Source organism: Coregonus lavaretus, assembly GCF_964263955.1.
Source record: "Coregonus lavaretus genome assembly, chromosome: 1".
Taxonomy (NCBI): domain Eukaryota; kingdom Metazoa; phylum Chordata; class Actinopteri; order Salmoniformes; family Salmonidae; genus Coregonus; species Coregonus lavaretus.
In genome coordinates, this window is record NC_139988.1 from 74,238,220 (window position 1) to 74,310,308 (window position 72,089).

General features: G+C 45.3%; 1 protein-coding gene across 1 annotated transcript; it reads left to right on the forward strand.

The window, feature by feature from the left end:
• Nucleotides 1-18,914: 18,914 nt before the first annotated feature.
• On the forward strand, nucleotides 18,915-41,510 carry LOC311149392 (matrix metalloproteinase-25-like). Its single transcript, XM_084186570.1, has 11 exons — nucleotides 18,915-18,990; nucleotides 19,132-19,261; nucleotides 22,091-22,223; nucleotides 22,336-22,480; nucleotides 22,776-23,086; nucleotides 23,230-23,409; nucleotides 24,667-24,766; nucleotides 27,473-27,555; nucleotides 37,567-37,719; nucleotides 37,996-38,283; nucleotides 40,471-41,510. The coding sequence occupies exons 2-11, from the start codon at nucleotides 19,151-19,153 to the stop codon at nucleotides 40,734-40,736; spliced, it is 1,770 nt and encodes a 589-aa protein (XP_084042696.1). The 5' UTR covers nucleotides 18,915-18,990; nucleotides 19,132-19,150; the 3' UTR covers nucleotides 40,737-41,510.
• The last annotated feature ends 30,579 nt before the right edge of the window (nucleotides 41,511-72,089 follow it).

The window sequence follows — 72,089 nt, forward strand, 5'->3', positions numbered from 1 at the left end:
TCACTCAATAATTATTTTCCTTTGGACTTATTATTAGGTGCGACTTTTTAGCAAATGTTATGATCAGCTTTTATAATTAACCATTTAAATTATTCAACCCGTAACCCAGAGTGTTTTATGACCCCGGTTTCATGAAACGGATGGGACAACCATTCTTTCTCACGCAACCTATTTTAGTCCCTTCCTTGAAACAATTAATTATCGCGACTTTCGATGGATCATTAGATCTCACACGTATACAACCTTATATGATTATTAGTTAACACTATCGGTAACCCGGAGATTGTAAGGCTCAATTTTCATGAAACGGATAGAGTTACAGCAAATCTCCAGTTGTTTATGACTCTTGACTTGTTTAATGTATCTATCTCACACGATGATAATTATCTCCCTTCCTGGTTATATTGTAAAGACTGTATCTTGTACAATCTCAATATTAACTAGTTTATATTGGTATTGGCCTATTACCTTAAGTCAATTGCGGACCCACTTCCTTCCTCTCTTTTTATAAACGTCTAAAAACGGGCTACCGGGATGTCGATCTTTTTGGATTATCGACGGATTACTACCCTCACTACAGCAGATTTAAATTATACATTTTTTCCTACTGCAGTGTCAAGATATAAATTCCCCCCAAAATCCATGAATAAAAATTACTGACCTTATTCTTGCAGCTGGGATATACATTTTGGTTAGATCTCGTCAACGTTTCTGTCATTTAATCAGTTTACCACCGGCCTGTAAAGAACCCCCCTGTCTCAGAGGCCAGGACTTAGTCTATTTACGGATATATTATCCACCCATGCACGGTTTTCGGTGTCCCCCAGAACGACAAAAACGTATATTTGAGTTCCGGCACGAAGGACCAATTGTCACGAGAATTATTTCTCTAATACTCAAGGGTGTAAGACTCTAGTTAATAATGAATTAAACAAATTGTCCAGTCTGCAAGGGATCAGCCATCTTTATTCAATGAGAGCGCTCTCCCGCTAAAAACATACATAGCCTTTTTATATGCCTTCACACAAAGGAACTTTGCTCCGCCCACCTTTAGGCGGCATGTACATTTCCACAGTATAGAATGTTTAAATAAGACAGTTTCTAAGTCTCCTTTCTCCTGGAATGTCTGTCTCAGCAGTTTCTATCCCCCTTCTCTGTTAGCGGGTTTATTGTCTTATAACTCTAACACAGTTCACACAGTCATACAGTATTGGGGTGGAAATCTTTTAGTCATTAATCTACACATACAAATTCCTCTATCACTATCACAGTGCCATCCGTTTTGTTACCAAAGCCCCATATACTACCCACCACTGTGACCTGTACGCTCTTGTTGGCTGGTCCTCACTACATATTCGTCGCCAAACCCACTGGCTCCAGGCCATCTATAAATCACTGCTAGGCAAATCCCCGCCTTATCTTAGCTCATTGGTCACCATAGCAACACCCACCCGTAGTATGCGCTCCAGCAGGTATAGCTCACTGGTCATCCCCAAAGCCAACACCTCCTTTGGCCACCATTCCTTCCAGTTCTCTGCTGCCAATGACTGGAAAGAACTGCAAAAACCTCTGAAGCTGGAGACACTTATCTCCCTCACTAACTTTAAGCATCAGTTGTCAGAGCACCTTACCGATCACTGCACCTGTACACAGCCCATCTGAAATTAGCCCACCCAACTACCTCATCCCCATATTGTTATTTATTTTGCTCATTTGCACCCCAGTATCTCTATTTGTACATCATCTCTTGCACATCTATCATTCCAGTGTTAATACTAATTGTAATTATTTTGGCCTATTTATTTATTGCCTTACCTCCATAACTTGGCCTATTTATTGCCTTACATCCATAACTTGCTACATGTGCACACACTGTATATATATTTTCTGTTGTATTTTTGACTTTATGTTTTGTTTTACCCCATATGTAACTCTGTGTTGTTGGTTTTATCGCACTGCTTTGCTTTATCTTGGCCAGGTCGCAGTTGTAAATGAGAACTTGTTCTCAACTGGCTTACCTGGTTAAATAAAGGTGAAATAAAATAAAACTAAAAAACTAAATCTTGTAATAAATAATGTGGAAATTGAGCAAGTTGAGGTGACTAAACTGCTTGGAGTAACACTGGATTGGATCTGAACAGGGCAGCATGGCTGGCACTTGGATGTACACAGAGAACTAATATTAATAACATAATAATAATATGCCATTTAGCAGACGCTTTTATCCAAAGCGACTTACAGTCATGCGTGCATACATTTTTGTGTATGGGTGGTCCCGGGGATCGAACCCACTACCCTGGCGTTACAAGCGCCGTGCTCTACCAGCTGAGCTACAGAGGACCACAACATGCATGGCAATCTCTCCGGCTCAAAGTGGAGGAGAGATTGACTTCATCACTACTTGTATTTATTAGAGGTATTGACATGTTTAATGCAATGAGGTGTCTTTTTGAACTACTGGCGAACAGCTCGGACACCCATGCATACCCCAAAAGACATGCCACAAGAGGTCTCTTCACAGTCCCCAAATCCAGAACAGACTATGGGAGGCGCACAGTACTACAGAGAGCCATGACTGCATGGAACTCTACTCCACATCAAGTAACTGATGCAAGCAGTAAAATGTGATTTAAAAAACAGATACAAATACACCTTATGGAACAGCGGGGACTGTGAAGCAACACAAACATAGGCACAGACACATACATACACACACACGCTAACATATGCGCTATACACACACGTACACATTAATTTTGTACTGTAGATATGTGGTAGTGGTGGAGTAGGAGCCTGGGGGCACACAGTGTGATGTGAAATCTGTGAATGTATTGTAATGTTTTTACAATTGTATAAACTGCCTACATTTTTGCTGGACCTCTTGGCTGCAGCTAATGGGGATCCATAATAAATACAAATAAAAATACAACTTGATTGGAGTCCACCTGTGGTAAATTCAATTGATTGGACATGATTTGGAAAGGTACACACCTGTCTATATAAGGTCCCACAGTTGACAGTGCATGTCAGAGCAAAAACTAAGCCATGAGGTTAAAAGGAATTGTCCGTAGAGCTCCGAGACAGGATTCTGTCAAGTCACAGATCTGGGGAAGGGTACCAAAACCAAACAAATTCTGCAGCATTGAAGGTCCCCAAGAACACAGTGGCCTCCATCATTCCTAAATGGAAGAAGTTTGGAACCACCAAGACTCTTCTTAGAGCTGGCCGCCTGGCCAAACTGAGCAATCGGGGGAGAAGGGCCTTGGTCAGGGAGGTGACCAAGAACCTGATGGACACTCTGACAGAGCTCTAGAGTTCCTCTGTGGAGATGGGAGAACCTTCCAGAAGGACAACCATCTCTGCAGCACTCCACCAATAAGGTGTTTATGGTAGAGTGGCCAGACGGAAGCCACTCCTCAGTAAAAGGCACATGACAGCCCTCTTGGAGTTTGCCAAAAGGCACCTATGTGGTAACCAAGATTGAACTCTTTGGCCTAAATGCCAAGAGTCACGTCAGGAGGAAACCTGGCACCATCCCTACGGTGAAGCATGGTTGTGGCAGCATCATGCTGTGGGGATGTTTTTCAGCGGCAGGGCCTGGGAGACTAGTCAGGATCGGGGCAAAGATGAACGGAGTAAAGTACAGAGAGATCCTTGATGAAAACCTACTCCAGAGCGCTCAACACCTCAGACTAGGGCGAAGGATCACCTTTCAACAGGACAATGACCATAAGCACACAGTCAAGACAATGAAGGAGTGACAAGTCTCTGAATGTCCTTGAGTGGCACAGCCAGAGCCTGGATTTGAACCCGATTGAACATCTCTGGAGAGACCTGAAAATAGCTGTGCAGCAACACTCTCCATCTAACCTGACAGAGCTTGAGAGGATAAGCAGAGAAGAATGGGAGAAACTCACCAAAAACAGGTGTGCCAAGCTTGTAGCGTCATGTTTTTTTGCTTTGTCATTATGGGGTATTGTGTGTAGATTGATGAGGGAAAAAAACAATTTAATCAATTTTAGAATAAGGCTGTAACGTGACAAAATGTGGAAAAAGTCAAGGGGTCTGAATACTTTCCGAAAGCACTGTATATATACAGTATATATAGTCCACTGTAGCTCAGTTGGAGGAGCATGGCACTTGCAACGCCAGGGTTGTGGGTTCGTTTCCCACGGGGGGCCAGTATGAAAATGAAAATGTATGCACTCACTTACTGTAAGTCGCTCTGGATAAGAGTGTCTGCTAAATGACTAAAATGTTAAATGTATATATATATATATATATATATATATATATATATATATATATATATATATATATATATATACACACACACACACACACACAAATATATATATATATATATATATATATATATATATATATATATATATATATATATATATATATACACACACATATACAGTTGAAGTCGGAAGTTTACATACACCTTAGCCAAAATACATTTAAACTCAATATTTCACAATTCCTGACATTTAATCCTAGTATAAATTCCCTGTCATAGGTCAGTTACGATCACCACTTTATTTTAAGAATGTGAAATGTCTGAATAACAGCAGAGAGAATGATTTATTTCAGCTTTTATTCCCTCGGCCACGGCCAGGAGGACGCGGGCAGGGCTAGCCGGATCGCAACGGTGGAAATCCCGCAACAGGGAGGGATCGAGGACAGCCCTCATCTCAGACTCCTGGAGCGGACCAGCCACCACCGGCCTGAGGAGAGACACGTGAAACGAGGGGTTAATACGGTAATCAGGACAGAGTAGTAACCTATACGTAACCTTGTTTACTCTCCTGAGGACTTTGAACGGCCCCACAAACCGTGGGTTCAGCTTCCGGCAGGGCAGGTAGAGGGGCAGGTTCCGGGTCGAAAGCCAGACCCGATCACCCGGTACAAAGACTGGGGACTCACCGCGGTGATGGTCAGCGTTGGCCTTCTGGCGACGCACGGTGCGCTGGAGGTGGACGTGGGCAGCGTTCCACATCTCCTCCGCACGCCGAAACCAGTCGTCCACCGCAGGAGCTTCGGTCTGGCTCTGATGCCACGGTGCCAGGACTGTCTGATACCCTAAAAGACATTGAAATGGAGATAGTTAGTGGAGGAGTGGCGGAGAGAGTTCTGGGCATATTCGGCCCATGGCAAGAACACCGACCACGTGGGGAGACCGGGCAGAGGAAGGAGGCGGCAGGCTTTAGAAAAGCGGTCCACAACGACCAGGATGGTGGTGTTACCCTGAGAGAGGGGAAGATCAGTTAAGAAGTCAATTGATAAGTGGGACCATGGCTGTTGTGGAACTGGTAAGGGATGTAGCTTACACGCTGGAAGGTGCCTAGGTTCCTTACTCTGGGCGCACACCGAGCAGGAGGAGACATACACCCTCACGTCCTTAGCCAAGGTAGGCCACCAGTACTTCCCAGTCAGACAGCGCACTGTACTGCCGATGCCTGGGTGACAGAGGAGGGGGGCGTGTGTGCCCAATAGATAAGACGATCGCAAACAATAGACGGCACGTACCGCAGCCCAGCTAGGCACTGAGGTGGAGATGGATCTGTGGGTAACGCCCGCTCTATGTCCGCGTCCACACTACCGGAGCCACAATGCAGGAGGCCGGGGGTATGGGGGTGTTATCTATGGGCCTCTCCTCTGTGTCGTACAGCCGTGACAGTGCGTCTGCTTTCACGTTCTTTGTGCCTGGTATGTAGGACAGCATGAAATCAAACCGGGTGAAGAACAATGCACACCTGGCCTGGCGAGGGTTCAGCCTCCTCGCTGCCCGGATGTACTCCAGGTTACGGTGGTCAGTCCAGACGAGGAAAGGGTGTTTCGCCCCCTCGAGCCAGTGCCTCCACGCGGTCAGGGCTCTGACAACAGCCAACAGCTCCCGATCACCAACATCATAGTTCTGCTCCGCCGGGCTGAGCTTCTTCGAGAAGAAGGCACAGGGGCAGAGCTTGGGTGGCGTGCCCGAGCGTTGGGATAGGACAGCGCCTACCCCTACCTCAGACGCTTCCACCTTCACTATGAACAGCAATGATGGATCGGGATGGGCCAGTACCGTGGCTGAGATGAACAGAGCCCTCAGGTTACTGAAAGCCCTGTCAGCCTCAGCAGACCAGCGGAGCCGGGACGGCCCACCCTTCAACAGAGAGGTGATGGGAGCTGCGACCTTGTCAAATGTCACGCCCTGACTTATGGAACTCTTGTATGTTGAGTCAGGGTGTGGAGATCTATGTTATTATTTCAATGTTTACATTCTAGGTATTGTGTTTCTATGTTTGGCCGGGTGTGATTCCCAATCAGAGGCAGCTGTCGCTTGTTGTCTCTGATTGGGGATCATACTTAAGTAGCCTGTTTGCAATCATTAGTTGTGGGTTCCGTGTATAGGCTTGTATTGTGTTTAGCCTGAGGACTTCACGTTACGTTGTTTTGTTGTTTTTGGTCGTGTGTTTTTAAGTTGATAAATAAACATGTATGCATTTCACGCTGCGCCTTGGTCTGACCCGTCCTTCAACGACCGTGACAGAAGATCCCATCAAACACGGACCAAGCAGCATGCCCAAGAGCAAACACCCTGGACACAGGTGGGGAAGATGTGGTCTTGGGAGGAGATATTTTCGGGGAAAGGACCCTGGGCGAAGGAGGAAGCCCAGGCAGGAGAGGAGCCACGGCAACACAGAAGGCGCCGGCCGAGGAGGAAGCCCGAGATGCAGCCCCAATAAAAAAATTTGGGGGGGCTAAAGGGGTGGTCGGGCAGCGAGAGAGAAGAGCCCCGACCACTGCACCCGTGGGTTTCCAGGTTGAGTCCCTACGACCATGGGAACAAGAGTGGGAACAGTTTTATACCGAGGAGTCGGAGGATGACGACGACGATGAGTTTCTGTTCCCTAACTCGTGGGGGCTCCCGGAGGAGTCCTCACTGGAGGAGGCTTGGGCGCGGAGAGTAAAGGACTGGTATAGTCGTAGACCTCCAGCGCCGGTTCCCAGTCCGGTAAGATCCGTGCCTGCTCCCCGCACCAGACCAGTGGTGCATGTCGCCAGCCCGGTACGCCCCGTACCTGCTCCCCGCACCAAGCCAGTGGTGCGTGTCCCTAGTCTGGCCCGGCCTGTTCCTGCTTCTCGCACCAAGCTAGTGGTGCGTGTGCCCAGTCCAGTATGGCCCGTCCCTGCTCCTCGCACCAAACCAGTGGTGTGTGTCCCCAGTCCGGCCCGTGTCTGCGCTCGCACCAGACCAGTGGTGCGTGTTCCCAGTCCGGCCCGGCCCGTTCCTGTTCCTCGCACCAAGCCAGTGGCCCCGTACCTGCTCCCCGCACCAAGCCAGTGGTGTGTGTCCCCAGTCCGGCCCGGCCTGTTCCTGTTCCTCGCACCAAGCCAGTGGTGCGTGTCGCCAGTCCGGCCCGGCCTGTTCCTGCTCCTCGCACCAAGCCAGTGGTGCGTGTTCCTAGTCCGGTCCGGCCCGAACCTAATCCTCGCACCAGACCAGTGGTGCATGTGTCCAGTCCGTCACGGCCCGTGCCCGTTCCACCGGTGCCTAATCCAGCTCCGGTCGGTTGCTCCACTCCGGAGCCAGAGCAGTCCGCTCCACCGGTGCCCAGTCCAGCTCCGGTCAGCAGTTCCACTCCGGAGCCAGAGCAGTCCACTCCACCGGTGCACAGTCCAGCTCCGGTCAGCAACTCCACTCCGGAGCCAGAGCAGTCCGCTCCACCGGTGCCCAGTCCAGCTCCGGTCAGCGGCTCCAGTCCAGACCCAGACGTCAGCCCCTCTCCAGGTTCGGGGTCTCCCACACCAGGGCCCAGACAGGGCTTGGTGCATCGCGGGAGGATTGCCGATCCAGGCCCAGACGTCAGCCCCTCTCCAGGTTCGGGGTCTCCCACACCAGTGTCCAGACAGGGCATGGTGCATCGTGGGAGGAAGGAGAGGGGAAGCAGTGCGCAGAGGTCCAGACCAGACCAGGGGCGCAACGAGGAGGCTGAGAGAATGAGCTCATCACGCCCGGAGCCGGATCCGCCTCCGAGGCGGAATGCCCACCCGGACCCTGCCCTGTTATGTCAGGTTTGTGCGGTCGGAGTCCGCACCTTTGGGGGGGGGGTACTGTCACGCCCTGACTTATGGAACTCTTGTATGTTGAGTCAGGGTGTGGAGATCTTGTTAGGCCTACTGCTGCTAGGTAGCTCTCTCTCTGCTCTCCCCCTCCCCTCTGTCTGTCCTTGATTGCAGGAGTGAAGTCTGGTGTGCGGGAGTCAGGGTTCCAGCTGCAGCTCATTCACCATAATCACCTCAGCCTTTAAGACCCGGTCAAACTTTCCACTCATCGTCAGATCATAGTCAAGACGACCATATTATGGGAACCTGACTTCTGCCTCCGCTTCACTCCTGCCACCACCATCCTGCTCCCCACTACCGGACCTCCCTTTTGGACTCACCACGGACACTAGGACATTACGGTACCACACCTGCCCTGACCTGGATCTGTTACCCTCCCTGTAACCTGGACTTGCTCTTCCCCTATTATTGGAAACCTGGACTTTTTGAACATTGTAAATAAACCTGTTAAACCTTCTCTGGCTTGGTGTACTTGTCTGCATTTGGGTTCTAATCCAGTTAAATCATGACAGATCTATGTTATTATTTCTATGTTACCATTCTAGGTATTGTGTTTCTATGTTTGGCCGGGTGTGATTCCCAATCAGAGGCAGCTGTCGCTCGTTGTCTCTGATTGGGGATCATACTTAAGTAGCCTGTTTGCAATCATTAGTTGTGGGATCTTGTTCCGTGTATAGGCTTGTATTGTGTTTAGCCTGAGGACTTCACGTTACGTTGTTTTGTTGTTTTGTTTGTGTATTTATGTTGATAAATAAACATGTATGCATTTCACGCTGTGCCTTGGTCTGACCCGTCCTTCAACGTCCATGACACCAAAGCCCTGGATAAACCTCCAATAGTAATTGGCAAAGCCAATGAAACGCTGCACCTCCTTTACCGTGGCTGGAGTCAGCCAATTACGCACGGCTGAAATGCGGTCTCCCTCCATCTCCACACCTGAGGTGGTGATGTGGTATCCGAGGAAGGAGACGGACTGTTGGAAGAACAGACACTTTTCTGCCTTGGCATATAGGTCATATAGGTCATATAGCTCCAACAGTCGGCCCAGCACTCTGCGAATCAGGGACACGTAATCGGCGTGAATAGCGGAATACACCAGAATGTCATCGATGTGGACCACCACACCGCGACCAAGCATGTCCTGAAACACCTCGTTCACAAAGGACTGGAAGACTAATGGAGCATTCATCAACCCGTACATTATCACCAGGTATTCATAATTCCCTGTGGTTGTGCTAAATGCTGTCTTCCACTCATCCCCTTCCCGGACACGCACCAAGTTGTAAGCACTTCTGAGATCTAATTTTGTGAAGAAGCGCGCCCCATGCATTGATTCGTTTTGGAAAATGCGTGCGCCAAGTTGTGGTATTCGGGGGGAATGCGAACAGTGGACGTAGTGTCTGGACTTTCCACCGTGGTTGCACCAACGGAAACAGCTAGACACCAACCCTGACACTCTCGCGACCACCCCGCGAGAACACTCTGCGGCCATGAAAAGGTGGGGTCGTGTAGTGCTAGCCAGGGAAGACCCAACACAACAGGGAAATCAGGGGACTCAGTAATAAAAAAGGTGATTTACTCCCTGTGGGTCTCCTGTGTAATCATTGTGACTGGTGCTGTAACCTCCCTAACAAAACCTCACCCTAATGGTTCGACTGTCAAGTGCTTTGATGGGCAATGGAATGGATAGGGGAACCAATGTAGTACATAGACTATTAGCTAAAGACCTGTCCATAAAGTTCCCAGCTGCGCCTGAATCGACCAGCGCCTTACACTGGGGAACTATCGTGTAATCAGGGAAGTGGACGTGGATGGTGAAGTGCGCAGCGGAGGGCTCTGAACGAGTGTGGGTTTGCGCTACCTGGGGTGATGTGAGAGGCCCTGCCGGCTGCCTCCAAACCCAGAAGAACGCTGACGACAGTGTGCAGCAGAATGTCCTCTCTTGCCACAAGAGTGACACTGGATATGTCGTCTTCCATTCTCCCGGATCGCTGCACCACCCAGCTCCATCGGCACGTGATCCGGGTTGAAGGTGGGTGAAACAGGCAGGCCCCTTCCAGGACGTCCTCTCGAAGCCAGCAGGTTGTCCAACCAGATGGCCATGTCCACCAGTTGGTGGAAGGTCAACGTGGTATCCCGGCAGGCTTGCTCCCTTCGGACATCCTCTCGCAGGCTGCACCGGAAGTGATCGATGAGGGCCCGCTTGTTCCACCCGGACCCAGCCGTTAGAGTTCTAAACTCCAGGGCAAAGTCCTGCGTGGTCCTCATCCCCTGCCTCAGATGGACCAGCCGCTCACCCGCCTCTCTCCCTTCGGGGGGGGGGGGGGATCGAAGACTGCCCGGAAGAGGTGAGCGAACTCCCCGTAGTTGTCCAACACGTCTCCTCTTTCACTCCAGACCGCGTTGGCCCACTCCAGGGCATTCACCGAGAGGCAGGAGACGACAGCGGACACCTTCTCCCGCTCCGATGGAGCCGGGCTGATGGTGGAAAAATAGAGGTCCATCTGCAGGAGTAAACCCTGGCAGCGGGCCGCTGTCCCGTCGTATTCCCTCGGTCGAGATAGGTGAATACCTCTGGGTGCTGGGGTGTGGGTGGCAGGATCCAGTCGCTCAGCTGGTTCCGAAGGGTCAGTTCCTCTCATCTCCAGGCACTGGACGACCTGGAGAACCCAATCCATTGCTTCGCCCAAGTTGGCTAACATGTTGGAATGCTCCCGGACCCGCTCAACGACCCCAGGCATATTCTCCGCTCCTGCTGACTCCATGCTGTTGGGTGTGTGATTCTGCAGCGGTTGATTTGGACGGAGTCAGGCTCAGGAGGGTAAATCACAGAATAAATGGTTTATCCGGCAAACACAGCGGAACGCAGCAATGCGTAAAACACTGCAGTGCGGTATAACGGCGCACTGGAGAAAACAAAGGACACGGGTGAATATCCCGGCGATACAAATATATAAACCTCCACGAGCTATCGTCACCTCAACAATAAACAATCACACACAAAGACATGAGGGGCAGAGGGAATACTTATAAAGGTACTGATGAGGGGATATGAACCAGGTGTGTGTAAAAACAAGACAAAACAAATGGAATGATGAGATGAGGAGCGGCAGTGGCTATAAGGCCGGTGAAGACGAACGCCAAAGCCTGCCTAAACAAGGAGAGGAGGCAGCTTCCGAGGAAGTCGTGACAGGTATCTACATGATAGAAAATAGTAAAAAATACTTCTGACTGGTACTGTATATATATTCATCTTTTTACTTTCTTTGCTTTCAGGCCCACAGGGAAGGGGTGGTATGGGGAGGGTTTTCTCTGGTCGGCGGGAGCGGGGGCGGGAGGATCTATGTACATTTGGAATATTATTGCCTGTCTGTGATCTGAACCCCTCACAAAAAAATTAAATAAATAATAATAATAATAATAAAAAACGGGTCAAATATGTTGAAAGTATGTTCGTTTATTGATATCAATGTTTATTTGAGTTTACAAATATTCAAGATGATAATTATTATCACAGGGTATATAAAGTTATGCCATTGCAATGTTTGGAGGGGCTTTACTGGCTTTGAGGTCCAAGCGGTTTATTGAACGTCACGCCCTTAAGGTGATTTTTAAAAATATTGTGCATTTATATTTCAATTAATATGTACTGTTTATTTGTAATGCCGTGACAAACTGCCTTTCTATTCTTTCTGCAGTGACGTTTTTTGTAAATGTTTTTGATTGGTTTTGTGAACTCGGTCAGTTGTCTCTGTGAAAGCACTGGGTAGGCCTACTACAGGGAGCGATAGAGCTGTCAAGGTAGATGTAGGTGGGTGTGGTGGTGGAATCAGGCGCAGGACGCAGAACGTTAGTCCAACAGACTTTAGTAGATGCACACAAAAACAATCACGAATAAATGCCCTGAGGCGAAAACTCTGCACGTAGGCGAAAATAACGGGCGCACTAACAGGTGCGACAAAACACTCCAAACAATATGGAGGGTGAAATGGACGGACCCCCCTCGGGACGTCCGCAGGTAGCTAGCAGGGTATCCAGCCTGATGGACATGTCGACCAACTGGTCGAACGAGAGGCTGGTGTCCCTACAGGCCAGCTCCCTACGGACGTCCTCACGTAGACTACATCGGTAGTGATCGATGAGGGCCCGCTCATTCCACCCTGCATCCGCCGCTAGAGTACGGAATTCTAAGGCGAACTCCTGGGCACTCCTCTTCCCCTGCCGGAGGCAGAACAGACGCTCCCCCGCCGCTTTCCCCTCCGGGGGATGGTCAAACACCGCCCTGAAGCGGCGGGAGAACACGTCGTAGGTGATGGTGGTAGCGTCGATTCTCCTCCACTCTGCGTTGGCCCATTCCAACGCCTTACCGGAAAGGCAGGAGATCAGGGCGGACACGCTCTCGTGTCCCGAGGGCGCCGGGTGCACGGTGGCCAGGTAAAGCTCCACCTGGAGAAGGAATCCCTGACACCCGGCAGCGGTCCCATCGTAGGCCCTCGGGAGCGAGAGTCGAACTCCTCTGGGTTCCGGAGCGGGAATGGGCTGACTTGCCGATGGTGCGGGCAGGGAGGATGGTGGTGGAGGTGTCCCTCGGGTCTCCCAGCCTCGGATGGTGGTGATCACCTCCTGCAGTGCGGACCCCATCCGCAGGATCTGGTCATTCTGCTCGCGGACCCGGTCCTCCAGCGTCGCCTGTGCTGCTGCGGCTCCTGCTGATTCCATTCTTGTGGTGTGTTATTCTGTCAAGGTAGATGTAGGTGGGTGTGGTGGTGGAATCAGGCGCAGGACGCAGAACGTTAGTCCAACAGACTTTAGTAGATGCACACAAAAACAATCACGAATAAATGCCCTGAGGCGAAAACTCCGCACGTAGGCAAAAATAACGGGCGCACTAACAGGTGCGACAAAACACTCCAAACAATATGGAGAAATAGCTCAACCGAGCAAACAGTAGAATAACAGCCTACCGGCACGACAGTCAAACAATAACACACAACACTAGACAAACACAATGAGAACTTATAGGACACTAATTACACTAAACGATAACAGGTGTAACAACAATCAGACAAAAGCAAACGAACATAGAAACATGCAACGGTGGCAGCTAGTATTCCGGAGACGACGAACGCCGAAGCCTGCCCGAGCAAGGAAGAGAGGCAGCCTCGGCCGAAACCGTGACAGTACCCCGCCCTTGACGCGCGGCTCCAGACGTGCGCCGACTCCGGCCTCGGGGACGACCAGGAGGACGCGGAGCAGGGTTCGTCGGGTGCCCACGATGGAATTCCGTCAGGAGAGACGGGTCCAAAATGTCTCTCCTCGGCACCCAGCACCGTTCCTCCGGGCCGTACCCCTCCCACTCCAGACGCAGACAACTGACGCAGACAACTGATAACCCAAAAAGGAGACCGACTCCTGGAAGAACATACACTTCTCTGCCTTGACATACAGGTCGTGCTCCAACAGCCTCCGCAACACTCGGCGCACCAGGGCCACATGCTCGACTCGGGTAGGCGAGTACACGAGAATGACATATATGTACACGACCACCCCCTGCCCCTGCATGTCCCTGAAGATCTCATCCACGAATGATTGGAAAACTGAAGGAGTGTTCATCAACCCGTATGGCATGACAAGATACTCGTAATGGCCCGAGGTGGTACTAAAGGCTGTCTTCCATTCATCGCCCCCCCTAATGCGCACCAAGTTGTACGCGCTCCTGAGATCTAATTTAGTGAAGAAACGCGCCCCGTGCAATGACTCCGTCATGGTCGCAATCAGCGGGAGTTGATAACTGTACTTCACCGTGATCTGATTGAGACCACGGTAGTCATTGCACGGGCGTAACCCCCCATCCTTTTTCTTCACAAAAAAGAAACTCGAGGACGCAGGGGAAGTGGAGGGCCGTATGTATCCTTGTCTCAGAGATTCGTCTATGTAAGTCTCCATAGCTCTCTTCTCCTCCTGAGACAGAGGATACACATGGCTCCGTGGGAGCGCAACTCCTGCCTGGAGGTCTATCGCACAATCTCCCTGCCTATGGGGAGGCAACTGCGTCGCCCTCGACTTACTGAACACAATAGCCAAATCCCCATACTCAGGGGGAACGTGCAATGCGGGCACCTGGTTTGGACTCTCCACCGAGGTAGCCCCTACGGAAACGCCTAAACATCGACCCACACACTGGGCAGACCACTCCATCAGAGCCCTCTCCTGCCACGAAATAGATGGGTTATGGGTACTCAACCAGGGCATGCCCAGCACCACCGGATACGCAGGCGAGTCGATCAGAAATAGCTGGATCATCTCCTGATGACCCCCCTGCGTACACATCCTAAGTGGCGTCGTGACCTCCCTGATCAAGCCCGCACCCAACGGACGGCTATCTAGGGCATGAACAGGGAAGGGAACGTCAACAGGGAGAAGGGGAATCCCTAAGGCTAAACAAAATTTCTTATCAACAAAATTCCCAGCCGCGCCTGAATCTACCAGCGCTTTATGCTGGGAATGAGGTGCTACCTGTGGAAAACGCACAGGCATACAGAAGTGTGCAACAGAGAGCTCTGGGTGAGTGGGGCGCCTACTCACCTGGAAGGACTCCCCAGTGCGGGACCTGTCGTCTTCTCCCCTAGGAGGCCATCCCCAGCACCTAGCCGCGGTGTGTCCTCCCCGACCACAGTTGGTGCAGGAGATGGACCCCCTCGTCATCCGACCCCTCCTCTCTCTAGCGCCAGCGCCCCCGAGCTCCATGGGGCACGGCTCGGAGGCGCTGGAGGGTGAAATGGACGGACACCCCTCGGGACGTCCGCGGGTAGCTAGCAGGGTATCCAGCCTGATGGACATGTCGACCAACTGGTCGAACGAGAGGCTGGTGTCCCTACAGGCCAGCTCCCTACGGACGTCCTCACGTAGACTACATCGGTAGTGATCGATGAGGGCCCGCTCATTCCACCCTGCATCCGCCGCTAGAGTACGGAATTCTAAGGCGAACTCCTGGGCACTCCTCTTCCCCTGCCGGAGGCAGAACAGACGCTCCCCCGCCGCTTTCCCCTCCGGGGGATGGTCAAACACCGCCCTGAAGCGGCGGGAGAACACGTCGTAGGTGATGGTGGTAGCGTCGATTCTCCTCCACTCTGCGTTGGCCCATTCCAACGCCTTACCGGAAAGGCAGGAGATCAGGGCGGACACGCTCTCGTGTCCCGAGGGCGCCGGGTGCACGGTGGCCAGGTAAAGCTCCACCTGGAGAAGGAATCCCTGACACCCGGCAGCGGTCCCATCGTAGGCCCTCGGGAGCGAGAGTCGAACTCCTCTGGGTTCCGGAGCGGGAATGGGCTGACTTGCCGATGGTGCGGGCAGGGAGGATGGTGGTGGAGGTGTCCCTCGGGTCTCCCAGCCTCGGATGGTGGTGATCACCTCCTGCAGTGCGGACCCCATCCGCAGGATCTGGTCATTCTGCTCGCGGACCCGGTCCTCCAGCGTCGCCTGTGCTGCTGCGGCTCCTGCTGATTCCATTATTGTGGTGTGTTATTCTGTCAAGGTAGATGTAGGTGGGTGTGGTGGTGGAATCAGGCGCAGGACGCAGAACGTTAGTCCAACAGACTTTAGTAGATGCACACAAAAACAATCACGAATAAATGCCCTGAGGCGAAAACTCCGCACGTAGGCGAAAATAACGGGCACACTAACAGGTGCGACAAAACACTCCAAATAATATGGAGAAATAGCTCAACCGAGCAAACAGTAGAATAACAGCCTACCGGCACGACAGTCAAACAATAACACACAACACTAGACAAACACAACGAGAACTTATAGGACACTAATTACACTAAACGATAACAGGTGTAACAACAATCAGACAAAAGCAAACGAACATAGAAACATGCAACGGTGGCAGCTAGTATTCCGGAGACGACGAACGCCGAAGCCTGCCCGAGCAAGGAAGAGAGGCAGCCTCGGCCGAAACCGTGACAAGAGCCATACAGAAAGTAACTAAGATCTGAAAAGCCATTTGTGTAATCGTATCTATGTGTTTCATTGTAAATCCATTTTATACACAAGGAAACCTACACCTGAATTATTTAATCAACTTTGCTTGATTGTTACAGTGCCTTGCAAAAGTATTCATCCCCCTTGGTGTTTTTCCAATTTTTTTGTATTACAACCTGTAATTTAAATTAATTTTTTTTGGAATTTCATGTAATGGACATACACAAAATAGTCAAAATTGGTGAAATGAAATGAAAAAAATAACTTGTTTCAAAAAATTCTAAAAAATAAATAACGGAAAAGTGGTATATGCATATGTATTCACCCACTTTGCTATGAAGCCCCTAAATAAGATCTGGTGCAACCAAATACCTTCAGAAGTCACAAAATTAGTTAAATAAAGTCCACCTGTGTGCAATCTAAGTGTCACATGATCTCAGTATATATACACCTGTTCTGAAAGGCCCCAGAGTCTGCAACACCACTAAGCAAGGGGCACCACCAAGCAAGCCACACCATGAAGACCAAGGAGCTCTCCAAACAGGTCAGGGACAAAGTTGTGGAGAAATACAGATCAGGGTTGGGTTATAAAAAAAGATCAGAAACTTTGAACATCCCATGGAGCACCATTAAAATCCATTATTAAAACATGGAAAGAATATGGCACCACAACAAACCTGCCAAAAGAGGGCCGCCCACCAAAACTCACGGACCAGGCAAGGAGGGCATTAATCAGAGAGGCAACAAAGAGACCAAAGATAACCCTAAAGGAGCTGCAAAGCTCCACAGCAGAGATTGGAGTATCTGTCCATAGGACCACTTTAAGCCGTACACTCCACAGAGCTGGGCTTTACGGAAGAGTGTGCCAGAAAACAGCCATTGCTTGAAGAAAAAAAGAAGCAAACACGTTTGGTGCTCGCCAAAAGGCATGTGGGAGGCTCCCCAAACATATGGAAGAAGGTACTCTGGTCAGACGAGACAAAAATTTAGCTTTTTGGCCATCAAGGAAAACGCTATGTCTGGCGCAAACCCAACATCTCTCATCACCCCGAGAACACCATCCCCACAGTGAAGTATGGTGGTGGCAGCATCATGCTGTGGGGATGTTTTTCATTGGCAGGGACTGGGAAACTGGTCAGAATTGAAGGAATGATGGATGGTGCTAAACACAGGGAAATCCTTAAGGGAAACCTGTTTCAGTCTTCCAGAGATTTGAGACTGGGACAGAGGTTCACCTTACAGCAGGACAATGACCCTAAGCATACTGCTAAAGCAACACTCAAGTGGTTTAAGGGGAAACATTTAAATGTCTTGGAATGACCTAGTCAAAGCCCAGACCTCAATCCAATCGAGAATCTGTGGTATGACTTAAAGATTGCTGTACACCAGCAGAACCCATCAAACTTGAAGGAGCTGGAGCAGTTTTGCCTTGAAGAATGGGCAAAAATCCCAGTGGCTAGATGTGCCAAGCTTATAGAGACATACCCCAAGAGACTTGCAGCTGTAATTAAAGGTGGCTCTACAAAGTATTGACTTTGGGGGGGTGAATAGTTATGCACGCTCAAGTTTTCTGTTTTTTTGTCTTATTTCTTGTTTGTTTCACAAAAAAATTTATTTTGCATCTTCAAAGTGGTAGGCATGTTGTGTAAATCAAATGATACAACCCCCCAAAAAATCTATTTTAATTCCAGGTTGTAAGGCAACAAAATAGGAAAAATGCCAAGGGGGGTGAAGCCACTGTATATCTGTCTCAGACTGTTTCCCTAAATGGGCCTAGAGAACCTGTGACTTTGATTAGATAGATGTTATAATATGTAATATAATAATAATATAATATGCCATTTAGCAGACGCTTTTATCCAAAGCGACTTACAGTCATGTGTGCATACATTTTTACGTATGGGTGGTCCCGGGGATTGAACCCACTACCCAGGCGTTACAAGTGCCATGTTCTACCAATTGAGCTACAGAGGACCCTAATACAGTGTATTTTCCTTACGGTGAATATCTTCTCTGGTTGAACTGGAGTTAGCTAATTGCTGATTTCTAGCCATTATCATCCATGCAGCATTATTTATGTGATACAATATTCTCCCATTGCACAGTTGACAAAATCACAATGGTGTAAGTGGCAAAGTTTCAAAATGATTTGTCATCACAAAATGCGGAAAAGGCTAATGTGATTTATTGCTTCTTTTTCTTCTGATGCAATCTCCTCTCACCCCCCAAACCCTGTTGCGGGGGGTATATGGCCAATATACCACGGCTAAGGGCTGTTCTTAGGCACGACGCAAAGCGGAGTAATAAGGCACCTCGGGGATTTGTGGCCATATACCACAAATCCCCGAGGTGCCTTATTGCTATTATAAACTGTTTACCAACATAATTAGAGCAGTAAAAATAAATGTTTTGTCATACCCGTGGTATACAGTCTGATATACCACGGCTTTCAGCCAATCAACATTCAGGGCTCAAACCACCCAGTTTATAATTCAAAACAATGGACAAAGGCACGCTTGTTGCCAGATTGTGATGATACAGATACAAGATCTTGAAAACATCCTAAAACATTGGCATTTCTGTCAGAAGTACAGATACACACAGTATCAAGTTCTTATTGATGATGACTCCAAAACAAAGATTACTGATCATATTGTAACTTTATCTCATGCAACTACTTTTTTAAGCATGTTTAACTGACGTTCTACAGGATGTGGTATAAAATACTCTGAACAAACGTAGATGTTTTTCGCAGTTTTTTTTATGTGTGTGCGCAATGATAAAGAGGAAGTGAGGGTAGAAAACCATTTACCACATCGATCAATTTCTTTTTGCCCTGCCTAGTTCTTCGAGGAAACTAACACAGCAGGAGATAAAGAAACGGTATAGTACAACGATTCACAAAATATCACTTCATAATAGTGAAGTGAAAAGGCATGGTTGTTTTAAGTTTCTGTAGGATGACAGCCTGTGCTGAGTTTGGAAATGTTTGGGCAGATTTCTAATGGTAAATGTGTGATACAGGGTTGATTTTCACGGGCAAATGTTTGGCACTGTGTATGGACTGATATGGATGACCGTTACCGCGAGCTTGTTCATCTCAACGGGACATCCCGCGTCCGCACCGATGCCTGACCAGTATACCAGAGGACTGGTGAGTTGTCCTATGTTGTCTTAATTCTTTATCTTATCATAACCGCTTTACTTAGTATGAAATAAATGTGCTCCATCCAAACCATTCATATTTTTTTGTTTATATACTTTTTTTGTTTTGTTTATAGCCTATGTATGTAAATAATTGTTGTATTGTATTGACTGAAAAAAAAGGAACAGACAACTTTGGGATTTCAGACGTAGCCACAACGATATTTTGAAAATATATAGCCTATATTGTTTAGGGAAAATAAACTAAAAGCGTCTGCTATATGGCATATTATATTATTATTATTAATACCACCCATAGTGTTTGACATCTAAAATGTAACCAACCATTAAACCTTATTTGACTTTAGAAACAATGTGTGGTAAACCACTATAGGGCGCACCCTCTTTTGACAGTTGACAAACCCAGATTTCATAATGAAACGGTCCCAAGAGTTAACTCCCTCAGTGCTGTAGTGCACTTACCAAGAATCGCTACAATACACAGTAGGCCTATGCATTAACTCGCTCTGCTCCAGCGAGTTAGTGCACATAGACTAGATGAACGTGCAACATTACGCCTTGGATAAGAGCTAGCATTAACCCTGCATAACCTCATTTACCCTCTTTCTGACAGTGACCACACCAGGTTATGAAATATTTTAAGTAAAGTAATGAACAGATTCTTCATCGCTTAAGAGCCACACAAAACAATAGAAAATACCCCTTCTATCACCACTGTTGTATCTAATGCGTTGAAGCTACATCAGTGTGTGTAGGCCTATAGGGCTCGGTCTAGCTAGTTAGCTATCCTGAGAGCGATCAGCTTCAGTGATCAGGGATTCACAGTCTGGTTTCACTCAGGATTCACTGAATTACAGCAAGACCTGAAGAGAGAGACACATTATGTTGATAGGTAATTGGGTGGTGCTAGAACATCTGGGGGCTGAACACATACCAACATTTTTACCAAAATACATAAAATATCAAAGTGCAGTTTATTATTGAGATATTGTCTCAGGCCATATTGTCTGTTTTAAGTGATACCGGGAATGTCTCTGGTTAAAAAGGTGTATAACACTGGGTAGGAAAAAGTCCCTGGTGGTTTGTCCCTGGAGTGCTGTGTGCAGGGGGTGGCTTTCATCAGCTGTGATGCTCCTGACTAGAACCAAGAAATTTGATCATATTACTCCAGTGCTAGCTTCCCTACACTGGCTTCCTGTTAAGGCAAGGGCTGATTTCAAGGTTTTACTGTTAACCTATAAAGCGTTACATGGGCTTGCTCCTACCTATCTTTCCGAGTTGGTCCTGCCGTACATACCAATACGTACGCTACGGTCACAAGACGCAGGCCTCCTAATTGTCCCTAGAATTTCTAAGCAAACAGCGGGAGGCAGGGCTTTCTCCTATAGATCTCCATTTTTATGGAACAGTCTGCCTACCCATGTGAGAGACGCAGACTCGGTCTCAACCTTTAAGTCTTTACTGAAGACTTATCTCTTCAGTAGGTCATATGATTGAGTGTAGTCTGGCCCAGGAGTGTGAAGGTGAACGGAAAGGCTCTGGAGCAACGAACAGCCCTTGCTGTCTCTGCCAGGCCGGTTCCCCTCTCCACTGGGGTTCTCTGCCTCTAACCCTGTTGCAGGGGCTGAGTCACTGGCTTGCTGGTGCTCTTTCATGCCGTCCCTGGGAGGGGTGCGTCACTTGAGTGGGTTGAGTTACTGACGTGATCTTCCTGTCTGGGTTGGCGCCCCCCCTTGGTTTGTGCTGTGGTGGAGACCTCTGTGGGCTATACTCGGCCTTGTCTCAGGATTGTAAGTTGGTGGTTGAGGATATCCCTCTAGTGGTGCGGGGGCTGTGCTTTGGCAGAGTGGGTGGGGTTATATCCTTCCTGTTTGGCCCTGTCCGGGGGTTTCTTCGGATGGGGCCACAGTGTCTCCGGACCGCTCCTGTCTCAGCCTCCAGTATTTATGCTGCAGTAGTTTATGTGTCGGGGGGCTGGGGTTAGTTGGTTATACCTGGAGTACTTCTCCTGTCTTATCCAGTGTCCTGTGTGAATTTAAGTATGCTCTCTCTAATTCTCTCGTTCTCTCTTTCTCTCTGAGAACCTGAGCCCTAGGACCATACGTCAGGACTACCGGGCATGATGACACCTTGCTGTCCCCAGTCCGCCTGGCCTTGCTGCTATTCCAGTTTCAACTGTTCTGCCTGCGGTTACGAAACCCCTACCTGTCCCAGACCTGCTGTTTTCAACTCTTAATGATCGGCTATGAAAAGCCAACTGAGAGACCTGAGCCCTAGGACCATACGTCGGGACTACCGGCCGTGGTGACTCCTTGCTGTCCCCAGTCCGCCTGGCCTTGCTGCTATTCCAGTTTCAACTGTTCTGCCTGCGGTTATGGAACCCCTACCTGTCCCAGACCTGCTGTTTTCAACTCTTAATGATCGGCTATGAAAAGCCAACTGAGATTTATTCCTGATTATTATTTGACCATGCTTGTCACTTATGAACATTTTTGAACATCTTGGCATGGTTCTGTTATAATCTTCACCCGGCACAGCCAGAAGAGGACTGGCCACCCCTCATAGCCTGGTTCCTCTCTAGGTTTCTTCCTAGGTTTTCGCCTTTCTAGGGAGTTTTTCCTAGCCACCGTGCTTCTACACCTGCATTACTAGCTGTTTGGGGTTTTAGGCTGGGTTTCTGTACAGCACTTCGAGATATTAGCTGATGTAAGAAGGGCTATATAAAATAAAATTGATTGATTGATTGATTGAAAATAAAATTGATTAACATCACAACAACTGACATCAAAGTCTGCTCTCTTCCTCTGCTCTCTGTTAGGATTGGTTGAGCCGGTATGGGTACCTCCCTCCTCCTGACCCTCGCACGAGCAAGCTGCAGACGAAGGATGGGGTCGAGCGGGCGATCCGCGAGATGCAGAGATTCGGAGGGCTCGAGGAAACGGGCAGACTGGGTAACCCACTGTCAACTTACAGTAAAGCTTCGTCACTTGACACTTTAAGCCAGCTGTTAAGTCTTTAAGTCACTGGGTGTCATGTGTGAGTGTTCTGCCTCTGTATTTTCAGATACAGACACTCTCAATCTCATGCAGATGCCTAGATGCTCTCTCCCTGACATTGTGGGATCAGAGGACATGTTGAAAAGGAAGAGGAGGAGGAAGAGATACGCCCTGTCAGGCCTTCGCTGGGATAGGACCGACCTCACATGGAGGTGTGCAAAATGTGTAGTTGATACAAACAGACACACACATTCTGACACTAACACATTTTAGTGTTCTTCTGTGTAGCGTAGTACTGTGCAGACCTGTTTTCAAATAGTATTTGTCATCTTTCAAATAATTTGAGCATTTGATTGAGCCTGCCTGGAGTGTCAAATGGGTGCTTTTTTGACTTTTGGCACTATTCCATTGGTTCCTTTGCACCAGGTACTGTGCCATACCTGGTAAGCAGTATCATAGTGTGTTTTATTTATTTATTTGTACTACTGATGTCCTTCCTGTATCCAGTGTCCACAGTTACCCAAACCCCTCCCTCTCGACCTCTGTCTCCCGCCCGGAAGTGGTGGAATGGATCCTGACTCTGGCCTTCAAGGCCTGGAGTGACGCGGCCCCCCTCAGCTTCCAGCAGCTCTCTGTGAGCGACAGAGAAGGGAAGGGGCCCATAGGGGACATCCGAGTGTCTTTTACCCACTCGCTCCATGACGATGGGTACCCTTTCGACGGTAAAGGGGGCACCCTCGCCCACGCCTTCTTCCCGGGGAAGGACGACGTCGCCGGGGACACGCACTTCGATGACGATGAGTACTGGAGCTATGGAGGTATTTAAAGATAGTCAGATGGATGGATGGATAGATGGATTCATGGATGGGTGTAAGGATGGATCTTCAATTACCACAATAGATACAGACAGAGAGAGATAATATTGACCGACTGATTAACACAGCACCTGCTGGTTTCTCAGGGGACAGCAGTAGCACAGACCTCTTCACAGTGGCGGTGCATGAGTTTGGCCACGCCCTGGGCCTGTCCCACTCCTCCTCGGATCCCTCCATTATGAGGCCATACTACCAGGGAGCTGTGAAAGACATCTCATCCTACAACCTCCCTCTAGACGACAGGATGGCCATTCAAGAGCTCTACGGTAGGGTGTCTTATTTTTTAAGGATTCTGTATTATTTTGAGAGGTGTGGGAAAGATAGACAGAAAATGTGTCACAAATGCAGTGGGCTGGATTCGAAACCCACGCCGGAACCTACAAACATGTGTGCTGTATGCAGCGGCACTAACTGCTAGACTCCCCAGGCCACACCAACCCATAACTCTAACCCTAAACCCAACCCAACTCTAATTCTAACCCTAACCCAAGACCTTAACACTAACCATAACCCAACATAACTTAACCATAACTAATTGGGTAATTCAATGTAGGTTTCTTGGTCAGTCATGTCTCTTAGTTTTTCCCCTTGGTGCCACATCCGTCCATGGCTTTTATGGCACCTCTATTTGCATAACCCAAACCGCCCTCTTTCCTCAGCCCTTTTCCTTTCGCTTTCTGGCTTAACAGTCGTGTGGTTAATTCCTGCCATCACTCAATTAGTTGTTGTTTACGCCAAGTAATAAAATACGATATAAAGTGTTAGGTTTTCACAATGGAATTCAGGGAAACAGATCCTAATTTTGGTGCACATAGAAAGGAGTCATGAGTGCATTCAGGTGCGTGTGCCGCAGCAAATTTTCTTCACAATAGACAAACATAGGCTCATTCTGTTCAGAAAAATCCAAGGTATGATGGCATGTTATCTTGTAGCTGTACATCAAACATAGTGATCATACATTTTGACACTGTATATGACATGAGTATTATGATATGAAAATGTGAAGTGCACATTTGGACTGTTTGTCTTGCTTGTGTGACATCAAAGTGGTATTTATTATAATACTCAACGTCTCATCTTTGAAAGTGCATAGAGTCGTCTTAATTTACAGCATTTCCCTCAGACAAAAACATTTGCAAAAGTTGCCCAATTAGCGGGAGGGATGGGGGCAACTTCATGTGGCGTGAGGTGCTCATGTTCAGAATGGCTGTCAGTCAAAACCTATACAGCACAGAGAAGCACAGAGCCAGAGCTCTGACGTCATATATATAATGTTACTGTACACCCACTGCATTCCAATTTAGCCGTTTATCTGTGCCCAAATCTGCCATTTTCAACCGATATACAGGTATGAGTGTAAAGGGTTAATTATTTGTGTCCTTTCTCATGTCCACCTCAAAACGCATTGGAGAAGGTCCAAGGTTCCTCCCTTCTGACCTTTTCCACCAATGCGTTTTGAGAAGGAGGCGAGGAGAGAGGATGCGAGGAAATAAAAGTAAGATTCACCCTTTCTCTCTCCCCAGGGAGGAAGGAGAGCAAGCCTACAGTGCACCCTGGTGGCAGTGGTTCAACGCCCAGTCACCCTCGTCTGCCCAGTACTCCACCTCCAAGGCCAACAAAACAGTGAGTGGAGCCAGAGAGAGTTAGGTCTCAGCTATTTCTATGCCTGATTCACACTATAGACCAGACTGGAACCATACTGTGCTGGCCCGAATGGTTTCTTTTCACATTGTCCTTTCCAGCATGGTTCTAGCAACTATGGTAACCAGGCCAGCCCAGTACAGCTTGGCTTGGCTCAGCTCGGTTTGACTGAGTAGTGTGAAAAGGGTACAATATTTCTTATCTGTCCAAACAGGATTAAGCTAATTGTTTCTCCGTGGTTCTCATATGCTGACATATGACGGAGATGAAGGACAGCCATCAAACATTTTTGTCCATCCTTTTTCACGTGCATCATCAATCCAAAGTGTTACCTAGCTAGATACATAGATGATAGATTCTGAGATTTGACCTGATAAGAAAATAATTATTAGACATTTCATAACTGTAGCTAAGGTTATCATTATGACACAACACCTTCCTAATATTGAGTTGAACCCCACATTTTGCCCTCAGAACAGCCTCAATTCGTCGGGCATGGACTCTACAAGGTGTTGAAAGCGTTCCACAGGGATGCTGGCCCATGTTGATTCCAATGCTTCCCACAGTTGTGTTGGCTGGATGTCCTTTGGGTGGTAGACCATTCTTGATACCCACAGGGAACTGTTGAGCGTGAAAAACCCAGCAGCGTTGCAGTTCTTGACACAAACCGTTGCGCCTGGTACTACTACCATACCCCGTTCAAAGGCACTTACAGTGAGGGAAAATAGTATTTGATCCCCTGCTGATTTTGTACGTTTGCCCACTGACAAAGAAATTATCAGTCTATAATGTTAATGGTAGGTTTATTTCAACAGTGAGAGACAGAATAACAACAAAAAAATCCAGAAAACGCATGTCTAAAATGTTATAAATTGATTTGCATTTTAATTAGGGAAATAATTATTTGACCCCTCTGCAAAACATGACTTAGTACTTGGTGGCAAAACCCTTGTTGGCAATCACAGAGGTCAGACGTTTCTTGTAGTTGGCCACCAGGTATGCACACATCTCAGGAGGGATTTTGTCCCACTCCTCTTTGCAGATCTTCTCCAAGTCATTAAGGTTTCGAGGCTGATGTTTGGCAACTCGAATCTTCAGCTCCCTCCACAGATTTTCTATGGGATTAAGGTCTGGAGACTGGCTAGACCACTCCAGGACCTTAATGTGCTTCTTCTTGAGCCACTCCTTTGTTGCCTTGGCCGTATGTTTTGGGTCATTGTCATGCTGGAATGACACTGGTGGGCCAGCTCGTGTCCCACCACCAGGGCAACCCACTGCTGTGAGGACGAGCACGAGTTCTTCGAGTCAATCAGCAGCGCCATTTTCAATGCCCTGACGGTACATGGCCCCGTCCATCGTCCATTTGATGCGGTGAAGTTGTCCTGTCCCCTTAGCAGAAAAACACCCCCAAACCATAATGTTTCCACCTCCATGTTTGACGGTGGGGATGGTGTTCTTGGGGTCATAGGCAGCATTCCTCCTCCTCCAAACACAGTGAGTTGAGTTGATGCAAAGAGCTCGATTTTGGTCTCATCTGACCACAACACTTTCACCCAGTTCTCCTCTGAATCATTCAGATGTTCATTGGCAAACTTCAGACGGGCATGTATATGTGCTTTCTTGAGTAGGGGGACCTTGCGGGCGCTGCAGGATTTCAGTCCTTCATGGCGTAGTGTGTTACCAATTGTTTTCTTGGTGACTATGGTCCCAGCTGCCTTGAGATCATTGACAATATCCTCCCGTGTAGTTCTGGGCTGATTCCTCACCATTCTCATGATCATTGCAACTCCACGAGGTGAGATCTTGCATGGAGCCCCAGGCCGAGGGAGATTGACAGTTATTTTGTGTTTCTTCCATTTGCGAATAATCACACCAACTGTTGTCACCTTTTCACCAAGCTGCTTGGCGATGGTCTTGTAGCCCATTCCAGCCTTGTGTAGGTGTACAATCTTGTCCTTGACATCCTTGGAGAGCTCTTTGGTCTTGGCCATGGTGGAGAGTTTGGAATCTGATTGTTTGATTGCTTCTGTGGACAGGTGTCTTTTATACAGGTAACAAACTGAGATTAGGAGCACTCCCTTTAAGAGTGTGCTCCTAATCTCAGCTCGTTACCTGTATAAAAGACACCTGGGAGCCAGACATTTTTCTGATTGAGAGGGGGTCAAATACTTATTTCCTTCATTAAAATGCAAATCAATTTATAACATTTTTAACATGCGTTTTTCCTAATTTTTTTGTTGTTATTCTGTCTTTCACTGTTCAAATAAACCTACCATTAAAATTATAGACTGATAATTTCTTTGTCAGTGGGCAAACGTACAAAGTCAGCAGGGGATCAAATACCTTTTTCCCTCACTTTAAATATTTTGTCTTGCCCATTCACCCTCTGAATGGAACAGATACACAATCCATGTCTCAATTGCCTCAAGGCTTAAAAATCCTTCTTTAATAACCTGTCTTCTCCCCTTCATCTACTCTGATTGGTGGATTTAACAAGTGACATTTATAAAGGATCATAGCCTTCACTTGTCATGGAAAGAACAGCTGTTCTTCATGTTTTGCATACTCAGTGTATACAGTAAATATGTCCTTAATCAATCACTAAAATCACTCACCGCATTGAGTGTCAGGTTGCCATTGGAGTCCAGTGTCTTTACTCATGCTTCCCTTTCTTTCTTCCATGACCAGTTCAGACCGTTCTTTCCAGAATCGTTGTGAGGGCGGCTTTGATGCTGTGGCAAATATCAGAGGAGAGGTCTTCTTTTTTAAGGGTAAGACAAATACAACAGTAGTGACAACAGCAGTGACAATGTGTTTACACAATTACACAAAAATACATGCTTTGTTGAATGGGCTATTTTGTCTGCAGAATTACCATCGTCACAAAATAAATCTTCAGAGGGGACGGTTTTTCTTAACAGTAAAGAGTTTTCATACAGAAGTGCTCTTCAGCTAAAAGGGATCTCCTACATGGACAGAAATACTTCCCAGAAATGACTTAATTGAACAGAAGGGGGCACACCTACCCATGCCCATGATAACTAGCCTAATAACTGAGGATTGAGTGGTTTCATGATTTAAAACATTGATTAATGTTATATCATATGTGTATGGGTCGTTCTTGCTATGGCATTTGCATGTCTCACCTTTGCGACCATGAAAAACACTTTAAAATGACAAAATAGTTACATGGGATGGAAGTAACGAATTACAAATACTCTCGTTACTGTAATTGAGCATTTTGTTTGAGTACTTGTACTTTTTGGAGCATTTTTCAAAGTCAGTAATTAAACTTTCACTTAAGTATGTTTTGATGGAAGAAGTGTACTTCGCTATCTTTTTAAAACCATCCGTTACAGAATACAATTTTGTAGGCTATCCATAATAGTACAGTAGATCATGAGGGCACGGAGAGTTTGCGAGAGCCCCTCGGAGCCAGAAAAAAACAGCTCATCGTTGTTTAGTCAGTGACCAATTAAATCAAATTTCACGCATCGCACCAGTACAGGCCAATCAAATCAAGCTATGCATACAATCTGAGCAATGATGGTCGGAAGGTTTTCAAAAAGGCAAAAATAACTTAGTTTAGTTCGAGATGTATCGTGAAAAAGAGGAAACGTTTTTATCAAAGCGGTGAGTGTGAAAAACAATGGAGACGGAGGAGACTGTGATGAGTTCTCCTTCAAGCACATGGGACGCGAAGGGATGGAGGAGGTGGCAGTCTACAAAAACTCTACCTTGAACTTGAGGAAACATTATAGAGGTAAGATAACTAGCTAGCTATGAATTATTTTAAAAAATGGCTTTAGCAGCTAGTATAGCTAGCTATCTAATAGTCTAACTTATGCACGATAGCGTTAGCCTAGTTGTCTAACATGCTAACATTAGCAAGCTATCCATTTCCTAATTCAATTACAAAATACAGATACAAAATATCATAAACATCAATGTATCAAAATAAACTACAAAATGCTTGTATTTTGTAATGTATCTAATAAAAATACATGCAACAATGTTCTTAGTAACACCTACAATTTTTTTTTTGTTATGACTGTGATATGTTGTTGTTTATCTACTTTAGTTTAATAAGTCACTCTGGATAAGAGTGTCTACTAAATGACCAAAAAGTAAATGTAGATGTGAAAATGAACATTCAAAAATGAACTGCAAAGCACACTGGGTATTATTATTGGCCTTGTTTCAGGGCGGAGCTCATTTAAATAATACTCAGCATGCTTTGCAATTGTTCATTTTTACATTACATTTACATTGTAGTTATTTAGCTGATGCTCTTATCCAGAATGACCAACAATTAGTGCATTGATCTTAATATAGCTAGGTGAGGCAACAACATATCACAATCGTATCAAGTACATTATCCCTCAACAATATACAGTACCAGTCAAAAGTTTGGACACAGCTACTCATTCAAGGGTTTTTCTTTATTTTTACTATTTTCTACATTGTAGAATAATAGTGAAGACATCAAATCTATAAAATAACACATATGGAATCATGTAGTAACCAACATTTTTTTAAACAAATCAAAATATATTTTATATTTGAGATTCTTCAAATAGCCACCCTTTGCCTTGATGACAGCTTTGCACACTCTTGGCATTCTCTCAACCAGCTTCACCGGGAATGCTTTTCCAGCAGTCTTGAAGGAGTTCCCACATATGCTTAGCACTTTTTGACTGCTTTTCCTTCACTCTGCCGTCTGACTCATCCCAAACCATCAGGCCAGGTCATCTGATGCAGCACTCCATCACTCTCCTTCTTGGTCAAAAAGCCCTTACACAGCCTGGAGGTGTGTTGGGTCATTGTCCCGTTGAAAAACAAATGATAGTCCCACTAAGCACAAACCAGATGGGATGGCGTATCGCTTCAGAATGCTGTGGTAGCCATGCTGGTTAAGTGTTGAGATGTGTCTGTGACTTGAACTCTGTGAAGCATTTATTTGGGCTGCAATTTCTAAGGCTGGTAACTCCAATGAACTTATCGTCTGCAGCAGAGGTAACTCTGGGTCTTCCTTTCATGTGGCGGTCCTCATGAGAACCATTTTCATCATAGCGCTTGATGGTTTTTGCGACTGCACCTGAAGAAACTTTCAATGTTCTTGAAATGTTCCCTATTGACTGACCTTCATGACTTAAAGTAATGATGGACTGTCGTTTCTCTTTGCTTATTTGAGCTGTTCTTGCCATAATATTGACTTGGTCTTTTACCAAATAGGGCTATCTTCTGTATACCACCCCTAACTTGTCACAACACAACTGATTGGCTCAAACACATTAAGAAGGAAAGAAATTCCACAAATTAACTTTTAAGAAGGCACACCTGTTAATTTAAATGCATTCCAGGTGACTACCTCATGAAGCTGGTTGAGAGAATGCCAAGAGTGTGCAAAGCTGTCATGAAGGCAAAGGGTGGCTATTTGAAGAATCTGAAATATATAATATATTTGGATTTGTTAAACACTTTTTTGGTTACTGCATGATTCCATATGTGTTATTTTATAGTTTTGATGTCTTCACTATTATTCTACAATGTAAAAAATAGTACAAATAAAGAAAAACCCTTGACTGTGTAGGTGTGTCCAACCTTTTGGCTGGTAGTGTACATTTATATTTAGTTAATTTAACAGACGCTCTTATCACACCAAAGTGCTATCAGACTTCTGATACTAATGCAGTGTAAAAGGGGGGCCACAAAATGTGAACCGCAAAAAAAAGAAATGGTATAGAAAGGATTTTGTATTTTGAAAATACAAATTACAGTATTTTGAAAATACGAAATACGTTGGAGTGTAGTTCATCCCAGTGTAATTCAAATTGCAAAATGTTGTGGAAATTCTAATCAAAAGGAAGAGAGACTGTAGATTCTTCAAACAACTTTATTATTAGATTTGCAAATCTGGAGCAGTTAACAATCCACTCAACAGTGCAGAGTTAAGAGCCCAACGAACAAGAGTTGGGTCTCAGCTTTTATAACCTTTGTCTACGTTGCAGTTCCTGACATCCTTGGAGAGCTCTTTGGTCTTGGCCATGGTGGAGAGTTTGGAATCTGATTGATTGATTGCTTCTGTGGACAGGTGACTTTTCTACAGGTAACAGACTGAGATTAGGAGCACTCCCTTTAAGAGTGTGTTCCTAATCTCAGCTCGTTACCTGTATAAAAGACACCTGGGAGCCAGACATTTTTCTGATTGAGAGGGGATCAAATACTTATTTCCCTTATTAAAATGCAAATCTATTTATAACATTTTTGACATGCGTCTTTCTGGATTTTTTGTTGTTATTCTGTCTCTCACTGTTCAAATAAACCTACCATTAAAATTATAGACAGATCATTTCTTTGTCAGTGGGCAAACATACAAAATCAGCAGGGGATCTAATACTTTTTTCCCTCACTGTAAGATCTTCTCTATGCATTACAGGGATATGGCTCTGAATATATACTGAAACACCTCCCCCATAAGCATTTTTGTCTCGTCTATACATGTTATATCCTTGTATCGCTACTGCTCTATCATCAAATTAATTATCTAAGTGAGTCTCAGAAATGGCTAATATATGAATGTTATCTGCTGTTGTCAAGTTATTGATTTCATTAACCTTATTTCTAAGGCTACATACATTCATATGGGCTATTTTCAGCACTTTCCTGGGTAGCTTATCAGAGATAGACATAATATGGAAAAGAGCAAACAAAGCAAGACAAAAAAATATACATTCAGCAGTCCATTAATCAATTGGTGTGTGTGTGCTGCGGTGTTGAAGCTATGAACCCATAGGCTTGGCTCTCTCATCCCTTCCAGGCATCTGGGAGGGAGGGTGGATAATGAGCCTGCCATAGCGGATGTAAGCAATGTCCCCACACGCTCTGGCAGCTTTCATGGCTTGGGATAAGTTCTTTCCTATTCTGGCGCACAGCTTAAGGATAGTCCTCGTTGAGGAAGATATACGTTCCTCTCAAATTCTTCGCTCTTTCCAGAACCGCTACCTTGTCCTTGAACCTCAGGAACTTCACCACTATCACCTGGGCCTGGGCCGGTTTCCGGTTTTCCAGTTCTGTGGGCGCGCTCCACCTCAATCTTCCTGTGGTCCATCTTCAATTTCTCAGACATCATTTCCCTCACTTTGTCCTCAGACTCCATCCAGGTCTCATATGGAGATTCTGAAATTCCGTCCACAACCATGTTTTTCCGCCTTGATTGTCCATCAAGTCTGATTTATCAGTCATTGTTATCATGGTATCACACACAGAACTGATGTCCTCTCTCAATGACTTACAGATTGTTGTCATCTTGCCGTTTTCCTGTTTCAACTCATCGAGCTGACCCTGGCAGAACTGCAAGCTGTTCCTCAGGTCTTGAACCTCTCTGGTCAGGTCGTCCATTCTTTTATTAGGTGAATCCACCAGTATTTGGACAAAACACTTGAAGCTATTTTCTTGTTGTTGTAACAACTGCTCGTAGAACTATTTTTGTTCGTTTAAAAGATCCTTCACCTGTGATAGAGAGACACCACTGTCCTGAACGGTACTCCCGCCAGCTTTGGTCTTCGTCATGGTAGCTAGCAACGAAGGTTACGCTGTTATTCCTCGCAGTTCCAGACAGGGCAGGCTCCTCAAACCCGGCCTTGGTCGGCAGGATCACTAGACTGAGAGTAGCAGTCCCAGCAACTGATGCCAACTGCGTCGCAGGATCCAAACTAAAAAGCTGAATCTAAAGAAGCTGTCACTCAAACTGAACACAGGCCTGCCTGCCTCTGCCGCCTGTGAGAGTAGTTTTAGCTGTGTTGGACTGCTCTTCACTACAAAGCAAGCCATGATAGATTTGATTCACTTTGAACATCAGCATCTGCTGAAACTGAACAGCAAGTTCCCCATAATGACAAAGTGAAAAAGTTTTTAGAAATATTTGCACATTTATTGAAAATGAAATAAAGAAATATCTAATTTACATAAGTATTCATACCCCTGAGTTAGTATCACCTTTGGCAGCGATTACATCTGTGCATCTTTCTGGGTAAGTCTCTAAGAGCTTTGCGCACCTGGATTGTACAATATTTGCACATTAGTCTTCAAAACATTCTTCAAGCTCTGTCAAGTTGGTTGTTAATCATTGCTAGACAGCCATTTTCATGTCTTGCCATAGATTTTCAACAGTGGAGGCTGCTGAGGGGAGGACGGCTCATAATAATGTCTGCAACGGAGCGAATGGAATGGCATCAAACACATGGAAACCATGTGTTTGATGTATTTGATACCATTCCACAAATACCGCTCCAGCCATTACCACAAGCCTAGTTACAGTGTTGACTTAAATCGTCTTGAAAATCCAAGGAGGTTGGTGGCACCTTAATTGGTGGCACCTTAATTGGGGAGGACGATTTTCAAGACGATTTAAGTCAACACTGTAACTAGCCCACTCAGGAACATTCAATGTCATCTTGGTAAGCAACTCCAGTGTATATTTGGCCTTGTGTTTTAAGTTATTGTCCTGCTGAAAGGTGCATTTGTCTCCCAGTGTCTGTTGGAAAGCAGACCGAACCAGGTTTACCTCTAGCATTTTGCCTGTGCTTACCTCTATTCTGTTTATTTTTATCCTAAAAAAATGCCATAGTCCTTGCTGATGACAAGCATACCCATAACATGATGCAGCCACCACTATGCTTGAAAATATGAAGAGTGGTACTCAGTGATGTGTTGTGTTGGCTTTGCCCCAAACATAACACTTTGTATTCAGGATTTTTTTTTGCAGTTTTACTTTAGTGCCTTATTTCAAACAGGATGCATGTTTTGGAATATTTTTATATATTTGTATTACTTTCTTCTTTTCACTCTGTCATTTAGGTTAATATTGTGGAGTAACTATAATGTTGTTGATCCATCCTCAGTTTTCTTCTATCACAGCCATTAAACTCTGTAACTGTTTTAAAGTCACCATTGGCCTCATGGTGAAATCCCTGAGTGGTTCAACTAAGGCAACTAAGTTACGAAGGACACCTGTATCTTTGTAGTGACTGGGTGTATTGATACACATTTTTTTATCCTAAACTTATTTAGGCTTGCCTTATCTAAGGTTTTGAATATTTATTGACACTTCCTTTTTAATTAATTTGTAAAAATGTCAACAGTGAAGAGGCGACTCTGGGATGTTGACCTAGGCAGAGTTGCAAAGAAAAAGTCCAGTGTCAGTGTTCTTTTGCCCATCTTAATTTTTTTTTATTGGCCAGTCTGAGATATGGCTTTTTCTTTGCAACTTTGCCTAGAAGGTCAGCATCCCAGAGTCGCCTCTTCACTGTTGACGTTGAGACTGGTGTTTTGTGGGTACTATTTAATGAAGCTGCCAGTTGAGGACCTGTGAGGCGCCTATTTCTCAAACTAGACACTCTTAATGTATTTGTCCTCTTGCTCAGTTGTGCACCGGGGCCTCCCACTCCTCTTTCTATTCTGGTTAGAGCCAGTTTGCGCGGTTCTGTGAAGGGAGTAGTACACAGCGTTGCACGAGATCTTCGAAAACAAGGACATTTCTAAGTGACCACCATTACTTTTGAACGGTAGTGTACACCTTAGCCAAATACATGTAAACTCAGTTTTTCACAATTCCTAAAATTTTATCCTAGTAAAAATTCCCTGTCTTAGGTCAGTTAGGATCACCACTTTATTTTAATAATGTGAAATGTCAGAATAATAGTAGAGAGAATGATTTATTTTAGTTTCTTTTTTTTTTTCATCACATTTCCAGTGGGTCAGAAGTTTACATGCACTCAATTAGTATTTGGTAGCTTTGCCTTTAAATTGTTTAACTTGGGTCAAACGTTTCGGGTAGCCTTCCCACAAGAAGTTGGGTGAATTTTGGCCCATTCCTCCTGACAGAGCTGGTGTAACTGAGTCAGGTTTGTAGGCCTCCTTGCTCGCACACGCTTTTTCAGTTCTGCCCACAAATGTTCTATAGAATTGAGGTCAGTGCTTTGTGATTGCCACTCCCATTCCTTTATTTTGTTGTCCTTAAGCCATTTTGCCACAACTTTGGAAGTATGCTTGGGGTCATTGTCCATTTGGAAGACCCATTTGCGACCAAGCTTTAACTTCCTGACTGATGTCTTGAGATGTTGCTTCAATATATCCACATAATATTCCTTCCTCAAGATGCCATCTATTTTGTGAAGTGCACCAGTCCCTCCTGCAGCAAAGCACCCCCAGAGCATGATGCTCCCACTCCCGTGCTTCATGGTTGGGATGGTGTTCTTCAGCTTGCAAGCAACCCCCTTTTTCCTCCAAACATAACAATGGTCATTATGGCCAAACAGTTATATTTTTATTTCATCAGACCAGAGGACATTTCTCCAAAAGGTACAATCTTTGTCCCCATGTGCAGTTGCAAACCGTAGTCTGGCTTTTTGTATGGCGGTTTTGGAGCAGTGGCTTCTTCCTTGCTGAGCGGCCTTTCAGGTTATGTCGCTATAGGACTCGTTTTACTTTGGATATAGATACTTTTGTACCTGTTTCCTCCAGCATCTTCACAAGGTCCTTTGCTGTTGTTCTGGGATTGATTTGCACTTTTCGCACCAAAGTACGTTCATCTCTAGGAGACAGAACGTGTCTCCTTCCTGAGCGGTATGATGGCTGCATGGTCCATGGTGTTTATACTTGCGTATTATTGTTTGTACAGATGAACGTGGTACCTTCAGGCGTTTGGAAATTGCTCCCAAGGATGAACCAGACTTGTGGAGGTCTATATATTTTTTTCTGAGGTCTTGGCTGATTTCTTTTGATTTTCCCATGATGTCAAGCAAAGAGGCACTGAGTTTGAAGGTAAGCCTTGAAATACATCCACAGGTGCATTTCCAATTGACTAAAATGATGTTAATTAGCCTATCAGAAGCTTCTAAAGCCATGACATAATTTTCTGGATTTTTCCAAGCTGTTTAAAGGCACAGTCAACTTAGTGTATGTAAACTTCTGACCCACTGGAATTGTGATACAGTGAATTATAAGTGAAATAATTTGTCTGTAAACAATTGTTGTAAAAATTACTTGTGTCATGCACAAAGTAGATCCTAACCGACTTGCCAAAACTATGGTTTGTTAACAAGACATTTGTGGAGTTTTAATGACTCCAACCTAAGTGTACATACACTTCCAAATTCAACTGTATATATATATACACACACCAAAAAAGTGTTAAACAAATCAAAATATATTTTAGATTTGAGATTTTTCAAAGTAGCCACCCTTTGCCTTGATGACAGCTTTGCACACTCTTGGAGCTGGTTGAGAGAATGCCAAGAGTATTCTCCCATCTCCACAGAGGAACTCTGGAGCTATGTCAGAGTGACCATCGGGTTCTTGGTCACCTCCCTGACCAAGGCCCTTCTCCCCCGATTGCTCAGTTTGGCTGGGCGGCCAGCTCTAGGAAGAGTCTTGGTGGTTCCAAATTTCTTCCATTTAAAAATGATGGAGGCCACTGTGTTGTTGGGAACCTTCAATGCTGCAGAAATGTTTTGGTACACTTCACCAAATCTGTGCCTCGACACAATCCTGTCTCGGAGCTCTACGGACAATTCCTTCGACCTCATGGCTTGGTTTTTGCTCTGACATTCACTTTCAACTGTGGAACCTTATATAGACAGTTGTGTGCCTTTCCAAATCATGTCCAATCAATTGAATACAGGTGTACTCCAATAAAGTTGTAGAAACATCTCAAGGATGATAAATGGAAACAGGATGCACCTGAGCTCAATTTCGAGTCTCATAGCATAGGGTCTGAAAACGTATCTAAATTAAATGTTTTAGTTTTAATAAATGTGCAAACATTTCTAAAAACCTGTTTTCGCTTTGTCAATATGGGGTATTGTGTGTAGATTGCTAAGGATATATATATATATATATATATATATATATAATATATATATATATATTTTTTTTTTAATCCATTTTAGAATAAGGCTGTAATGTAACAAAATATAGAAAAATAAAGGGGTCTGAATAATATATCTATATAATTTTAATTTAATTTTAAATGCTTTAAAGTAAAGAAAATTGTTTAATATGTTGTTTAGATCAATCAAGACAAAGACCTAAAATAAAAATATAAAATAGTGTTCCTAAGTTTAATGTAATTGGTGTTACCGTCTTGAAAATCACCAATTACAAAGATGCACAAGGACATTGAGCATTCCATTTCTAATGTCAAACTGTTATTGGGAGAATGGTTTCAATATAAGGACAATTATTAGCTAATCACACCATTCTTAGTATGTTATAAGTTTGAGGGTTCCATTGATAATTTTGTGTGTCTATATTACGAGCGTCATTGGTGTTACTCAATTTAAATGGGAAATTACATTGTGCACAAAATGATTGATCATATCATTTTAGTAAATGCTTTTTAAAGGGTTAATGACCTTAGATTTTAGCTTTTAAGAAAATCCTGAATTACCTAAAATGTGTCATTGGTTTGACCATCATTGGTGTTACTACTCCTACTGGTGCCACAATGTTATCATAATGGTTTAACAGTTTTGTAAGTCATTAAGCTGCCATATTAGTTGATTTAGAATGGCAAAATGTACCCAAATAAATTTTAATAAAATACAACATCTGGAAGTCCTTTTATTTTTGTATTTTTTTGCCATGCCCAAATGCCACCGCAATTCAAGAATGACCTGTTTATGAACCCATACAGCCAACACTCAAGCCCAAATTTGACGTAAACAATTAGCAACTCAATTTCCGCACAGCCTCTTTAATTATTGTGTTGCTTGGGTCAGGTCCACATTTCTGGAGGATGCAGAGGACAGGTTATCTTGTCTCCTTCAACCCAGCCCTGATTAGAAACTTCTGGATGGGGCTCCCCCCTGAAACCAACAAGATCGATGCCGTTTACGAGAGGAAGAGCGACAGCTGCATCATCTTCTTCATCGGTGGGAAAGACAACAGCACTATTGTAGCCCTATGTCGTGTTCATTATGTCACGCAACGGAAACTTTTTGTAATGAAAAATGAAAATAATAATTTCTTATTGGAGGTACTCCCTCCCTGTTTCTGTCCATTTTCTTCTGTTTGGTGCCTAATGAACATGTCCCTAGTTAGAATTAAAAACATCAGAACTTTGCTACAGTGGCTAATATCCTTATGAATGTGGTTGTTGTTGTGTTGTAAACAAAGGTGATTTCCTCCTCCTATCTATGACTGTGCAGGGGCTCAGTACTGGGTGTTCAAAGACACTGTGGCCCTCCCCGGCTACCCCAGGCCTCTGGCAGAGTGGGGGATGAGGACCAAGGATGGCGGGATAGTGGAGAGAGTGGAGGCTGCCTTCGTGTGGGCCCACAACGGGAAGACCTACCTGTTCAGCGTGGGTGAGTTCTGGAGGTTCGACGAGGGCCGCAAGGAGGAGGGGAGGAAGCCGGAGGGGGGCTACCCCAAAGACGCAGCCCTCTGGAGAGGGGTGCCAACGGACCCCGATGACATCATCAGCTGGGGAGAAGGTGAGGCCTTGAGAAAGACTTGAGGCTTGATGAGATTAAGGTGGGCTGCAGTGTTAATGTAGAGAAAGTGATAGTTCAGTGTTGTTCTAAATGACTAGGGCCAGGTGTTTTTCTGGGCCGTGTGACCTGTCAGGGAAAAACTCTGCTTGGACACCTTGAGCTATTATTCAGTTGGTTGAAACTAAATAAAATAAAATAAAATCATATTTGTCACATATACTGAACGTGTTTAGCAGATGTTATTGCGTGTGTAGCGAAATGCTTAATGCAGTAATATCTAACAAGTAATATCTAACAATTTCACAACATATACCCAATACACACAAATCTAAGCAAGGAATGGAATTTAAGAATATATACATATATGAACAAGCAATGACAGAGCGGCATGGACTAAGATACAGTAGAATATTATAGAATACAGTATATACAAATGAGATGAGTAGTGCAAGATATGTAAACATTATTAAAGTGACTAGTGTTCCATTTCTTAAAGTGGCCAGGGATTTCAATAAGCAGCAGCAGCCTCTAATGTGCTAGTGATGGCTATTTAACAGTCTGATGGCCTTGAGATAGAAGCTGTTTTTCATTCTCTCGGTCCCAGCTTTGATGCACCTATACTGACCTCGCCTTCTGGATGATAACGGGTTGAACAGGCAGTGGCTCGGGTGGTTGATGTCCTTGATGATCTTTTTGGCCTTCCTGTGACATCGGGTGCTGTAGGTGTCCTGGAGGGCGGGTAGTTTGCCCCCGGTAATGCGTTTGGCAGACCGCACCACCCTCTGGAGAGCCCTGCAGTTGCTGGTGGTGCAGTTGCCATACCAGGCGGTGATACAGCCCGACAAGATGCTCTCAATTGTGCATCTGTAAAAGTTTGTGAGGTTTTAGGTGCCAAGCCAAATTTCTTCAGCCTCCTGAGGTTGAAGAGGCTCTGTTGCGCCTTCTTCACCATACTGTCTGCGTGGGTGGACCATTTCAGTTTGTCAGTGATGTGTACGCCAAGGAACTTGAAGATTTCCACCTTCTCCACTGCGGTCCCGTCGATGTGGATAGGGGGGTGCACCCTCTCTCATCTCCTTTGTTTTGTTGACGTTGAGTGAGAGGTTATTCTCCTGGCACCACACTCCCAGAGCCCTCACCTCCTTCCTGTAGGCTGTCTCGTTATTGTTGCGAATCAAGCCTACTACTGTTGTGTCGTGCTCGGCCACACAGTCATGGGTGAACAGGGAGTACAGGAGGGGGCTGAGCACGCATCCTTGTGGGGCCCCAGTGTTGAGGATCAGTGAAGTGGAGATGTTGTTTCCTACCTTCACCACCTGGGGGCGGCCCGTCAGGAAGTCCAGGACCCAGTTGCACAGGTCGGAGTTCAGACCCAGGGCCTCGAGCTTAATGATGAGATTGGGGGGTACTATGGTGTTGAATGCTGAGCTATAGTCAATTAACATCATTCTTACATAGGTATTACTCTTGTCCAGATGGGATAGGGCAGTGTGCAGTGTGATGGCGATTGCATCATCTGTGGATCTATTGGGGCGGTAAGCAAATTGAAGTGGGTCTAGGGTGACAGGTAAAGTAGAGGTGATATGATCCTTGACTAGTCTCTCAAAGCACTTCATGATGACAGAGGTGAGTGCTACGGGGCGATAGTCATTTAGTTCAGTTACCTTTGCTTTCTTGGGTACACGAACAATGGTGGCCATCTTGAAGCATGTGGGGACAGCAGGCTGGGAAAGGGAGAGATTGAATATGTCCGTAAACACACCAGCCAGCTGGTCTGCGCATGCTCTGCGCATGCCGTCTGGGCCGGCAGCCTTGCGGGGGTTAACATGCTTAAATGTCTTACTCACATCAGCCACGGAGAAGGAGAGGCCACAGTCCTTGGTAGTGGGCCTCGTCGGTGGCACTGTGTTATCCTCAATGCGGGCGAAGAAGGTGTTTAGCTTGTCTGGAAGCGAGACGTCGGTGTCGGCGACGTGGCTGGTTTTCCTTTTGTTGTCCGTGATTGTCTGCATACCCTGCCACATACTAGAGTGCAAAATACTGTCTCGATCTCAACTCTGCTTAATGTCCAACCAAATATCTTATCTAAGTCTGCATCTCGGCTTGCAATGTCATACGCAATCATTAAACAGCCCACCAGCTTTTCAAAGCATTTTAATCCAATTGTTTGATTATGTTACCTTCTAGGAGATGCTTACTTCTTCAAGGACAACCTCTATTGGGTGCTGAAGAGAGGAGGACTGGACCAAGATAATGTCACTCCAAAATCCATTGCGGTGGATTGGCTCAGGTGTCCACAAGTGTCCATGCCCACACCCCACCTTCCAGCCAATCCTCATCCAAAGGGAAAAGACTGCAGCTGTGACTTGAGCAGAGCATCTGCAAGGCCCATTTGTAGTTGGCTGATCCTGCTATCTGTCATGGTAGTATTCACCAGATTTGTTTTAAATTAACGAGTTAATAATAATAGTATAACACAGTCATGTCTACTAAGTTGAATGATCATTTGAAATATATGTTTTCAGTAAGGGTGATTCTCTCTCTCTCTGCTGTAGTCCTGCACTTATACCACTGATGGGTAACATTGTCCTTCAAGGTAAAACAAGGTTGCAGATGTTGATGCTAATGATGTTTGAAAATATACTGTACTGGGGTGGGTTTCCCAAAAACATAAAGATAATCTTCCACACTAAGATCATCTTAAGATATATTTTAAAGTCTCCAAAAAACATCTACACCTTATGTTAACCCTTATGTAATTGTAAAAAAAAAAACACCCATAGTTTCAACCCCTCCTACTGTGAAAGACAAGCATTTAATGATATATTGTGTAAAGAGCAATGTATTTAAACTCTAGACAGAAACACTGCACTCTCACAACTCCCCCTTAATGATCCCTATAGTAATGACCTTATGTTTGGGGACTGACATAGCCATGTAGGACTTGGGTCTAAAACCCTTTTCACACTATTATGCCAACCTGAAACAAACTGTGCTAGATACATGGACTCTGATTGCAACTCAATATTAGGAAGGTGTTCTTAATGTTTTGTACATTGAGTGTATATATAAATGATGTATACGTCTATGGTGTATGTAGGCACCAGAGTTGTGCTGAATTCAGAATTGTATTGAGAATGCCTCAAATTCCTAATACATTATTGAATTTGAATTGAAGTAGTCAACAGGATACAGAATTGCAATTCAAATTGGAATTAAAGGAAATATAATTGAATTCAGATGCTTCTACTATTCTATGTTAGGTGTAGTCTGCTTTATGTACATCTTGTGCATAAAGCAAACAAACATGTAATTTTATGTATGTACTGTATATAAAATATTGTTGAAACAATTGATTTTCAGGACAAACTCTTAAAATGAATGATCAGGGAAAACTAACCCTGTATGCAAATATTGTAAGTTATTATATTTCATTAATCACTTCAATTTTGTTCAATCTGCTACATTTCCCAAAATGCATTAGTTTAACCCTCAAGTTGACCCTAAATCTTTTACAAAGAAGCCAAACAAATTAAATGGTTGGTGGAAATATAATTGGCTATTCTAAGCACTAAGCACAAAGTGTATATGACCATTTTTTCCAGAGAAAAAGTATATACAGTGAGGGAAAAAAGTATTTGATCCCCTGCTGATTTTGTACATTTGCCCACTGACAAAGAAATTATCAGTCTATAATTTGAATGGTAGGTTTATTTGAACAGTGAGAGACAGAATAACAACAACAAAATCCAGAAAAACGCATGTCAAAAATGTTATAAATTGATTTGGTCCTCTGTAGCTCAGCTGGTAGAGCACGGCGCTTGTAACGCCAAGGTAGTGGGTTCGATCCCCGGGACCACCCATACACAAAAATGTATGCACGCATGACTGTAAGTCGCTTTGGATAAAAGCGTCTGCTAAATGGCATCTCCTGAGTGGCGCAGTGGTCTAAGGCACTGCATCGCAGTGCTAACTGTGCCACTAGAGATCCTGGTTCGAATCCAGGCTCTGTCGCAGCCGGCCGCGACCGGGAGACTCATGGGCGGCGCACAATTGGCCCAGCGTCGTCCAGGGTAGGGGAGGGAATGGCCGGCAGGGATGCAGCTCAGTTGATAGAGCATGGCGTTTGCAACACCAGGGTTGTGGGTTTGATTCCCACGGGGTGCCAGTATAAAAAAATATGTATTCACTAACTGTAAGTCGCTCTGGATAAGAGCATCTGCTAAATGACTAAAATGTAAATGTAAATGGCATATTATTATTATTTATTTTATTTTATACATTTATTTGCATTTTAATAAGGTAAATAAGTATTTGACCCCTCTGCAAAACATGACTTAGTTATTGGTGGCAAAACCCTTGTTGGCAATCACAGAGGTCAGACGTTTCTTGTAGTTGGCCACCAGGTTTGCACACATCTCAGGAGGGATTTTGTCCCACTCGTCTTTGCAGATCTTCTCCAAGTCATTAAGGTTTCGAGGCTGACGTTTGGCAACTCAAACTTTCACTTCCCTCCGCAGATTTTCTATGGGATTAAGGTCTGGAGACTGGCTAGGCCACTCCAGGACCTTAATGTGCTTCTTCTTGAGCCACTCCTTTGTTGCCTTGGCCGTGTGTTTTGGGTCATTGTCATGCTGGAATACCCATCCACGACCCATTTTCAATGCCCTGGCTGAGGGAAGGAGGTTCTCACCCAAGATTTGACGGTACATGGCCCCGTCCATCGTCCCTTTGATGCGGTGAAGTTGTCCTGTCCCTTTAGCAGAAAAACACCCCCAAAGCATAATGTTTCCACCTCTATGTTTGACGGTGGGGATGGTGTTCTTGGGGTCATAGGCAGCATTCCTCCTCCTCCAAACACGGCGAGTTGAGTTGATGCCAAAGAGCTCCATTTTGGTCTCATCTGACCACAACACTTTCACCCAGTTCTCCTCTGAATCATTCTGATGTTAATAGGCAAACTTCAGACGGGCATGTATATGTGCTTTCTTGAGCAGGGGGACCTTGCGGGCGCTGCAGGATTTCAGTCCTTCACGGTGTAGTGTGTTACCAATTGTTTTCTTGGTGACTATGGTCCCAGCTGCCTTGAGATCATTGACAAGATCCTCCCGTGTAGTTCTGGGCTGATTCCTCACCGTTCTCATGATCATTGCAACTCCACGAGGTGAGATCTTGCATGGAGCCCCAGGCCGAGGGAGATTGACAATTATTTTGTGTTTCTTCCATTTGCGAATAATCGCACCAACTGTTGTCACCTTCTCACCAATCTGCTTGGCGATGGTCTTGTAGCCCATTCCAGCCTTGTGTAGGTCTACAATCTTGTCACTGACATCCTTGGAGAGCTCTTTGGTCTTGGCCATGCTGGAGAGTTTGGAATCTGATTGATTGATTGCTTCTGTGGACAGGTGTCTTTTATACAGGTAACAAGCTGAGATTAGGAGCACTCCATTTAGGAGTGTGCTCCTAATCTCAGCTAATTACCTGTATAAAAGACACCTGGGAGACAGAAATCTTTCTGATTGAGAGGGGGTCAAATACTTATTTCCCTCATTAAAATGCAAATCAATTTATAACATTTTTGACATGCGTTTTTCTAAATTTTTTTGTTGTTATTCTGTCTCTCACTGTTCAAATAAACCTACCATTAAAATTATAGACTGGTCATTTCTTTGTCAGTGGGCATACGTACAAAATCAGCAGGGGATCAAATACTTTTTTCCCCTCACTGTATTCTTTGTTATCTGAAAGTGTGACTTGTCAGATTCAATGAAACTCTGATGTTCTATGACTGAGTGGAATTTATTTTAATTAAATTCTGCTTCCTGTCACTCAAACTCAAATTCTACGTCCTGTGTGGCCAATTTAATTCGAATTTCAACTCATGAGTTGAATGGGATTCAATTCCAAAATTCTGAATTGACCACAACCCTTCAAGGCACCTGAGCTGAGCCATAGGGGAGGCAATTTATGCTTTTTGTCCCCCCACTTTTGATCTGAAATCACCATCACCTACTCACAAAATTGATTGATGTCCTCGTTATAAAATTATCAACTTTACCCTGTATATTGAAAAAGTATTCAGATTTTTTTTTATAGCAGAACTATCAGAACTACTGATGATGATGAACCTGAACAATCAATATAAAATCTATACTGTATGTAGGCTAAGCCTCGATCAGCAGGTAGTCAGATGAGAGTTGTGTCTCCGAACCGGTAGCTTACGCTACTTATATTATGGTAAAACAGCATTTTCATTTACTTAAGTGTAAAAAGTACAAGTATAAATCATTTCAAATTCCTCATATTAAGCAAACCAGATGTCACCATTTTTTCTTTTTTCTTTTTACGGATAGCCAGGAACTTCTCCAACACTCTGATACAATTTACAAACGAAGCATGTGTGTTTACTGAGTCCGCCAGATCAGAGGCAGTAGGGATGACCAGGGATGTTCTATTGATAAGTGTGTGAATTGCATCATTTTCCTGTCCTGCTAATGTATGGAGTAAAAACTACATTATTTTCATTAGGAATGTAGTGAAGTAAAAGTAATCAAAAAATATAAATAGTAAAGTAAAGTACAGATACCCCTTAAGTACCTTACACCACTGGAAGGTAGTATTATGAGCAAAAACCATTATTGAACCTGCGATTCGTAACGTTTTAATCGTTTTTCTGGCCAATGCATGCTACATTTGGATCAGTTTAGGGTCCCGTAGACCGATGCACTCGCATCTTAAGCATTTTATTAATTATTACACCCACCCTTAAGAGCCAGGCTAGTGCAATACAACTCGGCTTGGTTTGGCTCAAATCAGTAGTGTGAAAAAGGTATTAGATTCCAGTGTAGATAGGACCCTGATCATAGATTACTACGAGGCTCATGTACCTGTTTACAATGTTTTGAATGGCATTTGATGTGAATGAGTTTCTATAGTAGTGACCATACATTTGCCAAAGGCTACTAAAACTACAGTAAATGTTCCATCCCTTACTTATTAGTGGTATAACTTGTGAATTGCATTTGAGATGATTTTACATCACCTTTTACTTGTCTCTTCCTCAATGATTTAAACCCAATGGATTACTTAAATTCTCACATGGAAAAAGGACTAGTTCTGTTTCATATTTTTTATATGCCTAAATGTGCCATTTATGAACTTTGTTTTTTTGACCCAGTTTGCTGTCCCGGTCACTCTCCTAATCTGGATCAGTAAAGTACTTTCTTCTGTGACCTACTGGTAATACACTCAGCAAACCAAAACTCAAGTTTACTTATGTAGGTTCTCTGATGGTATGACTGAAATATCTCACATGAGGGATTGACCTGAAACTCAAAAGCTCAAAGAACCAATCATACAGGTCTGTTGAAGATAGGTAGGTAGCAAATGCAACCACAGTCGTATTGTCCGTTCTGATCAAGATGTGACAATTCTGAAGGGAGGGTAGAAAGTGTTTCAGTGAAAGAAACACAGTCAGGAATTCAAGGTAATTTATGTGAGCAATGTGGAGTTGTGGGGTCCAAACTCTGTTTATTGCATTCTCCTTGTGAACTGCGCCCTAGCTTCTGTCGTCATCACCTTCCTTGTTGCCACTACCCCTAGGGGAGTGCCAGGAACGAAGATCGAGGGGCTCTTCCAGGGATGGGGAGCCGAGAGATATGCAGAGGTCAACTTTATTTGACGCATGTGCATCAGTTCCCTGCTCTTGTGGCGAGTAGCCCACAGTTTGGTTTGCTCTCACTCACCAGTGGTGCCGGAGCACCCTCTGGTGGCATTAGAGCGAGTCGTCCATTCATTGTTTTTATTTGAAGGGACAGTGTTAAAACACCAGGATATGGGGACAGTGCTATGTGGCGACTGACAGTTTTTGTCTTCCTGCCTTGGCTACTTTTTGGGGGGTTGCCTGGGGGCAATGTAGGATAGGAATGGTTCCCAGATTGTGTTAAAGTCCTTCAGTTTGTTATTTTGTTTGAAGATGGATCTCTCCAGGAAGGCCAGGTCAGACAGTAAATTAAGCCAGTGTATGGTTAAAACATTGGATCTGCTTTTCCAGTTTAGCAATATCACTTTTTTGGCGATTGTCAATTAAATCAATAGGAACTGTTGTTTGTCCTTGGAGATACAATAAACCCAGTGGTCGTCATTATCAAGGTACTGTAGTATACAGAGTGATGGAGATGCAGGAATGGTAATATAACTGAGAGAATATTCAGAACTTTTCTCCAGTAATTCTCAATGATGGGACAAGACCAGAATGTATGGAGGTGAGTATCGGGAAGGTATTTTTGGCAGAATGGAAACAATGGGTGAATCAACAAGCCCCATCAGGGACAGAGTTCTATTGGTATAGGTGAATTTATGTACGATTTTGTACTGGATAAGATTAATTTTTGTATTACGCAAGATGCTGTGGGCATTGGTAAATACTTTGTTCTGGGCTGCACTGTCGAGGGAGATGTCCAAATCGTTGGTCTATTTCTCTAGGGAGGATAGATTATCACCTACTTCTGTCGTTTTTTATGCATAACATGCCCATATTATGCCTGCTCCAAGATTGGAAAAATACGTGTTTACTGTATATTACGGTGTACTTTGAGGGAACATAATTCAATTTTAGAACAGTAAAAATGTATTGTAAACATTTTCTGATGTGTGCCGCTACTAGATCAATAATCCATTGTCATTAACATTGTGAAGAATAACATGCCCATATTATGCCAGCTACAAGATTGTAAAAATACTACTGGATATTACAGTGTCATTTGAGGAAACCTAATTAGGAGGTAGGTCACATGACAAGATGGCGTATTGAACACACAGCGGTGCGAATCACCTCAAGATAAAAACGTAATATTTAATATCATATCATATACTCGTTGGTAATAACATTCAATCTGAATAATAAATCATAAGGATAGAGAAATGTATCAACAAATATTACAAAAACAAACATGACGGAGGATAAACAAGGTTAATCAATCTCCAAGAGAAAACGCGACTCCTCGACGGATACAGATTATTTATGCTTTTCACCACTGGGACTGGTAAGTGAGGAAAGCGATCTGTTGAAGTCAATACATGACAAACTGGGCATACTAGAGTTGGTCAGTAAGGATGTAAAGGAGTTGAAGGCGAGTCTTGAAATGAGTGACGAAAAAGCTGCGATAATGGAGAAAGATACAAAAAAGCTAAAAGGGACAGTTACTAAGATAGAAACGGATGTTAATGAACTTAAAAAGGAGAACAACTTTCTGAGAGAAGCCTTACTAGACATACAGACTGGCTCAATGAGAGAAAATCTAGTACTTACGGGTATCCAAGACAAAGAAGGAGAGGTTACCGAAAAAATTGTGAAGGAATTCTTCTTACAGGGCTTCAAATCCCACTCGATGCTGTTGATAAAATCCAACTTGAACGTGTACACTGTTTCGGACAAAGAGGACAGAGATATGAGCGTCCAATCGTTGCCAAATTTTCTTTCTTTAAGGATAAAGTAATGGTTAAAAGCCTAGGTAAAAGACTTGCTGGCACGGAAATAGGCATGAATGATCAGTTCCCGAGGGAGATTTCAGAACGGCGCAAAGTTCTGTACCCAATCTTCAAGGAAAATAGATTAAAAAGGAAGCGTGTTGCTCTTGTAGTCGATAAACTGTATATTGACAACCAAATGTTCCGCGACACAAAAACTACTCCATGGCTATTCTGAAAGTTCTAGTAGAGGAGTCGAATAATGGAACACCCAATACTAGCCATGGTAGAGATTGTAATAATAAAACACATTTACTGTATTTATAGTGTTTTATAAAGGTATAAGACGGCATTACAAGACAGGATAACAAGCGAAATAATCCATCTTCAAATATACAGTGGCTTGCGAAAGCATTCACCCCACTTGGCATTTTTCCTATTTTGTTGCCTTACAACCTGGAATTAAAATGGATTTTTGGGGGGTTTGTATCATTTGATTTACACAACATGCCTACCACTTTGAAGATCCAAAATATGTGTTATTGTGAAACAAACAAGAAATAAGACAATAAACAGAAAACTTGAGCGTGCATAACTATTCACCCCCCAAAGTCAATACTTTGTAGAGCCACCTTTTGCAGCAATTACAGCTGCAAGTCTCTATAAGCTTGGCACATCTAGCCACTGGGATTTTTGCCCATTCTTCAAAGCAAAACTGCTTCAGCTCCTTCAAGTTGGATGGGATCCGCTGGTGTACAGCAATCTTTAAGTCATACCACAGATTCTCAATTGGATTGAGGTCTGGGCTTTGACTAGGCCATTCCAAGACATTTAAATGTTTCCCCTTAAACCACTCGAGTGTTGCTTTAGCAGTATGCTTAGGGTCATTGTCCAGCTGGAAGGTGAACCTCCAACCCAGTCTCAAATCTCTGGAAGACTGAAACAGGTTTCCCTCAAGAATTTCCCTGTATTTAGCGACATCCATCATTCCTTCAATTCTGACCAGTTTCCCAGTCCCTGCCAATGAAAAACATCCCCACAGCATGATGCTGCCACCACCATGCTTCACTGTGGAGATGGTGTTCTCAGGGTGATGAGAGTTGTTGGGTTTGCACCAGACATTTTCTTTGATGGCCAAAAAGCTCAGTTTTAGTCTCATCTGACCAGAGTACCTTCTTCCATATGTTTGGGGAGTCTCCCACATGCCTTTTGGCGAACACCAAACGTGTTTGCTTCTTTTTTTCTTTAAGCAATGGCTATTTTCTGGCCACTCTTCCGTAAAGCCCAGCTCTGTGGAGTGTATGGCTTAAAGTGGTCCTATGGACAGATACTCCAATCTCTGCTGTGGAGCTTTGCAACTCCTTCAGGGTTATCTTTGGTCTCTTTGTTGCCTCTCTGATTAATGCCCTTCTTGCCTGGTCCGTGAGTTTTGGTGGGCGGCCCTCTCTTGGCAGGTTTGTTGTGGTGCCATATTCTTTCCATTTTTTAATAATGGATTTAATGGTGCTCCGTGGGATGTTCAAAGTTTCAGATATTTTTTTATAACCCAACCCTGATCTGAACTTCTCCACAACTTTGTCCCTGACCTGTTTGGACAGCTCCTTGGTCTTCATGGTGCCGCTTGCTTGGTGGTGCCCCTTGCTTAGTGGTGTTGCAGACTCTGGGGCCTTTCAGAACAGGTGTATATATACTGAGTTCATGTGACACTAAGATTGCACACAGGTGGACTTTATTTACCTAATTATGTGTCTTTTGAAGGTAATTGGTTGCACCAGATCTTATTTAGGGGCTTCATAGCAAAGGGTGTAAATACGTACCATTTGCACGTACCATTTTTCCGTTATTAAAAAAAAAAAAACATTTGTTACAAGGAATTTGTTTAATTTCACTTCACCAATTTGGACTATTTTGTGTATGTCCATTACATGAAATCCAAATAAAAATCCATTTAAATTACAGGTTGTAATGCAACAAAATAGGAAAAACGCCAAGGGGGATGAATACTTTTGCAAGGCACTGTAACTAATTAGAACACAAGTACTCAATCAACATAGTGGAGATAAAACCATAGCAAACAGAAGACATAGAAGGCACAGTATGTGGGTATGTGTGGATGTATTGTGATGAAGGTGTGGTGTGCGTTTTTGTGTTGGGAAAAGTGTGACGTTAAGTGAGTGAGAAAGGAAATGGTTGCATGTCCCAGAACCAATGCATGTCTGTGAGCAGGGGTTGTGAGAGAGAGCATTCAATTTTGTGCAGATGAGGGATATACATTTTTAAATGAAGTATACATCTAATCTATTTTTGATTATCCTATCATGATGGAACGGTCCCCAACCCTATGTCCTAGACACCCACCTGAGCGACCCATACACCAAAAAGAAGTCCCTATCTGTTTTATGGCCCTTCTGTAAGTTGCCTATATAAAGCCAAAACAAAAATATAAATGCAGTCAGAGACCTACTAGAGCAGCACCGCCCCCTCAAGGTTATGAGCCTGCCTGGCAGGGTTGGTCCTACAAAGCCAGAGCCCCCTGATGGGAGAGCATAATATACAAATACATTCTCAAAGCTGCTAATGAGAACCTTGATGAACTTGTACCTAGCCGGTGGGGATTCCGGTGGGGTACCCCCATCCAGGTAACACTGGCTGCAGTAACCCATGGGGAAGGGGTCACACTCTGACAATCAGAGAGGGGGCATATTATTGTGGCCCTGGTGGCACAAAATAATCAAAGGTCTGACTGCACGGAGATGCTTGGGGAAATGGTTACAAAGGGGGACTAGAGTGTTTGTTTTTCAGGCAGGGGAAGAAGGTGGATCTGATCTCCATCACCTAGGACTTGACATAGGTTAATCAAATCTCAAATATTTGTACATTTTTGCTCAATCTTGCATCCTTTCTCAAACAGCTGTATATGCATTCGTAAATCAGGTCCTTTCTTGAGTTGGGCTCTGGGATGTAACAACCGTTGAGCATCTGAGCTTATGGTTGATTGTGGAGGAAAGGGGTTGAGTGTGTAAGAGTATGTGCGTGTGTGAGTGTGTGCGCGTGCGTGTGTGTTTGTGTGTGTGTGTATGTATCCCACATCTGTTGCAAGGGGATAAGGATGTTAGGGAGAATATAGGATCAACTACAATAATTGTTTGCTAAAATAATAATTGCTTGACACAAATGTAATGTAATACAATGGCAATCCGGGTTATAGGTAACAATCCTTCGCGTGAACTGCAGATATTATTATGCATATTAATTGATAATGATGGAAATTAAGATATGCAAGATATTTGAATAGATATATATTTTTAATATATATACAGTGGGGAGAACAAGTATTTGATACACTGCCGATTTTGCAGGTTTTCCTACTTACAAAGCATGTAGAGGTCTGTAATTTTTATCATAGGTACACTTCAACTGTGAGAGACGGAATCTAAAACAAAAATCCAGAAAATCAAATTGTACGATTTTTCACTAATTAATTTGCATTTTATTGCATGACATAAGCATTTGATCACCTACCAACCAGTAAGAATTCCGGCTCTCACAGACCTGTTAGTTTTTCTTTAAGAAGCCCTCCTGTTCTCCACTCATTAGCTGTATTAACTGCACCTGTTTGAACTCGTTACCTGTATAAAAGACACCTGTCCACACACTCAATCAAACAGACTCCAACCTGGCCAAGACCAGAGAGCTGTGTAAGGACATCAGGGATACAATTGTAGACCTGCACAAGGCTGGGATGGGCAACAGGACAATAGGCAAGCAGCTTGGTGAGAAGGCAACAACTGTTGGCGCAATTATTAGAAAATGGAAGAAGTTCAAGATGACGGTCAATCATCCTCGGTCTAGGGCTCCATGCAAGATCTCACCTCGTGGGGCATCAATGATCATGAGGAAGGTGAGGGATCAGCCCAGAACTAAACGGCAGGACCTGGTCAATTACCTGAAGAGAGCTGGGACCACAGTCTCAAAGAAAACCATTAGTAACACACTACGCCGTCATGGATTAAAATCCTGCAGCGCACGCAAGGTCCCTCTGCTCAAGCCAGCGCATGTCCAGGCCCATCTGAAGTTTGCCAATGACCATCTGGATGATCCAGAGGAGGAATGGGAGAAGGTCATGTGGTCTGATGAGTCAAAAATAGAGCTTTTTGGTCTAAACTCCACTTGCCATGTTTGTAGGAAGAAGAAGGATGAATACAACCCCAAGAACACCATCCCAACCGTGAAGCATGGAGGTGGAAACATCATTCTTTGGGGATGCTTTTCTGCAAAGGGGACAAGACGACTGCACCGTATTGAGGGGAGGATGGATGGGGCCATGTATCGCGAGATCTTGGCCAACAACCTCCTTCCCTCAGTAAGAGCATTGAAGATGGGTCGTGGCTGGGTCTTCCAGCATGACAACGACCCGAAACACACAGCCACGGCAACTAAGGAGTGGCTCCGTAAGAAGCATCTCAAGGTCCTGGAGTGGCCTAGCCAGTCTCCAGACCTGAACCCAATAGAAAATCTTTGGAGGGAGCTGAAAGTCCGTATTGCCCAGCGACAGCCCTGAAACCTGAAGGATCTGGAGAAGGTCTGTATGGGGGAGTGGGCCAAAATCTCTGCTGCAGTGTGTGCAAACCTGGTCAAGACCTACAGGAAATGTATGATCTCTGTATTGCAAACAAAGGTTTCTGTACCAAATATTAAGTTCTGCTTTTCTGATGTATCAAATACTTATGTCATGCAATAAAATGCAAATTAATTACTTTAAAATCATACAATGTGATTTTCTGGATTTTTGTTTTAGATTCCATCTCTCACAGTTGAAGTGTACCTATGATAAAAATTACAGACCTCTACATGTTTTGTAAGTAGGAAAACCTGCAAAATCGGCAGTGTATCAAATACTTCTCCCCACTGTATATATACATACATATATCCACATAGTTGAAGTCGGAAGTTTACATACACCTTAGCCACATACATTTAAACTCGGTTTTTCACAATTCCTGACATTTAATCCTAGTAAAAATTCCCTGTCTTAGGTCAGTTAGGATCAACACTTTATTTTAATAATGTGAAATGTCAGAATAATAGTAGAGAGAATTATTTATTTCAGCTTTTATTTCTTTCATCACATTCCCAGTGGGTCAGAAGTTTACATACATTCAATTAGTATTTGGTAGAATTGCCTTTAAATTGTTTAACTTGGGTCAAACGTTTCGGGTAGCCTTCCACAAGCTTCCCACAGTAAGTTGGGTGAATTTTGGCCCATTCCTCCTGACAGAGCTGGTGTAACTGAGTCAGGTTTGTAGGCCTCCTTGCTCGCACACGCTTTTTCAGTTCTGCCCACAAATGTTCTATAGGGTTGAGGTCAGGGCTTTGTGATGTCAACTCCAATACCTTGAATTTGTTGTCCTTAAGCCATTTTGCCACAGCTTTGGAAGTATGCTTGGGGTCATTGTCCATTTGGAAGACCCATTTGCGACCAAGCTTTAACTTCCTGACTGATGACTTGAGATGTTGCTTCAATATATCCACATAATTTTCCATCCTCATGATGCTATCTATCTTGTGAAGTGCACCAGTCCCTTCTGCAGCAAAGCACCCCCACAGCATGCTTCACGGTTGGGATGGTGTTCTTCGGCTTGCAAGCAACCCCCTTTTTCCTCCAAACATAACGATGGTCATTATGGCCAAACAGTTCTACTTTTGTTTCATCAGACCAGAGGACATTTCTCCAAATAGTACGATCTTTGTCCCCATGTGCAGTTGCAAACTGTAGTCTGGCTTTCTTATGGCGGTTTTGGAGCAGTGGCTTCTTCCTTGCTGAGCGGCCTTTCAGGTTATGTCGATATAGGACTCGTTTTACTGTGGATATAGATACCTTTGTACCTGTTTCCTCCAGCATCTTCACAAGGTCCTTTGCTGTTGTTCTGGGATTGATTTGCACTTTTCGCACCAAAGTACGTTCATCTCTAGACAGAATGCATCTCCTTCCTGAGCGTTATGACTGCTACGTGGTTTCATGGTGTTTATACTTGTGTACTATTGTTGTAAAGATGAACGTGGTACCTTCAGGCGTTTGGAAATTGCTCCCAAGGATGAACCAGACTTGTGGAGGTCTATCATTTTTTTTCTGGGGTCTTCTCTGATTTCTTTTGATTTTCCCATGATGTCAAGCAAATAGGCACTGAGTTTGAAGCTAGGCCTTGAAATACATCCACAGATACACCTCCAATTGACTCAAATGATGTCAATTTGTCAGTGTTTGAAGTGGATGTGGTGTTGGTGTCAGGCGCAGGGCACAGAAGCTTAGTCCAACAGACTTTACTAGTCAGAAATATGACAATACAAAAAGAACGGGCCTCAAACAACGGAGGCGAGCGATACGCAAACAGTGCGTAAAACACGAAATATAAGCGATAAGCAAACAGTGCGTCAATACACTTAAATACACCAGAGCAAAATCAAAAACCCCAACGGACAGGCGGACAACAACACACAACTACAAACAAAACCAAAGGAAACTTATAGGTGACATAATCAATAAGTGATAAGACACAGGTGCACCAAACAGACAAAACCAAACAAACAAAGAGAACATCAAACGGTAGCAGCTAGTACTCCGGGGACGACGAACGCCGAAGCCTGCCCGAACAAGGAGGAGGAGCAGTCTCGGCGGAATTCGTGACAGTACCCCCCCCTTTGATGCGCGGCCCCAGCCGTGCGCCGACCCCGGCCTCGGGGACGGCCAGGAGGACGTTGAGCAGGGCGCGTAGGATGACTACGATGGAACTCAGTCAGGAGGGATGGATCTAAAATGTCCCTCCGAGGCCATCAGCACCGTTCCGTACCCCCCCCCCCCCCCCGACGTCTCGAATCCACGATGGACTGGACTGAGTACGCCGGAGCCCTCTCGATGTCTAGTGGGGGCGGAGGGGTCTCCCTTATCTCACTCTCCTGGAGTGGACCAGCTACCACCGGCCTGAGGAGAGACACATGGAATGAGGGGTTAATGTGATAGTCATTGGGCAGTTGCAACCTGTAACACACCTCATTCAATCTCCTCAGGACTTTAAATGGCCCCACAAACCGCCGGCCAAGCTTCCGGCAGGGCAGGCGAAGGGGCAGGTTTCGAGTCGAGAGCCAGACTCGATCTCCAGGGGCGTAGACTGAACCCTCACTGCGGTGGTGGTCGGCGCTCGCCTTCTGCCTGCGGATGGCCCGCTGCAGATGGACGTGGGCAGCGTTCCACGTCTCCTCCGAGCGCCGAAACCACTCATCCACCGCAGGAGCCTCGATCTGGCTCTGATGCTATGGTGCCAGAACCGGCTGATAACCTAACACACACTGAAAAGGGGTCAGGTTAGTAGAGGAGTGGCGGAGTGAGTTCTGAGCCATCTCTGCCCAGGGGATATACCCCGACCACTCCTCCGGCCGGCCCTGGCAATAGGATCTCAGAAACCTACCCACATCCTGGTTCACTCTCTCCACCTGCCCATTACTCTCCGGGTGGTAACCCGAGGTAAGGCTAACCGAGACCCCCAAGCGTTCCATGAACGCCCTCCAGACTCTAGAGGTGAATTGGGGACCCCGATCAGACACTATATCCTCGGGAACCCCGTAGTGAACAAAGCCTCAGCGGTCTGTAGGGCAGTAGGGAGACCCGGCATAGGAATGAGACGACAGGCCTTAGAGAACCGATCCACAACGACCAGAATAGTGGTATTCCCCTGGGAGGGGGGAAGGTCCGTGACAAAGTCCACCGAGAGGTGAGACCACGGCCGTTGTGGAACGGGCAGGGGTTGTAACTTCCCCCTGGGCAGGTGTCTAGGCGCCTTACACTGAGCGCACACCGAGCAGGAGGAGACATAAACCCTCACGTCCTTAGCCAATGTTGGCCACCAATATTTAACACTAAGGCAGTGCACTGTCCGGCCAATACCTGGATGTCCAGAGGAGAGTGACGTATGAGCCCAATAAATGAGCCGATCACGGACCTCGAGCGGCACGTACGTCCGACCCACTGGACACTCTGGGGGAGTAGGGTCGGTGCGTAACGCCCGCTCAATTTCCGCATCGACCTCCCATACCACCGGTGCCACCAGACAAGACTCCGGCAGTATGGGAGTGGGCTCAATGGACCTCTCCTCTGTGTCATACCGCCGGGACAGGGCGTCTGCCTTACCGTTCTGGGACCCTGGGATGTACGTGATCTTAAAAACGAACCGGGTCAGGAACATGTTCCACCTAGCCTGACGAGGGTTTAATCTCCTAGCTGCCCGGATGTACTCCAGGTTACGATGGTCGGTCAGAATGAGAAAAGGGTGTTGAGCCCCCTCAAGCCAATGCCTCCACACCTTTAGGGCTTGAACCACGGCTAACAGCTCCCTGTCCCCTACGTCATAATTACGCTCCGCCGGGCTGAGCTTTTTAGAATAAAAAGCGCAGGGACGGAGCTTAGGAGGCGTGCCGGAGCGTTGCGACAGTACTTCCCCAATACCGGCCTCTGACGCGTCCACCTCTACCTGGAACGCTAAAGTGGGGTCCGGGTGCGCCAGCACCGGAGCCGAAGTGAACAGGTCCTTAAGTTTACGAAACGCCCTGTCCGCTTCAGCCGACCACTGCAAACGCACCGGGTCCCCCTTCAGCAGGGACGTAATGGGAGCTGCCACCTGTCCAAAACCCCGGATAAACCTCCGGTAGTAATTGGCAAAACCCAAAAACTGCTGCACCTCTTTAACTGTGGTTGGGGTTTGCCAGTTACACACGGCTGACACCCGTTCAATCTCCATCTTCACCCCTGACGCGGACAACCGATGACCCAAGAAGGAGATGGACTCCTGGAAAAACAGACATTTCTCTGCCTTGACATACAAGTCATGCTCCAACAGCCTACCCAACACTCGGCGCACCAGGGCTACATGCTCGGCTCGTGTAGCAGAGTACACTAGGATGTCATCAATGTACACTACCACTCCCTGCCCATGCAGGTCCCGGAAGATCTCGTCTACAAATGAATGGAAGACTGAAGGAGCATTCATTAACCCGTATGGCATGACAAGATACTCATAATGACCTGAGGTGGTACTAAATGCCGTCTTCCATTCATCTCCCTCCCTAATGCGCACCAAGTTATAAGCGCTCCTGAGATCCAGTTTTGTGAAGAAACGCGCTCTGCGTAATGATTCAGTCATACTCGCAATCAGAGGTAGAGGGTAACTGTATTTCACAGTGATCTGATTGAGACTACGATAATCAATACACGGGCACAAACCTCCATCCTTTTTCTTCACAAAAAAGAAACTCGAGGACGCAGGGGAAGTGGAGGACCGTATGTATCCTTGTCTCAGGGACTCAGCTATGTAGGTTTCCATAGCCGCCGTCTCCTCTTGAGACAGAGGATACACATGGCTCCGCGGAAGCGCCGCACCTGTCTGGAGGTTTATCGCACAATCTCCCTGTCTATGAGGTGGTAAACGCGTCGCCCTCGTCTTGCTGAACACGAGTGCCAAATCCTCATACTCAGGGGGAATGTGCATTGTGGGCACTTGGTTCAGACTCCCCACCGTGGTCGCCCCAACGGAAACACCTAAACATCGCCCAACACACTGGCCAGACCATTCCTTGAGAGCCCTCTGTTGCCACGAAATGGTGGGGTCATGGGTGATTAATCAAGGAAGCCCCAGCACCACGGGATACGCAGGTGAGTCAATGAGGTACAACTGAATAATCTCCTCATGACCCCCCTGCGTCTTCATCTTCAGTGGCGCTGTGACCTCCCTAATCAACCCAGATCCCAACGGGCGGCTATCTAGGGCATGGACAGGAAAGGGTGCATCAACGGGCAGGAGGGGAATCCCTAACTTAGAGCAAAATTTCCGATCAATAAAATTCCCAGCTGCGCCTGAATTGACTAGCGCCTTATGCTGGGAATGAGATGCAACCTGAGGAAATACCACAGGTATACACAAGTGAACAACAGAGAGCTCTGGGTGAGTGGGGCGCCTACTCACCTGAAATGACTCCCCAGTGCGCGACCTGTTGCCTCGATTCCTTGGAGACCCTCCCCAGCACCTAGCCGCAGTGTGTCCTCCACGGCCACAGCTGGTGCAGGGGACGGCCCCCCTCGGATTCTCTCTCCTTCTCCCTCTAGCGCCAGCACCCCCGAGCTCCATTGGGCTCGGCTAGGAGGTGCTGGGGAATGGAATGGACGGCGCCATCTCGGGACGTCCGTGGGTGGCCAGCAGGGTATCCAGACGGATGGACATGTCCACTAGCTGGTCAAAGGACAGATTGGTGTCCCTGCAGGCCAGCTCTCGACGAACGTCCTCTCGCAGGCTACACCTATAGTGGTCGATGAGGGCCCTCTCATTCCACCCCGCATCCGCCGCTAGAGTCCGGAAATCCAGGGCGAAATCCTGTGCGCTCCTCTTCCCCTGTCGGAGGTGGAACAGACGCTCCCCCGCCGCTTTACCCTCAGGAGGGTGATCGAAAACAGCCCTGAAGCGGCGGGAGAACTCCGCGTAGCTGATGGTGGCGGCGTCTATTCCCCTCCATTCGGCGTTGGCCCACTCCAACGCCTTGCCGGAGAGACAGGAGATGAGGGCGGACACGCTCTCGTATCCCGAGGGCGCCGGGTGTATGGTGGCCAGGTAGAGTTCCACCTGAAGGAGGAACCCCTGACACCCGGCTGCTGTGCCATCATACGCCCTCGGGAGCGAGAGCCGAATCCCACTGGATTCCGGAACCGGTCTGGTGGGACTGGCCGATGGTGGTGGTAATGTAGGAGGAGGTGTGGGCACGCCTCCCCTTTCCCATCGGCGCAGGGTGTTCATGACCTCCTGCATGCAGGAGCCGAGTTGCTGGATCCTGGCGTCCTGGCAGCTGACCCGATCCTCCAGAGACTCGGTCGCCGCCGCTGCTCCTGCTGACTCCATTGATGGTGTGTTGTTCTGTCAGTGTTTGAAGTGGATGTGGTGTTGGAGTCAGGCGCAGGACACAGAAGCTTAGTCCTACAGACTTTACTAGTCAGAAATATGACAATACAAAAAGAACGGGCCTCAAACAACGGAGGCGAGCGATACGCAAACAGTGCGTAAAACACGAAATATAAGCGATGCGCAAACAGTGCGTCAATACACTTAAATACACCAGAGCAAAATCCAAAACCCCAACGGACAGGCGGACAACAACACACAACTACAAACAAAACCAAAGGAAACTTATAGGTGACATTATCAATAAGTGATAAGACACAGGTGCACCAAACAGACAAAACCAAACAAACATAGAGAACATCAAACGGTAGCAGCTAGTACTCCGGGGACGACGAACGCCGAAGCCTGCCCGAACAAGGAGGAGGAGCAGTCTCGGCGGAATTCGTGACACAATTAGCCTATCAGAAGCTTCTAAAGCCATGACATCATTTTCTGGAATTTTCCAAGCTGTTTAAAGGCACAGTCAACTCAGTGTATGTAAACTTCTGACCCACTGGAATTGTGATACAGTGAATTATAAGTGAAATAATCTGTCTGTAAACAATTTCACAAAGTAGATGTCCTAACCGACTTGCCAAAACTATAGTTTGTTAACAAGAAATTAGTGGAGTGGTTGAAAAACAAGTTTTAATGACTCCAAGCTAAGTGTATGTAAACTTTCGACTTCAACTGTATATATAAAGCAAATTGAGGTGAGAGTATTGGAAATGCTTTTGGCGGTTGACCTGCTTCTGTTTTGTGGGTGGCACTGTGTGCTGTTTTCGAAGGATGGGTCCTGGCCTCCCGGGGGGCCTAGGGATCCGGGGGGACGGGGCTGGTATGCCGATCACCTGGATGACAACCCAACTTGGGATGGGGAGGGGATTTAGGGTGGGGGAATAGTGGAGAACAATTGGAGGGTTACTTAGTAGCAATGCAAATATCATGGTACAGCTACAGTGAGGGAAAAAAGTTTTTGATCCCCTGCTGATTTTGTATGTTTGCCCACTGACAAAGAAATTATCAGTCTATAATTTTAATGGTAGGTTAATTTGAACAGTGCGAGAAAAAATAACAACAAAAAGATCCAGAAAAATGCATGTCAAAAATGTTATAAATTGATTTGCATTTTAATGAGGGAAATAAGTATTTGACCCCCTCTCAATAAGAAAGATTTATGGCTCCCAGGTGTCTTTTATACAGGTAACGAGCTGAGATTAGGAGCACAATCTTAAATGGAGTGCTCCTAATCTCAGTTTGTTACCTGTATAAAAGACACCTGTCCACAGAAGCAATCAATCAATCAGATTCCAAACTCTCCACCATGGCCAAGACCAAAGAGCTTTCCAAGGATGTCAGGGACAAGATTGTAGACCTACACAAGGCTGGAATGGGCTACAAGACCATCGCCAAGCAGCTTGGTGAGAAGGTGACAACAGTTGGTGTGATTATTCGCAAATGGAAGAAACACAAAATAACTGTCAATCTCCCTCGGCCTGGGGCTCCATGCAAGATCTCACCTCGTGGAGTTGCAATGATCATGACAACGGTGAGGAATCAGCCCAGAACAACACAGGAGGATCTTGTCAATGATCTCAAGGCAGCTGGGACCATAGTCACCAAGAAAACAATTGGTAACACACTACGCCGTGAAGGACTGAAATCCTGCAGCGCCCGCAAGGTCCCCCTGCTCAAGAAAGCACATACAAAGGCCCGTCTGAAGTTTGCCAATGAACATCTGAATGATTCAGAGGAGAACTGGGTGAAAGTGTTGTGGTCAGATGAGACCAAAATGGAGCTCTTTGGCATCAACTCAACTCGCCGCATTTGGAGGAGGAGGAATGCTGCCTATGACCCCAAGAACACCATCCCCACCGTCAAACATGGAGGTGGAAACATTATGCTTTGGGGGTGTTTTTCTGCTAAGGGGACAGGACAACTTCACCACATCAAAGGGACGATGGATGGGGCAATGTACCGTCAAATCTTGGGTGAGAACCTCCTTCCCTCAGCCAGGGCATTGAAAATGGGTTGCGGATGGGTATTCCAGCATGACAATGACCCAAAACACACGGCCAAGGCAACAAAGGAGTGGCTCAAGAAGAAGCACATTAAGGACCTGGAGTGGCCTAGCCAGTCTCCAGACCTTAATCCCATAGAAAATCTGTGGAGGGAGCTGAAGGTTCGAGTTCCAAAACGTCAGGCTCGAAACCTTAATGACTTGGAGAAGATCTGCAAAGAGGAGTGGGACAAAATCCCTCCTGAGATGTGTGCGAACCTGGTGGCCAACTACAAGAAACATCTGACCTCTGTGATTGTCAACAAGGCTTTTGCCACCAAGTACTAAGTCATGTTTTGCAGAGGGGTCAAATACTTATTTCCCACATTAAAATGCAAATCAATTGATAACATTTTTGACATGCGTTTTTCTGGATTTTTTTGTTGTTATTCTGTCTCTCACTGTTCAAATAAACCTACCATTAAAATTATAGACTGATCATGTCTTCGTCAGTGGGCAAACTGTCACGATCGTCGGTGAGAGAGGAGGACCAAGGCGCAGCGTTGAATGCGAACATTTTATTTAATTTGAATGAACACACGAACAAAACAACAAAACGAAAACGTGACGTCCCTGGTTACATACACGAACCAACACGGAACAAGAAACCACAATGAATGAATGCCTAACGGCTACCTAAGTATGACTCCCAATCAGAGACAACGAGCTACAGCCGTCTCTGATTGGGAGCCACCCTGGCCAACATAGATATACAAAAAACTAGAATACCCAAAGGAAACTCACACCCTGGCTCAACATACAAGTGTCCCCAGAGCCAGGGCGTGACAGTACCCCCCCCTAAAGGCGCGGACTCCGGCCGCGCCAACCAAACACCACAGGGGAGGGACCGGGTGGGCACTCCACCTTGGCGGCGGATCCGGCTCCGGGCCTGATCCCCACTCCCTCTCCAACCCCCCAAAGTACCCCTGGTCCGGCGTGAAGCAGCTGACCGGTGCTGAACCAGGCACCAGTGGAACAGGCAAGGGCTGTGCCGGACTGACGACGCACACCACTGGCTTGGTGTGGGGAGCAGGAACGGGCCGAGCCGGGCTGACGAAGCGCACCCCTGACTTGGTGCGGGGAGCAGGAGCGGGCCGGACCGGGCTGACGAAGCGCACCACTGACTTGGTGCGGGGAGCAGGAACGGGCCGAGCCGGGCTGACGAAGCGCACCACTGACTTGGTGCGGGGAGCAGGAACGGGCCGAGCCGGGCTGACGAAGCGCACCACTAACTTGGTGCGGGGAGCAGGAACGGGCCGAGCCGGGCTGACGACGCGCACCATTGGCCTGGTACGGGGAGCAGGAACAGGCCGGACCGTACTGGGGACACACACCACTGGTCCTACGCAGGGATCTGGAATGGGCCGGACCGGACTGGTAACACACCCCAGTACCTCTCGCCGTGCCTCTACACCTTCCATCCCCTCTTCGACCAGTGGCCCCCGTAACCTGGCGGCCTCCTCTGCCAACCCGCTGGGCCGCTCTGCCGCGGTCTCCTGCTGGCCCGTCGTCCACGGCGTTAGCCCCCCCCTAAAAAATGTCTGGGCGTCTCTCCTACCCGTGGACCAGGTCTCCATGTCCCTCGCCAGCCTTTCGCCCTTCTGCTTCCATGTCAAGCCCTTCTCTTCCTCACCCGGCTTGACCCAGTTGAGGAGGCGAAGGAGATCTGCTAGAGATCTCCCTGGCGATGGCTCCTGGACACGCTGCTTGGTCCAGTCTTGGTGGTTTCTTCTGTCACGATCGTCGGTGAGAGAGGAGGACCAAGGCGCAGCGTTGAATGCGAACATTTTATTTAATTTGAATGAACACACGAACAAAACGAAAACGTGACGTCCCTGGTTACATACACGAACCAACACGGAACAAGAAACCACAATGAATGAATGCCTAACGGCTACCTAAGTATGACTCCCAATCAGAGACAACGAGCTACAGCCGTCTCTGATTGGGAGCCACCCTGGCCAACATAGATATACAAAAAACTAGAATACCCAAAGGAAACCACACCCTGGCTCAACATACAAGTGTCCCCAGAGCCAGGGCGTGACACAAACGTACAAAATCAGCAGGGGATCAAATACTTTTTTCCCTCACTGTATATGGACACTCAATCGGTATAGTACTTTTTATTGGCAATTTACAAACATATATTATGATAAATAGATTTGAAACTTGTATCTCATTATGGTAAGGGGTGAAATAACTATAGCCAGTTATAATTACAATGGCTTATCAGATAATAACAAAAGAAGAACAATATTTACATGGCTCAAAGAGAAGGAATATAGTATCTATTGTTTACAGGATACTCATTCAACAATTCTAGATGAAGTTGTGTGTAAAAAGGACTGGGGGGACGAAATATAATTATCCAATGGGCAAAGAAACTCAAAAGGGGTGATGATATTAATTAACAGTAATTTTGATCCGAATGTGCAAATTGTCCAAACAGATCCGCAAGGTAGATGGGATGATTTTAAATATTTTATTGGACCTTAAACAGATATGGCTCATTAACCTTTACGGACCAAATAATGATGATCCATGCTTCTAAATAGCTCAATGGACCGTAAAGGAAATCACACTACAAACTATCACCCTCATGCTCTTAAGGAAATCATGAATGTCATGGATACATTAGAACTAGTGAATATATGGAGGCTTATATATCCTGACGTAGTGAGATATAAATGGCGGAGACTCTATCAAGCTAGCTGTCGTGACATCTTTCTTATGTCATTCTCGTTGGCAACAAAAGTTTAAAAAGTGTTGATAGGGGACAGAATGCGGTCCGACCATCATATAATTGGCATATACATTACTCTTGCTGAATTTCCACGTGGGTGAGGATATTGGACATTTAATCAAAGCCTATTGGAGATTAACTTGTTTTTAACTAGGACAGGGGAATATATAACTGTTTTTTTCCGACATAACATAGGTACAGCAAATCCCCTTATTGTATGGGACACTTTTAAATGTTCCTTTAGAGGCCATGCAATTCAGTAATCATCTCGAAAACAAAAGCAATTTAGGTAAAAAATGTCCTTACTAACAAAGAAAATAGAAGGTCTAACAGAACAGATAGATAGCAATAAAAACTGTAACATAGAGGCTCAGAATAAATTAGAGGAAAAACAAAAATAAATGGAGAAACTTGGATAGATCAAGTGTAATATATTATAAAAATAAAGCAAACTGGATGGAATATGGGGGAAAATGCACCAAATTATTTTTTAATCTTCAACATTGTCACGCTCGTTGATAGACGGCTCGGACCAAGGTGCAGCGTGGTATGCAAACATTATACTTTATGAACTGAATACAGATCAAAACAACAAATTACAGTGAGGGAAAAAAGTATTTGATCCCCTGCTGATTTTGTACATTTGCCCACTGACAAAGACATGATCAGTCTATAATTTTAATGGTAGGTTTATTTGAACAGTGAGAGACAGAATAACAACAACAAAATCCAGAAAAACACATGTCAAAAATTTTATAAATTGATTTGCATTTTAATGAGGGAAATAAGTATTTGACCCCTCTGCAAAACATAACTTAGTACTTGGTAGCAAAACCCTTGTTGGTAATCACAGAGGTCAGACATTTCTTGTAGTTGGCCACCAGATTTGCACACATCTCAGGAGGGATTTTGTCCCACTCTTCTTTGCAGATCTTCTCCAAGTCATTAAGGTTTCGAGGCTGACGTTTGGCAACTCGAACCTTCAGCTCCCTCCACAGATTTTCTATGGGATTAAGGTCTGGAGTCTGGCTAGGCCACTCCAGGACCTTAATGTGCTTCTTCTTGAGCCACTCCTTTGTTAGCTTGGCCGTGTGTTTTGTGTCATTGTCATGCTTGAATACCCATCCACGACCCATTTTCAATGCCCTGGCTGAGGGAAGGAGGTCCTCACAAAAGATTTGACGGTACATGGCCCCATCCATCGTCCCTTTGATGCGGTGAAGTTGTCCTGTTCCCTTAGTATAATGTTTCCACCTCCATGTTTGACGGTGGGGATGGTGTTCTTGGGGTCATAGGCAGCATTCCTCCTCCTCCAAACACGGCGAGTTGAGTTGATGCCAAAGAGCTCGATTTTGGTCTCATCTGACCACAACACTTTCACCCAGTTCTCCTCTGAATCATTCAGATGTTCATTGGCAAACTTCGGATGGCCCTGTATATGTGCTTTCTTGAGCAGGGGGACCTTGCGGGCGCTGCAGGATTTCAGTCCTTCATGGCGTAGTGTGTTACCAATTGTTTTCTTTGTGACTATGGTCCCAGCTGCCTTGAGATCATTGACAAGATCCTCCTGTGTAGTTCTGGGCTAAATCCTCACCATTCTCATGATCATTGCAACTCCACGAGGTGAGATCTTGCATGGAGCGCCAGGCTGAGGGAGATTGACAGTTATTTTGTGTTTCTTCCATTTGCAAATAATCGCACCAACTGTTGTCACCTTCTCACCAAGCTGCTTGGCGATGGTCTTGTAGCCCATTCCAGCCTTGTGTATGTCTACAATCTTGTCCCTGACATCCTTGGAGAGCTCTTTGGTCTTGGCCATGGTGGAGAGTTTGGAATCTGATTAATTGATTGCTTCTGTGGACAGGTGTCTTTTATACAGGTAACAAACTGAGATTAGGAGCACTCCCTTTAAGAGTGTGCTCCTAATCTCAGCTCGTTACCTGCATAAAAGACACCTGGGAGCCAGAAATCTTTCTGATTGAGAGGGGGTCAAATACTTTTTTCCCTCATTAAAATGCAAATCAATTTATAACATTCTTGACATACGTTTTTATGGATTTTTTGGTTGTTATTCTGTCTCTCACTGTTCAAATAAACCTACCATTAAAATGATAGACTGATCATGTCTTTGTCAGTGGGCAAACGTACAAAATCAGCAGGGGATCAAATACCTTTTTCCCTCACTGTAACTATTCACCCCCCCAAAGTCAATACTTTGTAGAGCCACCTTTAGCAGAAATTACAGCTGCAAGTCTCTTGGGGTATGTCTCTATAAGCTTGGCACATCTAGCCACTGGGATTTTTGCCCATTCTTCAAGGCAAAACAGCTCCATCTCCTTCAAGTTGGATGTGTTCCGCTGGTGTACAGCAATATTTAGGTCATACCACCGATTCTCAATTGGATTGAGGTCTGGGCTTTGACTTTGCCATTCCAAGACATTTAAATGTTTGACTCGAGTGTTGCTTTAGCAGTATGCTTAGGGTCACTATCCTGCTGGAAGGTGAACCTCCGTCCCAGTCTCAAATCTCTGGAAGACTGAAACAGGTTTCCCTCAAGACTTTCCTTGTATTTAGTCCCATCCATCATTCCTTCAATTCTGACCAGTTTCCCAGTCCCGACGATGAAAAACATCCCCTTTTGACTTTTAGCGAACACCAAAAGTGTTTGCTTATTTTTTGTTGTTGAAGTGTGTACGGCTTAAAGTGGTCCTATGGACAGATACTCCAATCTCCGCTGTGGAACTTTGCAGCTCCTTCAGGGTTATTTTTGGTCTCTTTGTTGCCTCTCTGATTAATGCCCTCCTTGCCTGGTCCGTGAGTTTTGGTGGGCGGCCCTCTCTATGCAGGTTTAAATAAGGGATTTAATGGTGCTCCGTGGGATGTTCAAAGTTTAGGATATTTTTTTATAACCCAACCCTGATCTGTACTTCTCCACAACTTTGTCCCTGACCTGTTTGGAGAGCTCCTTGGTCTTCATGGTGCCGCTTGCTTAGTGGTGCCCCTTGCTTAGTGGTGTTGCAGACTCTGGGGCCTTTCAGAACAGGTGTGTGTATATATATATATATATATATATATACATATATAAATAATTTTTTTTCACCTTTATTTAACCAGGTAAGACAGTTGAGAACAAGTTCTCATTTACAACTGCGACCTGGCCAAGATAAAGCAAAGCAGTGCGATAAAAACAACAACACAGAGTTACATATGGGGTAAAACAAAACATAAAGTCAAAAATACAACAGAAAATATATATACAGTGAGTGCAAATGTAGCAAGTTATGGAGGTAAGGCAATAAATAGGCTATAGTGCAAAATAATTACAATTAGTATTAACACTGGAATGATAGATGTGCAAGAGATGATGTGCAAATAGAGATACTGGGGTGCAAATGAGCAAAATAAATAACAATATAGGGATGAGGTAGTTGGGCGGGTTAATTTCAGATGGGCTATGTACAGGTGCAGTGATCGGTAAGGTGCTCTGACAACTGATGCTTAAAGTTAGTGAGGGAGATAAGTGTCTCCAGCTTCAGAGATTTTTGCAATTTGTTCCAGTCATTGGCAGCAGAGAACTGGAAGGAATGGCGGCCAAAGGAGGTGTTGGCTTTGGGGGTGACCAGTGAGATATACCTGCTGGAGCGCATACTACGGGAGGGTGTTGCTATGGTGACCAATGAACTAAGATAAGGCGGGGATTTGCCTAGCAGTGATTTATAGATGGCCTGGAGCCAGTGGGTTTGGCGACAAATATGTAGTGAGGACCAGCCAACAAGAGTGTACAGGTCACAGTGGTGGGTAGTCTATGGGGCTTTGGAGACAAAACTGATGGCACTGTGATAGACTACATCCAATTTGCTGAGTAGAGTGTTGGAGGCTATTTTGTAAATGACATCGCCGAAGTCAAGGATCGGTAGGATAGTCAGTTTTACGAGGGCATGTTTGGCAGCATGAGTGAAGGAGGCTTTGTTGCGAAATAGGAAACCGATTCTAGATTTAACTTTGGATTGGAGATTCTTAATGTGAGTCTGGAAGGAGAGTTTACAGTCTAACCAGACACCTAGGTATTTGTATTTGTCCACATACTCTAGGTCAGACCCGTCGAGAGTAGTGATTCTAGTCGGGTGGGCGGGTGCCAGCAGCGTTCGATTAAAGAGCATACATTTAGTTTTATTAGTGTTTAAGAGCAGTTGGAGGCTACTGAAGGAGTGTTGTATGGCATTGAAGCTCGTTTGGAGGTTTGTTAACACAGTGTCCAATGAAGGGCCAGATGTATACAAAATGGGGTCGTCTGCGTAGAGGTGGATCTGAGAGTCACCAGCAGCAAGAGCGACATCATTGATATACACTGAGAAAAGAGTCGGCCCAAGAATTGAACCCTGTGGCACCCCCATAGACACTGCCATAGGTCCAGACAACAGGCCCTCCGATTTTACACATTGAACTCTGTCTGAGAAGTAGTTGGTGAACCAGGCGAGGCAGTCATTTGAGAAACCAAGGCTATTTAGTCTGCCAATAAGAATGCGGTGGTTGACAGAGTCGAAATGCATGGGCAAGTTGCAGCGGAGGGTGCAGAGCTGGTGGCCGGGCTAGTGGTAGCCAGGTGGAAAGCATGGCCAGCCGTAGCAAAATGCTTGTTGAAATTCTCGATTATTGTAGATTTATCGGTGGTGATAGTGTTTCCTAGCCTCAGTGCAGTAGGCAGCTGGGAGGAAGTGCTCTTATTCTCCATGGACTTTACAGTGTCCCAAAACTTTTTGGAGTTAGTACTACAGGATGCAAATTTCTGTTTGAAAAAGTTAGCCTTTGCTTTCCTAACTGCTTGTGTATATTGGTTCCTAACTTCCCTGAAAAGTTGCATATTGCGGGGGCTATTTGATGCTAATGCAGTACGCCACAGGATGTTTTTGTGCTGGTCAAGGGCAGTCAAGTCTGAGGAGAACCAGGGGCTTTATCTGTTCTTAGTTCTGTATTTTTTGAATGGGGCATGTTCATTTAAGATTGAGAGGAAATTACTTTTAAAGAACAACCAGGCATCCTCTACTGACGGAATGAGATCTATATCCATCCAGGATACCTGGGCCAGGTCAATTAGGAAGGCCAAAAAGTGTTTTAGGGAGCGTTTGACAGTGATGAGGGGTGGTCGTTTGAGCGCGGACCCGTTATGGACGCAGGCAATAAGGCAGTGATCGCTGAGATCCTGGTTGAAGACAGCGGAGGTGTATTTAGAGGGTAAGTTAGTCAGGATGATATCTATGAGGGTACCCATGTTTACGGATTTAGGGTTGTACCTGGTAGGTTCGTTGATAATTTGTGTGAGATTGAGGGCATCTAGTTTAGATTGTAGGATGGCCGGGGTGTTAAGCATATCCCAATTTAGGTCACCAAGCAGTACGAACTCTGAGGATAGATGGGGGGCAATCAATTCACATATGGTGTCCAGGGCACAGCTGGGGGCTGAAGGGGGTCTGTAGCAAGCGGCAACAGTGAGAGACTTATTTCTGGAAAGGTGGATTTTTAGAAGTAGAAGCTCAAACTGTTTGGGCACAGACCTGGATAGTATGATAGAGCTCTGCAGGCTATCTCTACAGTAGATTGCAACTCCACCCCCTTTGGCAGTTCTATCTAGATGGAAAATGTTATAGTTGGGGATGGAAATTTCAGAATTTTTGATGGCCTTCCTAAGCCAGGATTCAGACACTGCTAGAACATCAGGGTTGGCGGAGTGTGCTAACGCAGTGAATAACTCAAACTTAGGAAGGAGGCTTCTGATATTTACGTGCAGAAAACCAAGGCTTTTACAGTTACAGAAGTCAACAAATGATAGCTCCTGGGGAGTAGGAGTGATACTGGGGGCTGCAGGGCCTGGGTTAGCCTCTACATCACCAGAGGAACAGAGGAGGAGTAGAATAAGGATATGACTAAAGGCTTTAAGAACTGGTCTTCTAGTGCGTTGGGTACAGAGAATAAAGGGGGCAGATTTCCGGGCGTTGTAGAAAAGATTCAGGGCATTATGTACAGAAAAGGATATGGAAGGATATGAGTACAGTTGAGGTAAACCTAAGCGTTGGGTAACAATGAAAGAGATAGCATCACTGGAGGCACCGATTGAGCCGGTCTCGGCGTGTATGGGGGGTGGAACAAAGGAACTATTTGAGGCAGTTTGAGAGGGACTTGGGGTTCTACAGTGAAATTGTATAATAAGAATTAACCCAAACAGCAATAGGCAAGGCATATTGACATGGGAGAGAGGCATAAAGCAATCACAGGTGTTATTAGAGAGAGCTAAGACAACAACTGGTAATAGCGATAAAGTTTGGGCTGAGGCTAAACAGAATAAACAGGACAGGGTACCGTGTAAAGGAACAGTCCAGCAGGCATCAGCTGTGCAGCTGAGTGATCATAAGGTCCAGTGAACAGCAATATGTGAGTCCGAGAGCAGTTCAAATTGGTGCTTCAGCACAGCTAGCAGGAAGCACAGTTGTATTTTGCGTGTGCTAGCGGGCCGGGGCTAGCAGATGGATCTTCGTGGTCGTCGCAACGGGAAGCCTGTTGAAACCACATCAGACGATTTCGTCGGCAAACCAGTCGTGTTGGATCGGTGGGGCTCAGTGTCAACACTAGGAGGTCCCGTCCGGTTGACAGAGAGGTAGATAGCCGGGAGATGGCCTGAGGCTAGCTCAAGGCTAACTGGTGCTTGCTATGGGGCAATGGTAATTAGCCAACAACAGGTTGCAGCTAGCTGGTTGCGATGATCCGGCGCTAGGGTCCAGTGATTCCGGCAGAAAGTCCGATATGCTCTGGGTCGATAGCACACTGTGCAGACTGGCCGACGAATTGTCCAGGCTAGAGCTAGAGCTGGCTGGTGGATAGTGTAGGCCACGGACAATGGTGAAGACGCTAACGGTGACTAATAGCAAGTAGCCATTCAGTTGCAGCTAGACTAGTTTCAGCTTAAGGTTCTTGATGAAAGTTATAAAGAAATAATAGAATCCTTTCCACGTTGGGTGAGGCGGGTTGCAGGAAAGTATATTTAGTTAAAGAATGAAAAGTACAATTGAGAAATATATACAAAATAGACAAAAAAAAACAAGAAACTGGATATTTACACTAGGACACAGAATAAAACCACGACCGCACTGCTACGCCATCTTGGATTGACATACTGAGATCATGTGTCAATTAGATTGCACACAGGTGGACTTTATTTAACTAATTATGTGACTTCTGAAGGTAATTGGTTGCACCATATCTTATTTAGGGGCTTCATAGCAAAGGGGGTGAATACATATGCATGCACCACTTTTCCGTTATTTATTTTTTTTATTTTTTTTAAACAAGTAATTTTTTTCATTTCACTTTCATGTCCATTACATGAAATCCAAATAAAAATCAATTTAAATTACAGGTTGTAATGCAACAAAATAGGAAAAAATCCAAGGGGAATGAATACTTTTGCAAGGCACTGTACTTATATTAGGGAAGCTAATAAATTGCATTTAGTTAAAAGACGAGACATAATACTTGTTATCAAAAGATACTATTAACATGTAAATATTATTGGTGACAGAATGAATAACTGCAGATTAATTAAATGTTACTGTAAATGAAAATTGTACACCAAATATAGGCTACTGCCCCTTTAAGAGCTAGAATAGATTTTGTACCCTATGTTGTGATACTCACCCAATATGTTGTCATCTTCTCACACTATTCAAACCCCACAATCGAATAAACAGCTTATGAAGCTCTCTTAGCCTATAGATCACATATTGCAAACAAATAATCAGAACTAAAAACTCCACATATATTTTTTTATTTCTGTGCATCCTTGACAATCGCTAATCAATATCCAAAAACTGCATGTTTTTTCCATGAATGTGCACATCATCATCTCTCTTTTGTGGCACCAATGTGAGGGTTTATTGCAGCGGAAACAGTGTTGCAGTATTCTAGCGTGTGCTGCGGGAATAATGACAAGCGCACCTGGGGAGCTTTGTGTTCACATTACCCTAAAAAAGGGAACTGGACCAGAAAATTCAAGCGAACCGAACTAAGACCAACTCTCAAGATTGGGTCAGTTCCGTTCGCTTTGGGGGCTCTTTTGATGGGTCTGAGTTCCTTTGGAATGTTCACAAACATTTGCTGAAAGGGACCAAGTGTGAAAACACCCTAAGACATTCAAAGGTTTGTATCATTCACAACTAAAGTTGCCAAATAACTCTAGATCTAGCATATAGGACCTGTTTCAAATTATCAATTTTGCGCTCAATATAGCCACTTCATATGCGCACTTGCTCTGTAATGGGAAAAAACATTTTTATATTTTATTCAGCGAAGTTGAATTATATTCTTCTTACCATAAAATCTGATTAAATAGAATAATAGCATGGGACTTATAAGCATATCTTGCCAGCTAAATGAACAAGCCTACAGCCTATGGCATGGAGCATAGCTAGATAACATAGGCCTACAGTAGGCCAACTCATATTCTATTATTCTAAAATACATTTACTTTATATCATAATGTTTCTTTAGACCTGACTAAAATAAATAATGG

Bases quoted from the DNA above. Each gene is read 5' to 3' on its own strand.
- LOC311149392 (XM_084186570.1), top strand. From the start codon at position 19,151: ATGTTTGGCACTGTGTATGGACTGATATGGATGACCGTTACCGCGAGC. The intron at 19,262-22,090 runs GTGAGTTGTCCT...GCTCTCTGTTAG, and splicing joins ACCAGTATACCAGAGGACTG to GATTGGTTGAGCCGGTATGG. The intron at 23,410-24,666 runs GTAGGGTGTCTT...CTCTCTCCCCAG, and splicing joins GGCCATTCAAGAGCTCTACG to GGAGGAAGGAGAGCAAGCCT.